This window comes from Natrix helvetica (assembly GCF_964273705.1).
Source record: "Natrix helvetica genome assembly, chromosome: 7".
Taxonomy (NCBI): Eukaryota; Metazoa; Chordata; class Lepidosauria; order Squamata; family Natricidae; genus Natrix; species Natrix helvetica.
This window is the reverse complement of record NC_138558.1, coordinates 39,411,293-39,472,240: the sequence shown is the minus strand read 5'-3', so window position 1 is coordinate 39,472,240 and position 60,948 is coordinate 39,411,293. Positions and strand designations below refer to the sequence as shown.

General features: G+C 36.9%; 1 protein-coding gene across 3 annotated transcripts; it reads right to left on the bottom strand.

The window, feature by feature from the left end:
- Positions 1-6,427: 6,427 nt before the first annotated feature.
- On the bottom strand, positions 6,428-37,974 carry NDNF (neuron derived neurotrophic factor). Of its 3 annotated transcripts, none has more exons than XM_081959967.1 (5): positions 37,922-37,974; positions 36,174-36,488; positions 15,973-16,167; positions 13,895-14,019; positions 6,428-10,054 (listed from the first exon to the last, which is right to left on the bottom strand). In XM_081959967.1, exons 3-5 carry the CDS (start codon positions 16,164-16,166, stop codon positions 8,646-8,648), a joined length of 1,728 nt encoding a protein of 575 aa, XP_081816093.1. In that variant the 5' UTR covers position 16,167; positions 36,174-36,488; positions 37,922-37,974; the 3' UTR covers positions 6,428-8,645. The 3 variants fall into 3 exon arrangements, with proteins under 3 accessions (XP_081816093.1, XP_081816094.1, XP_081816095.1); XM_081959968.1 differs by lacking the exon at positions 37,922-37,974 and adding an exon at positions 36,975-37,180; XM_081959969.1 differs by lacking the exon at positions 36,174-36,488.
- Between the last annotated feature and the right edge of the window lie 22,974 nt (positions 37,975-60,948).

Below are 60,948 nucleotides of genomic sequence, written 5' to 3'. Positions count from 1 at the left end.
TTTAATGGTGTATAGAATTATATTTCGTTTCATTGACCACACAAGTGACTTTGTATTAGCTGGCAAGCTCGCCAAACATCAGCAATCTCTTGACAGTCTTTTAAATAATATTTTTAAGGTTCATATCAATTATTAACTGATAACTATAATTATTTGCACCAGAACAATAATAAACTTTTTACTGCATTGTTTAGCCTTATTTATTAAACATTATTAGATCAAACTTTCTTCTTTCCTCAAATGTAGAATATCAAAGGATGTCAACATAAGTTGCTTTTCTAGACTTGAAGCCAGACACACAAAAAGCATGGCAGTTGACAACTGAAACAAGAAGAGACAATTGGTGTTCAAATACCTATATTTTTCAGAGCATAAGATGCACCTTTTTCCCTCAAAAAAGAGGCTGAAAATCTGGATGCATCTTATACACTGAATACAGCATTTTTGGCCTCCCGAAACCACACCCCTTTGCCAAAATGGTTGTGCATAGCCTTTAGGAGGCTTCCAGAGTGCTCCTGGAGACTAGGGAGGGCAAAAATGAGCAAAAAATTGGCTGTTTTTTGTCCCCGCCCCCCAGGAGCATTCTATAAGCCTCCTAAAGGCTATGCATGCCCCTTTTTGACAAAATGTGGGCCCATTTCATTAAAAATGGCACTGTTTTTGCTCGTTTAGGGCCCCCCAGCCCCCAGGAGCACTCTACAAGCCTCTTAAAGGTTATGCATGCCCTTTTTTGTCAAAAAAGGGCCTGTTTTCATGAAAAACAGGCCATTTTTGGGAGGTCTGCAGAATGCAAAAACTTGGTATGTCTTATACTCCAGTGTGTCTTATACTCCGAAAAATCCAGTAGTTTGTGCAAAGCATGAGTTTGCATTGTGAGCTAGACTGATATTAAATGTTTATAAACACTTTAAAGATTGATTTGAGGAGTGGGCTGGACTATTTTCAAATTGTATCACTTGCTAACCAAAGCAGACATTTGTTTTTTTCCTAAGATTTTAAGTATCCTGTAAAATCTATACTACTGCCAAAGAAGAAAATGAAAGCTTTCCCTCAATAGCAACTATAAACATAAAACTACTGGAAAAAATTAGCAAAGCCTAGAGCCAAAATAAAGAACTAAAATGCATTACCTAAAATGCCTGCTTATGGTATTCATCCTGCAGAACTAGATCAAAACAACCACTTGAGAGAAATGTAAAAAGAAGTAACTGCTCTAGAAATAAATGTTCACTTTAATTTGAATGAATACATCATATTTTCCTATGTGCAAATGCTGTAAACTTTGCTCAGCATTTAGTTCTCAGCAATTTAGCTTGTTTATGTTGAAATAACAATTGCTTGTTTATGTTGAAATAACAATTGCTTGTTGCTGCTGTATACTCTAGTATAACTTTATTTGTATTTTAGAAATAACTCAAGGTGACGAACATACACAGCACACCTTTCTCCTACTATTTTTTCTACAACAATAATTCTGTGATTTGAGTTGAGTTGAGCTGAGAGAAAGCGAATGCCCCAAAGTTGGCCAGCTGGCTTTTATGGCTGGTATGTTTTCGTAGATTTTCACGGGTGTAGGTATGCTTGTCTTGTTGTATTCAGGTCTTTTACCATGTAAGATTGAGATTTTCTTGGCAATGTTTCAGCGATGGTGGTGGAGTGCTGGCTTTGTTTCAGTAAGTGGAACGATTGGTTCCACTTATTGAAACAAAGCCAGTACTCCACCCACCCCCACCAAGATTTATAGAAAGATGACAGCTCCGATCACACTTTAAGCCCAAAACCCAGCCTGAAGATGCCGTGTGTGACCTCGCTGAAATGTTGCCAAAACAATCTCAAACTTACATGGGAAAAGATCCGAATACGCCAAGACCTGTATGTATGTATGTATGTATGTATGTATGTATGTATGTATGTATGTATGTATATAAGGATGAGAGCCTGTGGCTTAGTGGCAATTACATCTGCCTAATATGCAATACAGCCCTGGTTCGATTCCCAGCAAGGGTATGGCTAGCTGATGAGACCTAAATAGGTTGAAATAGATCTATACTAGTCTCCCTTTATTTATTTATCAGCACAAACGCAACACACACAGACACATATATATATATATATATATATATATATATATATATATATATATATATATATATATATATATATATATATATATATATATATATATATATATATATATATAAATAGTATAAATATTGCATACAGCATTTTGCTGCTGCTGCGACTGCTGTGGCCACCACCACTGCTTTTGCCGCCGCCGCTTCTGCTGTTATATACTCAATAAATTCCTACTCTTAGAAGCCTATTTGACAACCAACATACTGAAGTAGAGTATGGAAATTGAATTTTAAGCCTAAAGTCTGCCATGAAAGTTTACCAAAGAAGTAAGAAAGTTTACCAAAGAAGATACCAAAACTGCCTTAGCTTAAACTCTCAGAACAGATACAAATATACCATTATATCATGATATTTATATTTCTCTCTGAGAACTTAAAAGAAAGTGAGCCATGTATACCATTCTGATAGCTTCTACTAAACTGCTGGATAGGCAGAAGGCTGAGCTCAAGCAGAAAGAGCTGCAGCAGGTTAGGCTGGAAGCTTCAGGTGAGGAACAAAAGCAGCTGCTGCTGAGCAGCAAAGATGTAGAGACTAGTCTACACCTTCTCCTAATCCAAGGATGTGCAGGGCAAAGAGGAGACAGGTGCAATGTCAGTCAGCCAGGCTACTTGTGAGGAGACAGCCTTGCTCATCGTGAAGGCTCATATCAACATTGTCTATTTAATCCCACCCAAAAAGATGGGGATTGCTGCAACATGTCCAGTTCCTTACTCCGTGTTGCTGTTTCGTGAGTCTTGCTTCTTATGTTTGGACTTTGGACTGGCTTTGGACTGTTTGTTGCAACTTTGTGGATTGAGCCTTGCCGAGAACTCCTATATTACCCCCAATTTTGTTGAGCATTGCAACCGGACCCACTCATCATGTGGAATATTTTGGAACCACACACAGCTTTTAAACTCAATGTGGTGTGTGTGTGTGTGTGTGTGTGTGTGTGTGTGTGTGTGTGTGTGTGTGGAGAGAGAGAGGAAGGGAGAGAGGGAGAGAGGGAGAGAGACAGAGAGAGAAAAGGAGGGAGGGAGAGAGGCGGCACAGAACGTCCACAAGTTCAATTCCCATTAGAGCTTTGAATCCATAAAATAGATTACTCATATCTAAGGAGTCCTTGTAAATCCTTGTAAATGCAAAAGAAGCCATGTGATGCTTTCTGATGATCAACATAAGTGAAGATATAGAGTAAAGCCAAAATCATATTTCCCATTCATTCAGTACCAAATATCAATTAATAGTAGTATAAAATCTACATATTTAGATATATTTGCACATAACTACACACAACATATAAAGTACATCATAAATTAATATCCAAACATAGGCTATGTATACTTTGATCCCTTCCAAGGCTTATCCAGATTCATTCTCAGAAAATGGTTTAATTCAGTATCCAGATTGACTTATACGTATGAAAACTGTCTCTTTAAAAGATACCGATTACCCAACAATTCAACTCTTGGTAAAAATGAAGAAGATACTCTCCTCCATCCCCCCTCACACTATATAGTTTACAAGAATATAGGAGCCTGCATTCCAGGAATATTTAAGTCGGGATATTGATTGAAATTACAAGCAAAATTATCCCAAGAGAATAAACCTGCACTAGCAATTATAAGACTGATTCCTTTAAAGAGTATATTTCCTTTCATAAAACAAGCTGAAAAGTTTCCCAGAGCTTCTATCTATTCCTTATTTGAAATTATCTATGATGGTCAGACTCTTACAGTACCTGTCAGTTTGAAAAATATTTTAATGGTAACTAAGGGTAATAGTAAAAGCAATCTTAAATTCCCACACTAATAACAAATCCATAGAAACCTATGTCTTGGCTTTCCCATTCCTATCTCACATCTTACCATTGTTCTGCTTGCCTCTCTGACTTCCAATTTATACTTAGCTTGCCTTTCTGTCCTTAACATACTCAATACAGGTGATAATCTACCATAAAAATATTACAAATTACAAAGAAAACCTAAATAAAAATATCAAATCTTTCCTGCAGTTGAAGATCCAAATTCACAATAGTAACAATTATGGATTGAGGATTTTCCTAGTTAATCACATCCTATACCAAAAAAATTCTTCAAGGGTTATTTGATAAAAGACTAATTATTTTATATTTCATATCCTTATCATAATCATAGATTGGAATATGAAATTTTATGAAATAAAAAATATGGATTAATTATTCAACATTTTCCCCCACATGCGTAAAACTGCATACTAAGGGGATGCATGCATACATACACCAGTGGCATTGAGTATCATTTTTTTTCAAAATGAAGATTTAGTACAAGAATTTTAGAGCAAATTAAAATATCTCGTGGAGGTCTTAACACAATTCTTAAACTCAGAACTTTTAACAGTAGAACAATATTTGGGGTGTCATTAAATACAACTTCATAGGAAGTACATTAGTTTGGGAGTAAGGCAGAAAGTCTTCTTTGATTTGAGTTTCATAGATTATTTACAAAGGTCTGGGTATGCCAAACTTACCATCTGAGTATCCCATAATTCCTGAGACATTTGGAATGTCATCTTTTAACCATATTCATATACATTTCAGAATAATAATCAATTGTAATTGATATTAACTATAATTAAATCATTAGAATAGCATGCTAACCACAAGAATATTTCACATCAATCATACAAAAACAATGAATGAAAGTGAATTAAAGAATGAAAGTGGTTGTGTATGAGTGAGTGCTTTTGCCCATTTTGTGGTTTTTTTAAAATACGGAAATAATATTTCAGTATGTAGGGAGAAATTTTAAAGTATTTCAATAAATTAGGAATAGATATTTAAGAACTGTATGCAGTAGAACAAAAATGCAATCAAAAATTTATGCATACTGAATGAAAAAGGATTCAACGACAAAGTGAGTTACAGTACAAAAGAAGTACATTGAGGTAAAACTCAGTCATGCAGTGAGATTGAAGATCAGTTTCATAGGAAATATAGAGATTCAGATGAAGGTTCAAATGAATAATAATTGACCATCCAAGGAATTCATGTTTCTATGGAATTAAGGATCCTTAAAACAAAAGGCAAATATTTAAAGGAAAAAAATAAACAATGAATAAATTGCAATTTGTAAAGGTAATTAATACATTGGTGTATTGATGTATTTGAAGTCATAATGGTTTGCAAGAATAGAAAAATCTGGAGGATTTTAATGAGCAGCATTGCTGTAGACTGTATTTAGCTATAATTCTTTTTCTCCCTTTCAAGCTTTACTTCACTATTTTTTTATTCTTTGTCTTTATTTGCTTATCCCAAATAAGAACAGCATGAACATATGAAATTAATTAAAGCATGGAATGAACTTAATTCCTAAGATGCATTTCTGTCCTTACCAAATTTACATATCAGTAGAAGGACCTTCTGTTAATATTAGCATGCTAAGGTTTATAATATATTTTCTTTGAAAATCCCATGCATTTTTTGCATTTTAATAGAAAGCTGACACTGTATAGGTGGAACCAGGAGGGAAATAGAGAGAACAGTGTTCAGATAAATAGATACGTAATGTAAGTTCCACATGTACTTTTTTAAATCACAATTACCATTTTGAGTATTACAGCCTCCAAACAAAATGTGTACATTTGGAAAATTTTATTTTAAGGTCAAAAGAAAACACTGAAGCTATTTTGAGGATTGTTCCATCAGAACACAGCCAATTCGATCCTTTTTGATGAAAAGTTTCAAATGAATCTATTTTGTTCCAAACTTGAAGCAAAATACATTCCCCATTTTGTACATTTTTAAACAAAACATTGTGTAAGGCTAACAAGGCAAAAACATACATTTTAATAAATAGTTTGGAATTAGGTTTCTGGCTAAAGCTACTATTATGTGAGAAGGTATAATCACAATTCCTTGCACTTAATAAGGGTTCATGATACTGTCAATTTCCAAGTGAACCCACAGATTACAAATGTTACTTATCTCCCTAAGAGGTCAAGCTATATATTTCAGTGAATGTGTAATATCAAGTTATTTTTTGTCTTTATTCAAGAGTTGAGAAGATTGACAAGAGTTTTAAAAGCCATGAGAATTGTAATTCTAGCCATAAATATTCAGTCACTGGACATCATATGGCATATGCATTTAATTTGTTGTTGTAGTTCTGTTCCAGTCTTAGATCCAGATCAAACATAGGTATCCACAAGGACAATGAAAGAAACTGAAGGCATTGTTGCTTATACATTTTCTTCCATTAAACTTTTAATCTGCATTTAGAGCTGAACAGATCTTTATTATATTAAAATTGGAGTTAAAGTAATGTTCCAACCTGTATTGCATAGATACCTACCAAGTCTATGTCACAAAGATTCTGAACATGTGGTTTTGTTATGTATGATATACTGTAACAGCTGTAATATTTAAATTTAATATGACTGAACAATATGTACTATTATCAGTCATCTGGAAGTATAAAATGAATCAAGCACATTAACCATACATATATCTACAGAAATATTTCAGAAACAAGTTTAACTGTATTCAAATGAGAATTTGTGTATTTGGAAAAAGATCCAGCTGCAAAATTACAGACTATGCAGACAGGAAATTGTTGGAAATGTCAACTGCTTTTATTTACATGCTTTACAAAGTGCTTCTCTAACACAGCTTCCCATCATATCAACATCTTGATTGCCAGAAAAATAGGGAGTCTAAAATCATGGAGTAGGGTGGTGAAGGAATATTGTTAAACAATTTTTTAATAGAGTGAACTGCCAAAGCTCCATGAAGTAGAGATATAGTTACAATCTGCTGAGCCCAATCTTTGCTTTTCCCAATTCTGGTCCTCCTTGCATATCACATATAATAGAAAACATATAATCTTTCTTGCCAATTCTTTCCCTGCCCATTTTGCTTCTGCTCATGTCCCAAAAAGTGGCTATATAATTAAAGTACCATAAGGAGTTGGATTTTCTGCTCTAAAAGTAAAAGCAGGAGGTACCCAAACTCTCTGAAAAAAGGGAAACTAGATCCTTAAAGAGTTACAAGTGTAACACACGCACACACACACACACACACACACACACACAGACATCATACATACATACATACATACATACATACATACATACATACATACATACATACCCACACACACAATGTATATGCACACATATATTCGTTTTTGTATTATTACAAAATGCCATTGGCCAGCATTTGATCAGAAAAGTGTTTTCACATCTTTGCCCACATTATTCTTTATTGTGATCAGTTTTGCATCTTTTGCAGATTTTATTTGCCACTAGAGAAAATATTACCATTCCCATATATTTTATTCAATTTGGCCTTAAAATTTAAAAGCTAGAGATCTCTGGGTAAATTCTATTATTATGCTGTTTTAAAAAATACTATGAAAACGATTGCTATGATTGCTTTGTTTTCAGAAACAAATGAAAACAAAAAAGGAACTGCTTGATGAATATCTAACTTCTAATCTGATTTCTATGAAAATGCAGAAAATAATAATTAATAATCCATGTTTGCCTTGCTTTCATTTGTATTTGAAATGTTCAATATGTAGGTCACATAGTACAATGCAAAATATAATTACAGTGATATAAATATATATGGAAATCTGCAAAATGTAAAAAAGCCTGATTATGCATTGGATTTTGCTTACTATATGATAGGCCAAGCTATTACCATGAATTAAAAGAAAGAAGCATCCATATCAGTTTCTTCAATTTTAAGCACAAGTAGATTATCTCATGTTTCAATAGAGATGAAAGGATTGATCTGACAAATGAAACATATTTGAAATATATTAACAATTAATGATGTTCAGATAATTATTAATTAAACATGCTAAAATGTATTCAGAATTATACAGATGTGTGTATATGTATATGGCTTTGTAGATATATGAAACATCAATATGAATAGGAATGTATAATCTAATATTTTAATTTTATATACAGGAATATAATGAATGACAATTTTGTACATGAAACACATAAACTTTTTAAGCATTTAAAATTCACCAGATAGGAATTTATATTAACAATAAAACTGGAAATCCCAGTTAATATTTAATTTATATCTATGCTTTTAACAGGAAAAGATTTTTCATAGTTTACAACATAGAAACATAGACATATTAAACAAGACAGTAAAAATAATTTACATAAACCGTAGTCTATGAAAAAAGATTGGATGGAAGTTTTGGTTCTTGTCTTTGCCTATGACTAATATGTATGTACTGAATGATTTGTCCTAGCCTTTGATACGATAAAATAATTTAGAAGCACTTCATGCAATATGGAAGCAAAAAGGGCAGGTTCTCCAATATTCCCTCCTATCTTGATTATTTACTGATCATCAAACATAGACCACCAGATGCATGATAATGCAACCGTCAGATACCAACGAAGAGCACTAGTCTCAGTCTTTCTGTAAACATAAATATAGATGTTAATATCTCCTATACATAATACCAATACAGTTTACAACTTCTATTCTGTTAGTAGATCCAGTGATGTTCTGCAGATTTTTATGTAAAAGATCCCTGACAGAATTTTCTTGTTTTCACTAATTTGCTTTGATATTTGACCGAATACCCACCATGTCCTATGACATAAACATCCAGAACATAGGATTTGCCAGGCTTTAGACCTTTGATTGTCTCTGTGGTAACTGCTTTTTGTAGATTTTGACTGTGAAAATACTTACAGAGGACTTTTTCTGATTTTTTTCTCAAGTCTGGTCCCAGGCACTGATTTTGTTCTCTTTTCTTTTTCTCCTCATTATAATTATCATCTACTTCTTTCTTGTAGATGCAAAACTTGTTTCTTTCTTGTGTACCTAGCCATGCCACTGTGACTGAGGAACATGTGCGAAGTTTATCAAAGGCTTTGATTCTTGTATCTTCAGGAAGAGATGGAAATGACTGCTTATTGGGCCTTGTTGTGGCTAAAAACTTCAATATGGAAGCTCCCTTCTTATTTCCTTTCAGTCGGACAAGGTATTTGGCTTTTGGCTTTCCCCTAAGTTGAAACTGATGGACACCCTCAACATTTTGAGACAACAGAAGTTTTCCATCTCTTTTGATTTGCATTTGTATGTCATTGAGACATGAGTGAACCAAAAATGTAACTTTTTGATGTGATGAAACAGGAGCAAACCGCAAAAAATTGGTGCCTTTTCCCTTGACAAACACATCTGTAACCTTCCCATCTTTTAAATCAACTGTCTTCTGTTTGGCCTCTTCTTTAGTTCTTGCAAAAGTACCAACATAGGCAGTACTCATATTTGTATTGACATTTACAGCAAATATATCAAAATAGTACTGTGTACCAGGTTTCAGTTCAGATACAGTAAATATATTCTTGTTTCCAATGCATATCTTTTCCAGATCAACCTTAGGCTTTGAATAAAGTTTTGAATAAAGCTTCGGTGTTGGTTTTAAGAAGCTGCGTTCTTTCCCAGAATTACTGTTGGAAGAAAATCCAAAATGGGCAAAATCAAAAGGGCTAAAATCCAGACCAGGTTTAGGAGCCTTCATAAATGTATCATCAGCAGTCTGTTTAGTCTCAACAGCACATAGACTTTTGAAATTGTGTTCTTTATTAATGACTACACAATATTGTATTGGCTGTTTCAATACTGAAGCTGTAGGGCTAGGTTTCCATGCCAAACTGACAGTTGTACGACCAAAAGAAGTAACATCAACTCTTGGATCATAAGGTAGTTCAGGATATGGTTGATCTGACTCTGGAGTTGTAGTAGCATAGACTTTAAAGTTTGTATCCTTTTCTGTTGAGCAGAGTTCTAACTGGTACAACCCGGAAGGTGAAGTAGAAGATACAAAATACTCAACATCATTTCCTCTGTATGAAAATAGCTCTGTGTCTTCTTCACGAATAATCTGCTGATTCTGTTGCTCAAGTGGCTCCAGTTCACCTAGAAGAGACAAAAATGAGGGATTTTGAAACAAAGCAAACACAAAACACAGTATGCTTTCTAAAGGGAGGACCTAAATGTGTTGGCCTCTTAGGAAAACCAGATAGTAAATATGATTAGATGAACTTTACTGTAAAGCTATATTAAAAGAAATGTTCAAATCTGAAGTTATACATTTCCTGCTGCTGCTTTTAATTTCCTAATCAATTAAAGAAAGCTTCTTTCTCTGACAGTTAAGCCACTTGGCTGTCTTTCCTCGCTTGTCTGATCATTTCATCTGCAATATTTCTTTCCCTTGTTCCTCAGATCATTCTTACGTACTATTACAAAATACTGCAGATCTATTGAAATGCAAAGGTGGGGGACGTTATTGTTTTCCTAAGCAGCTTTAATTATTTTTTTCTCTCTGTTCTCATTGTTTTTTCATACATACACACACACACACACACACACATACAAACACCCCAATAAATAATGCCGTAATACTATGCAGATCACAGTGTTAAATATCAAACTGAAAATAGATACCTTGTTATATTACAAAATAATGCAATGAATTTCACAAAAGTCTATCAATACGTATTTAGTTGTACAATTCGAGCAACCTTGCGTTTATTAACATTCAAAATTATAGTTAACATTGTTAATAACCTTGTTCCTGAAAAATGGTTTAGGTAATCTAAATTAATAAAGTTAGCAATTTATAGTTTACACAAATACTGTTGTATATGTATGTATATATGTATTTTATATGATTTGCATCTTATAACATAGTAAAACAGAAACAAAAACAGAGGAGATTTTGGAAAAATATGTTTTTATATGAAAAACTAAACTACTAAAATCAACTTTTGTGGACACATAATTATAAAATGACATATGGACATGTTTTCAAAGCATTTAGTTATTGTATAAATAATATTTGATTCATATTACAGCATTAAGGACAGCCACATACAGTAGGAAAAACAACAAATAGTGCCAGCAATCAAAAGTGAAGGAGAATTTTATGCATTTTATTTATAGACTTGAGGAAGAAATGCCAAAGAAGAAGAAGAAGAAGAAGAAGGAGAAGGAGAAGGAGAAGAAGAAGAAGAAGAAGAAGAAGAAGAAGAAGAAGAAGAAGAAGAGGAGGAGGAGGAGGGGGAGGGGAGGAGGAGGAAAAAGAAGAAGAAATTTATGCCGCCCAGAGTCACTTTCTTTGCAATAGATGGCCATATTCATTTTATAAATAAAAAAATTCAAATGTTGCACTGGCAAATGATGCCATTTTATATATAATGCTTCTTATATACATATATATAATAAATCCTTTCAAGTTGCCATGAAAAGGCAGGTTGAGGTTACTGCTGTACCTTGCACAAATGCCCCGATTACTAGAATATTTTTCTGTATTATTTTAATTTTATTGTTTAATTACTATTTCATGGCATTATAGGCACTGTGGTGAAAATCTTTTTCCTTTCCTATTTGTATTGTTGAGTAGTTAACATTCCAACAAAATCAAGTATTCAGACTCTGCAATGTTGGGCTTCGCCCAGGACTCCAATAATAAATTCAAGCTATAGGACCTTTCAGGATCTAGTTCCACAGTCTGGGAATCGCATTTCTGTTACACATTTCTGTTAATCTTTGGGTGCCAGATGACTTTTTAATCTTTAAATCTAAGTTTAAAACCTTTTTGGGATTCTGAAAAATAGTGGTACTACGAGATTGAGGATTTAAGGTGCTGGACTTGCCTTGGCTTTCCTGACTTTTTTGTATATTGCTTACTCTTATTTTACTAGTTATAATAAAAAGTAGCTTTTATATGCTCTAATTTAGTTCTGTTAGAATTAGAGATGTCTCAGTTTGTAATATAACTATTTTGTGATTTTTTATATATATTTTAATTGATACTGTTTCATTTCTTTTTTATGTTTAGTTTTTAAGGGTTATATAAATAACCATTAATATTGTGTTTTTATTAGAAAAAGAGAAATCCAAATAGGGACCTTCATATATTAAAAATATTAGTTTTAAGATATCTAGGGATACAAGGTTCTTCATTTATAATAAATACACATTCCTTTTACAATCGGCAATATACAGCAGGTTGCCCACTTCCCTCATTATAATTTTTTTGCTCCAATATATAATGGAAAACTCTATCTGATCGAAAGCTTCCTATCCCCAAAATTAGAGTTCTGTATTAGACAAGCAGTTCTGTTGTTGAATATAATCCACATGAGAAGCATTGTGGAATGCTTTATTGTACAGTTAGTCCTTGATTTACAACAGTTCATTTAGTGATGTTCAAAGTTATAACGGCTCTGAAAAAAGAGTTTTTCACACTTACAAATGTGGCAGCATCTCCATGGTCATGTGATCAAAATTTGGATGTTTGCAACTGACTCATATTTATGATGGTTGTAGTGTCCTGGGTCATGTGATCCCCTTTTGCGATCTTCTGACAAGCAAAGTCAATAGGGAATCCAGATTCACTTAACACTGTATTACTAACTTGACAACTGTAGTGCACTTAACAACTGTGGCAAGAAAGGACATGAAATGGGACAAAACTCACTTAACAGTTGTCTCACTAAGCAACAGAAACCTGGGATTAAATTGTGGTTGAAAGTCGAGGGCTACCTGTACTTTTTCTGTTCGTGTGATGTAAAAGCTTGCTTATTTTAGCAGAACATATTCATATATGCAGAGTACATATAAAGAATTATGGCTACACCTAAGATTTGTGCAGGAGAAGAATAGGTGAAATAAGATATCCTGAATGGTCAAACAATTGGCAACTCCAAATCTCAATCAACAAATGCTTTGTCTTACACACTGGCAAAAAAAATCAGAACACAAAATACAAGCTGGGCAGATATGACCTCATAGATGATCCCCACTCTGTTAAGGACCTTGAAGTACTCAGCTCAAATGATCTAAGTGCTAGAACTCACGGTAACAGCATTGCCAAAAAGGCATTAAGAGTTGTTAACCTAATCTTGCGAATCTTCTTCTCCGGTAATATTGATCTGCAAACTAGGGCATACAAAACTTTTGCTAGATCAATTCTTGAATACAACTCATCTGTCCGGAATCTGCACTGCATATCAGACATTAATACAATCAAATGAGCCCAGAGATATTTCACAAGAAGAGTACTCCACTCCTCTGCTCACAACAGAATACCTTATGCCACCAGACTTGAAATTTTGAGCTTCAACAACTTAGAACTTTGCCGTCTTCGATCCAACCTAAGCGTAGTACATAAAATTATCTGCTACAATGTCCTACCTGTCAATGAATACTTCAGCTTCAACCACAGCAAAACACAAGCACACAATAGATACAAACTTATGGTAAACCGCTCCAAACTTGATTGCAGAAAATATGACTTCAGTAACAGAGTTGTTAATGCCTGGAATGCACTACCTGATACTGTGGTTTCTTCCCCAAACCCCGAAAACTTTAACCTTAGACTGTCTACGGTTGACCTCAATCTGTTCCTAAGAGGTCTTCAAGGAGCATATATAAGTGCACCAGCGTGCCTACTATCCCTATCCTAATATTCCTATGTATTCGTATTCAAAATCATGTTTATACTTACTGTATATCTGTTATCTAATTCATGCTTGATGAAATAAATAAAATTAAAAAAAAACTTTTAACTAGGAGAATGACTTTTTGGATAAGCCAGGAAACATGTAATCTATCATCCAATTGTTAAAAATTAATTCTTATTCACTAATTTTTAAAGCAGCAATTACTGATGGAATTTAGTATATTTTCTACATCAGCTTATTCATATTTAACAAAATTAATAATATTTGTTCGGTTTTTGCTACAATTTACCTGAGCCTTCTCCACTTGACTCTTCAGGGAGGTCTTGCAAACTCAGTTTCCATTCCAAAGGTGTGTCACAGGGAGTCACTGTAACTGCAAATGGTGTATTATCTTCCTCTACCACAAAAAAAAACCTATGAAAAGATGAATAAAAGCGTAACTTTCTTCACAATACAAAACTAAGGACAGAGAGATAGAGAGCAGAATATAAGCAACTCATATATTGAACTGTGGGGTCCTTGATGGTCTCTGAGCTTGGTTGTTTGCTTTCAATTTCATTTCACTTCATTCCCAACTAAGGAAAATCATCAGTACAAATGATTATGGCATTTGTTCCCTATTGCCCTGCCATTATTGCTGGGATGAGGTTTGTCCTTGGTAGAGCCTTGATTACGATATAGTTTTCTTCTTAATTTGGTTTGTTTGATTTGGTTTGTCTAATGTTAATTCCAATTCATATGGCAATAGCCTGTGGAGAAGATGTATTCTCATCTTCTTGTTTCCTATTCTTAGCTTCTTTATTGTCTCTTTTGAATGGTATATGAATGTGGTTTATTTCTATGTGCCTATTGATGGCAGATTTTTCTGAATGCCAAGCCTCCTGGAAATTCCTGGGATTTTTTGGATTCAACTTGATCTAGGAAGCATCCTAGACCAGTGGTAGGCAAGCCGCGGCTCGCGAGCCACATGTGGCTCTTTACACATTTTAATGCGGCTCTTCTGTGTGCCGGGCGCCCGCTCCCCTCCCTCCTCTCGGGCACTTCAAAACAAGCGCCCCTTTCCCTTTTTTCTTTTCGACCCACAATGATTAGGGAGGATCCTGAAGTCGGGCAGGGACGAGAAGCGAGGAGGGAGAAAAAGAAACGGAGGCTAAGGAGATTTCCCCCGCCCCCTCCCAGCAAAAATCTAACCGGGGAGCCGGGCGGGCAGTAGCAAATTAACCGATCACGCGGCGTGATCGGCTAATTTGCTACTGTCCGCCCGGCTCCCTGGTTAGATTTTTGCTGGGAGGGGGCGGGGGGAAGCTCCTTAGCCTCCGTTTCTTTTTCTCCCTCCTCGCTTCTTGGGGCTCCACCAATGGGGGAGCAAGGCCCGCCCAGCGCCAGGCTTTGGGCTAACACAGAGGTCTGCAAAGCTGGCTGTTTTAAGACTGGTGGACTTCAATTCTCAGAATTCTGGGAGTTGAAGTCCACCAGTCTTAAGAGCCAATTTTGCAGATCCCTGGGCTAATATGATTGATGCCCTTGGTGGACTTCAATTCTCAGAATTCTGGGAGTTGAAGTCCACAAGTCTTCAAGCTGTCAGGTTTGAAGACCCCTTGGGGTTTTTTCCCTAAAGGGTTAGGGATGCAAGGATCTTGTAACTTGACAGCTTTAAGACTTGCGTGCTTCAAATGCCAGAGTTTATTGAAACTAAAAACAGTGTACCATCCTATGTATTTTCGGTTTTAAAAATGTGGCTCTCAAAATAAATTTCAATCATGGTTTTGGCGAGATTTGGCTCAGTTGAAAAAAAAGGTTGCCCACCACTGGCCTAGACCTACAGTTTCCCAGTTTAAATTATGGTTGAGTCTGTCCATGTGTTATGAGATTAAGGAGTTTTCAGGTCTTCTGACTGCTAGTTAGTGTTCATAAATGAGCTCTGCTAGCAATCACTAAAGAAGAATCGTAGCAGATGAAAAACAGTGGACATCCTGCATTAGACACAAGATATAATACTATGTAGAGGTAGCACAAAGATATGAAGTCAAGGGAACAGACAGGTAAAACACAATTTAGCCTACAGCAGGGAGAAAGGCTCAGAAAAGACCCTCTCTAACCTCTTGTGCTGTAAGGGGAATATATTTTCAGATTCTGTTAAAGTAATCTTACAATAAAGTAGAATTAGATGTTCTGGTTGGTCTACCTCACAAAGTTGATACCGGGTGACCTTGAACCAGTTCCTTTCTCTCAGCCTTAAGAAGAAGGCAATGGCAAGTGTTGCTGAGAAAATTGAATGGACTTGTCCATATAGTTGTCAAGATTTAAGACTGACTGAAAGAACAAGTTATATAACTTCTTAACTTTATATTACATGAATCAATATACCGTTTGGGTGTTCCTCTGAAGAGATAACTACTGATCTCTGCTCCATCCGGTAGTACTGAAGAATCATGGAAAAAATTTTTGTCCTGGATCTGCATCTGAAAAAGTTCTTCATCTCTAGTAGGTAGTTTCTGCATCCAAGAGCTAAATGGTAGCAGAAGGAAGAGGTAGAATATGGAGCATCTTATCAAGAGCATCCTAGAGAAATAAAAATGATACATGGTAAATCATATTGTAAAAGTGTTAGGGCTATTAACCCCAGAGAAAAACTAACTGAAGTGGTAGTATTGATAAATTGATATTCCTGCCTTATCCAAACATCCCACCAATCTCTACTAATTTTTTCTTATTCCCATATCTTTCCATAGTCTCAAATTGGAATGTTTTAAGTTGGCTGCTCTGTGTACAAGAAACATTGAGCAGAGGATTGTTAATAAAAAGAAAGCCCCTCCTACATTCAAGATAGGCTTTTCAAAACAGAAAAGGGAGACTATAGGAAAAGATTTTAATTTTTTTAAATATTTCCTTCAAAATTCTGCATTTTTTTAAAGACAAATACAGGTACTTCTTGATGTACAACTGTGGCTTAGCAGCTGTTCAATGTAGTAGTATGTCACAAATTTAAATATATTGCATAATAAATTAACCCAATCCTTCTAATGGAGAATTTTAAGAACTGTTTTTTACATTTCATCCATATTTTTAAAAAGGGATAATCTGCAGAGCCTGCAAATGTTTCCTCAAAACTAGGGATTAAAGCATGGATAATTTTTATTAATATAGTTTGTCTGTAGTTCCCTTTCAGAGTCATTAGGTTGCTTCAAAAGAAACCAGTAGTTTCTAAAATGCCCTAAAAACATGATCCTTATCCTTTTCTAAAGCATCATAAAATGAAGTCATCAGTGGACATACCGCAAATAAAACCAAAGGAGACAATTCACTTCATTTTCTGATAATTTGTAAATGCTTGAGACTTGTAAATGGTCTAGAACTACAACAAAACTTCTGGATTTATTTGAAGCAAATACGCCTGGAATAAATAAATCTAAATGTTTAATTACAGAGAGTTGAAAATACATGATTATAATTTAGTTGGGATAATTTAAAAGAACAGCTTGCCACAGGCATTTATGTACTGTATTTCTTTAACCGTAGCAGGGTTTTGTAACCCTCAAATCCTATTTTTAAATGTGAGTGCATTTAGTTTTACATGAATTACCCATTTGATAATAAATCTCCAGGATACAACTGTAACCTTTAAGAATCAAAGAGGACTATGTAACATAGCTAAAACTGGACTTTGGGGACTATGCATTATTCCATTAAGCAACCTCATGCTTGAGGATATTAAACTTAGCAGCAGGAGTTGGCTTCATACTCAAAAAAATTACTATTGAGTGACAGATCACTTAAAATAGGATGATTTCTAACTCTATAAAAAGATTCCATATATATTATAAGAAAATACATATAGAATTGGAATTTTTGTAAAAACAAAAACAAAAAACCTCCACTAGGCGTGTGTGTGTGTGCGTGCGCACTGATGCTCAATGTACCGACTCTCAATTGCTCAATTGCAGCATGATGCTGCAGCATCCTATGGTCATGTGATCACCAATTGTGACCTTTACTGCCAGCTTCTGACAAACAAAGTAAATGGGGAAACAGGCAGGAGGTCGCAATTGGTAACCACATAACATCATGCTTAATGAGAGTGTAGGATTTGATTAATGACAGTAACTAAAAATGATGGAAGCATAATCATAGTCAAGTCTCCAACAGCCAACCAACCAAAATCACTTTAGATACCTTCAGGGGACAAGAAGGCTGTAATCCACAGCACGTTACCACTAAGCAGCAATTAAACCAAGATATACTAATACACTTGACACTACTTTTGTGTGGATTTTAGCAATGTAGAGGATGCTCATAAACCAGTGCATATCTTTGATACTACCTAATAGCAGTGTTGGCGAACCTTTTCAGCAAGTGCAGAAATGGGAGTGCGCACAGGGATGAGAGCACCAGAAACTAGAAGAGCAGCTCCCCAGCGCGCATGTCCGTTCTGAGAAGCTGAGTTTCTGGTTTCTGGCATGCACATACACGCTGGTCACCTATTCTTCCTGTTTCTGGCACTTCCGCATGTGTGAAGACCAGCTGGCCAACACACATGTGCATGCCAGAACCCAGAAGAGCTGCAGTTGATGGATGGCATGCCCAGAGAGATGGCTTTGAGTGCCACTTCTGGCATGCATGCCATAAGTTCTCAACATGGATCTATAGAATTCTATCTACTTTTCTTAGGCATGAAACACATTAACTCACAAACATAAAATCCAGCTTCATTTGAACCACAGATAGACAAAGTTCCATTGATCGTACAACCTGAGAGATCTAGTATAAGCTGTTTAATATGGTCCTTTTGGTGGAAATAACTAATAGCCCTGTGGCACTTGTGCATAAAAGCACTGGTACAATGCCAATTGAAGTAAAAAAAGTTTCATGATGAATGCAGCATTCTATCTCAAGTAGTTCAAAATCTGGCATGAAGCAGACATAAATGTTCAGACTTGGTGCTTACAGCAGTTCCCAAAATTGTCCACAGCATCAAGGTATCACATGTATTTTGAAGTGAAAGAAACTGGTAATCTGGGACAATTATGGAACAGGCATTAGAATCAGTTAATCCAAAATATTTTGAATGGCTGGTCATCCAAAATCATCTTATGCAACAGCACACATGTCAAATCTGATGCTTTGGACCACATCTTTTATGTCTTTTTCAACCAATGTTTAGCTATGTTCCTTACCTGAAAACAGATAACTTGTTCTAGTTAGTAACATGAGTTATCTCATGCTACCAAAAATTGGAAGACCTCTCGGATGATGAATAAACACAGATTTAAACATCCTGAGAGTTGAAAGATGCCTGCTTGTCCTTTCGCTACTAATCCTTTGCAACCAATGCTGTAGAATAGCATTGGTCTTCAAGTCCAAGCTTCAAGTGCTTCAATAGCATGTGGTCCTTGAGCTCACAATATATCATCTTTGATATTAAGGAGCAGCCTCTCAGCCTCTTACTGCTACCATTATATGTCATGGACTTTATAGGAGCCTGGGGAGGACGAAAAGAGCCTCCCCCACCACCCAGGAGGCCCTCCGGAGGCTTCATGAGTTTCCCTGAAGTGTCCGGCGTGCAAAAAACCAGCCCTACGGGCAAACTGGAAGTTCGGGAATGGACTTCTGGTTTGCTCGGACGTTCGTTTTGACTGCTCCGGAGACTTCGGGGAAGCATCCTGAAGGTCCCTTTGGAGTGCTCAAAACGACCCTCTGAGCAAACCGGAAGTGACTTCTGATTTGCTCGGAGGTTCATTTTGACTGCTCCGGAGGCTTCAGGGAAGCGTCCTGAAGGTCCCTGAAGCCTCCAGAGAGCTTCCGGGTGGTGGGGGAGGCTGTTTTTGCCCTCCCCAGACTCCTATAAAGCCTGGGGAGCCTGGGAAGGGCGAAAAAAGCATGGAAAAAATGGGGGGGCGTACCTGTAGTGCGCGCATGCACACTGGGGGGTCACGCATTGAATTATGGGTGCAGCACACCCGCACACAAACCCCCTGTGCTCCCCTCACTTATGGCACACGAGCCAAAAAAGGTTCGCCATCACTGGCCTAGAATATCAATACCAGCATTTCCAAGTTTACGCAGGGGAATGTTTCTTTCCCAGCACTAGGCTCTCTCTCAGCCTTACACACTGTGGAAAGTTATCACCCAGCCCTCTCCCAGAAAAATAAAATACCTTAGGAAATATTGAAATGGCAGAATATTATATTTCCCTGGATGTGAAAAGGAAGAAATATGTTTTAAAGAGAGAATAGCTCCCTGCAGCTTCCTGCCCCCACCCACTTTGTCAATGGGCCATTAAGAAGGCCAAGCCAGGCCCTTTACATAATAAAGAGTTCTCTCCTTCAGCTCCAGGGGGATGGGATTAAGGCATGATAATATTGACCCTTTACCCAACTCACCACATGGCATCTGAGAACTCAACCAAACCTGGATTCAAGACGCAGCCTAGACAGATGCCCCTGCACGGCCCCATGGGAGTCTGACAACCAATCAGAATACAAGCTCAAGATCAAAGGCCAGAGAGGGCATAAAACCAGGGACTCAGCATCTCAGCTGCCCTTTTTTCCTTCTCTTTTTCTCCACCAACATTGAAGCATGTGATCACCTTTTCTGTTCAGGACTCAAGCCATGTGGTCCTGTCCACTATTAAAACCATATTTCCAAGCAGCCTCCATGTCTCCAGTGTCTTTTTCCCCACTTGGAGCCGAACCCAGAAGGACATTTCTTTCAACAAAACAATGTATATTTGTAGCACCAGCAAAAGGAGGGCCTGTTGTATTAAATCAAGCCTTCTTATTGCATCTTTCCTGCTCTTGACCAACAAACTTTGGCATTTTGACATACAGTATTATGTCTAACCTTCTAACTTGTATAGTTCTTCCAGCCATGGCTTGCTTGATGAAATTTTTTATATAGAAACCAACGTAATTTGAAAAAGGTATCTACAGTACGTAGCCCTAAAATGGGGAACAGTGTGTCTCCTGTGGAAACAATAGGCTGCCCTCTGAAACAGAAAAGATTGTTCAATGTGTATCCACTTTTAGCAAGCAGTGGTATCAGTAGATAAAACACAAATTGGAATAATTATTTTCTCCAAATAAACAAGGACACCTTATGGAGGAATGGGGAAAGAAAAATGATTTTATTCATTTATTTATTTGATAAAATTTATATTCTACTTTTTAGAATATAGAGCTTACATTTTATTCCCACAAAACAAACGTATGAAATAAATTAGTAATTGCAAATACAATTAGTATTTGGACTAATATACTGCCACACAGTGTTTTATAGCATTCTGCGAACAGTTTACAATATCAGCATTATTTGCAAAATGCCCCTTAAAATATGGGTCCTCGTTTTACTGAGCTCAGAAGAATGGAAAGCTAAGTTAATCTTGAGCCTCATCAGGATCGAACTCCAGGTTGTGGGCAGGTTGCCTGCAATGTTAGATTCACTCCACACATTGAACAGAAAAGTGTAACTATTTGTTCCAGGCATAAGAATGAACTTCAGCTTAAGTTTCCCTAGTTGTAGTCCAACCGTTTGATTAACACAGAACACAAAGGGGGCTAATTTAAGAGCAAAAGAGTAGCAGATGGGGACCCTAAGTAATAATGGATTGCATTTCATTGGATGGAATACAGATATTTTTCATCAGCAAACACATACAAATAATGTTGATATTAACAGTCACTGGCAACAATTTTGTTCTGATAACGTTTTCCACAATCAGTCAGATCTAGATGACTGTCCCTGTACAATCTACTTGAGTCCTATTCCTTTGCTCCACACCTCCATGCAGATCCCAACATTCCTCATTCCACTACTCCCAAACTCTTAGCCTAAGGTCCTGCTTCCCCTTCTTTTCACTCTAAGCTACTCTTCCATGTCTTTGGATGTAAAGTCCAAAATCAACTAATATAAATATAAGACTATACGGGTGATACAGTAAGTAAGACAACTTCTAATCGCAGCAGCAGATAAAGCAAAACACAATACATAGAACACTGCTCACATCACATACAACTCCAAAACAAACATCTTATTTATGTTTGTGTCCAAACCAAATATATGAAATTTGGTTTAGGAACTTTCCAACTGAACATAATAATAATAATAATAATTTAAATTTATTAGCCGCTCCCTTTCCGAAAAGGACTCGGGGCGGCGTACAATGGAGTAAAAAACATATAACATTTACATAAATCCATGACATACATAAGTACAAAGACACACATGTTCGGAGGAGGTTAACAGATACAATACATAGACAATTAAAAACCATTAAAATACCCTAATTACAAAACCCCATGTACAATCCAAATTCAAAATGTTAAAAAACAGACAGTCAGGAGGAGTACGAGAAAATTACGGTTGAGCCAGGCCAGATAGTTGGAAGAGGTGGGTTTTCAGTTGTACACGGAAGGAGCGGAGATCGGAAGTAATCCTGATGTCCCGGGGGAGGTCATTCCACAGGGCTGGGCCCATCACAGAGAAGGCTCTGCTCCTGGGTGTCGCCCCCCGACACTGTTTGGCGGTCGGCACCCGGAGAAGTCCCTCTCTGTGAGAGCGGATTGGTCGTAGGGATGTGTGGGGCAGGATGCGATCCTGCATGTAACTAGGCCCTGTGCCATGGAGCGCTTTAAAGATCATAATCAAGACCTTGAAACGCACTCGGAAGACCACAGGAAGCCAGTGCAGCTCGCGCAGGAGAGGTGTTACAGGGGAGAATCTAGTCCTCCCCATGATCACCCGCGCGGCCGCGTTCTGGACCAACTGTAGTCTCCGAGTGCATCTCAAAGGAAGCCCCATGTAGAGAGCATTGCAGTAGTCCAGGCGAGACGTCACCAGCGCATGGGTGACTGTGCGTAGGGCATCCCGGTCCAATAAGGGGCGCAATTGGCGCATCAGGCGAACCTGATGGAACGCCCCCCTTGCCACGGCTGTTACATGGTCATCCATGGACAGCCGGGCATCCAGGAGGATGCCCAAATTGCGCACCTGTTCCATAGGGGCTAGTTGCACGCCCCCAATGGCCAGAGATGGAAACACCTGGTTGAACCGGGGCGCCGGAAGCCACAGCCACTCCGTCTTGGAAGGGTTGAGTTTCAGTCATCTCTGCACAGAACAGTTCATGCATAGAATGTTTTATAGCATCACTAAGTATTTCCAAATTAATGTTCCATTTTAACACATTTATTTTTTTACTATTAGATAGTGGTATAAAAATCAATATTTTTGTGCATTTTTTGTTCTTTTGGAGAAATGCCATGAAATGTCAATCATGCATTTCAATATTACAAAATGTTCAAGTATACACATGGACTGCAGGTTCAATGTTCAGAAACCCATGAACTCTGGATGACAAAATCCATATCCAGATATAATGCTGAGTTTATCAAACTTAATTTTTAAATTGGAGAATCTCCATTTGCAATCCAATTTAAATTAATTCATCATGTCAGGTTATAATTTCATTTGTAAAACTATCTATTAACGTTCTAAGATACTTTAATTACTAAAGTAATTTTGCATTCACATGTTAAGGAATGCATTCTAAAATTGTAAAACATAGTAATGAGGAGAAAAACACATAGAAATAGAAAGCGTAACACACTCACAAGTTCTATCAAAATCAAAATACCAAAGCACTTATTGCTTGATTGCTTGTTCAATGTGTTCATATATATAGGGAAAAAGTTAGAAAAAAAGATACTATATAGTTAGGAATGTAGGTCAGACTGAAACCTAAATTGAGAGAACATGTCAACAGTCTGAAAACCTTTTAACTTTCTTTGTTAATAAAGCCAATTTTGTGAAAATTAAATCTAAATTTTAGAAGAGGAATGAGAAATCAATATTTCAGGGAGAGAGGTAATTTGCTCAGAGTTCTACGCTCCTTCCGCACGAAACTCAAGACCCACCTGTTCCAACTAGCTGGCCTGGCCTGGCTTAACTAGAACCTCTAACCTCCCTGGCAATTTTAATACTGTAAATGTAAATTTTGGGTTCTTAAATTGTTTTAAGTGTCTTAACTTATGGCTATTCATTTTAACTTAGTGGCTTGCACTTGCATTTGTATTGTTAAACATTGATGTTACCTCCTCCATGCCACACTTGTATATTTGATTTGATTGTACGTCGCCCCGAGTCCCTTGCGGAGAGGGGGCGACTGATAAGTCGAATACAAAAAAAAAAGAGTTAAAAATATGTGTGATTCTAGATGTTCTGGGGGATTTGGTAGACATATGTAAAAATGTCTGAGAAAGGATGCCTGCATCAGTTGCATTCCTGTCTTGCATTATTATTTCCAGATTAAGTGAGTTTGGAAAGTGCATCAAGGGAATTTCATTTTTTAAATTGAATAGCCTAGGTTTTATTAGAAACCCAACAGCCTGCTTCTGAGAGGCATCAGGAGGCTTAGCAAAGATTTATCACTCACCTACAGATAGACATTACTTACAATAAAAGCAGAAAGCATTATTAATAAAGACATCTTACAATGAAATAATCAAATATTAAATATACTTTTCAGACAATTAGACATTATACAATATATGTGGCAAATGAGGGTTATACTTGGCTAAATAATTGAATTTCAGAATATGTAATTAATAAAGAGAATTGGCAAATCCATGGCTCATAAATGGCATGGTACAATTTAGGAGAAACAATCTTGGAGAAATTATTCTTCTTGTCACCTAGTTAATATTGCTTTTATTTCTCTTTAAATCTGAATCTTATGAAAAAAACTGAAAGCTGAAATACACCGTTCGAGCTTCTACTCAAAGAGCAATTTAGAAATAGTTAACATTAAATTTTTCTATATTCTGTTAGACAGAAAACTATAATTTGACTTATGTATCAGAATTCCATTAATAAATGGCATTTTGAAAGTCTGTATTTGGTCTTCTAGCACCATATAAATTATAATAAAATCCCTTGTAAATTGTAGTAAACTGAGACATGGAATCAATTGCTTGTATGAAAAAAAACAAGTTTATTTTAGGGTGATGCTCATGCTGGATGCAAATCCAAATCTCAAGCACTCTACAAACTGTATCTGACTTTGAGTGAATACACAATAGAGTGACATTAATATTTATTTATTATTAAATATGTATACCGTCCTCCACAAAATAGCTTTAAAATAATGATTTATTTTATTCCATTTAAAACTTGTTCATCAAAAGAACAAGTTTTAAATGGAATAAAATAAATAATTATTTATTTAACGTAATTTCACGAGTATGCATGTTTTCTATCTCTGTGGATCATATTTTATGTTTGTTTATTTATATCTTATTGAAAGTCTTAATAACAATAATAAAAACTATAAAAACTAAGCTAGAATTAAAAAGAAGAAAGGACCCTCAGGGCTGCCTACATTGCTCTTATTTCTCTACAGCAGGGGTGTCAATGTCTATTTCATTGAGGGCCTCATCAGGCTTGTGTTTTACCTCTGGGGAGTGTGGCGAGGGTGGGTGTGGCCATCTTGACATCAGTTGTGTCAGGGTGCCTGTGGGGGCCCGAGCGCTCTGCCAGTGAAAATGGGCTCTTGAGCTCCGTTTTTTGCTGCGCCGGCCTCCTACAACCCTCTGCCAGTGAAAACAGAGCCCAGGAGGGACGCACAGGGCCCTCCCAAGCTCTGTTTTCACTGGCAAAAACACTGTGGGCCAGTCTTCGCTGTGTCCAGGGTGGCCTCATGGGCCAGATCTAAACACCCCATGGGCAGGATCCAGCCTGTGGGCATTGGTTTGACATCCCTGCTCTATACCAATGACTGAACCTCAAGAGTTTAACTGTCTGTTAAAGTTCTGAAGTTTTCATATGATACAACAGTTATTGGCCTCATTTGAGACAGTGATGAGTCTGCATCTACTACAGATGGAAGATGGAACAACTGGTCTTTGGTGCAGCCATAACAATCTGGAGCTGAATATGCTTAAAACTATGGAGGTGAGAATGGATTTTAGGAGGAGCCCCTTCTACTGTATTCAACAGGACAGTATCACCAGTAGAGTTTTGGGGTTCTATAATCTCCCAGCATTTTAAATGGACGCTTAACATTAGAACCATCATTAAAAAGACACAACAAAGTATGTTCTTCCTGTATCAACTCAGAAAGTTCAGACTACCCCAGGAGCTGCTGATACAGTTTTACGGAAGAATTATTGAGTCAGTTATTTGTACTTCTATAACTGTCTAGTTTGGTATAGTAACTAAACAGGACAGGTACAGACTCCAACTGATAGTCAAAACTACAGAAAGAATAATTGCAACCAGTCTGCCTTCTACAGAAGACCTGTATATTGCATGGGTGAGAAGGAACACTGAACAGTTATCTGCAGGTCCCTCACAGCCTGGATATAAACTGTTTCGACTCTTTCCCTTGTGACAGTGCCAAGACAACTAGATACAGGCACAGTTTTTTCCCTCATGCCATCACTCTGCTAAACACCTAATTCACGCAGTTCTGTCTTGTGTGTATGTGTGTGTGTGTGTGTATTAACCCATACAATGTGGCTGTAGTATTATTATTTATCCTTTTTATTATTATTTTTTTACTTCCCCCCTTTATTGGTACATTCGTCTTCTCTCTGTAGTTTTGCAAGAACACTGAGTGATTTTGTACCGGAAACAAATTCCTTGTGTGTTTAATAACAGTTAGCCAAATAAAGCATCCCATTCAATTTAATTCAAATGGGAAAAAAGAAAAAACTAAAAGTGGAGAAAGAAAAAAATAGAATAAAAACAGCAGGAAAAAATATAAACATATAAAGAAGTAACATCTGATCTTCCTCACAGCAGTTGTAAGTACAATTGTACCTTAACTTGTCTCTCTAAAGTTACATCATGACTCTTTTCTATTCTAATTAAAACCTTAAGTTCATTTCTTTTCTTTTTGATGCAAAATTTCCCTAAAAGAATTCCAGTCTCTAGGTTATATTTTCTCAAGGCAGAAGGAATCGTAGTGTGAAATTATCTTTCTACAAAGCAAAGAAACTTCTGATACAAGTCAGTTGTTATTGCAATCCACAAATTAGCCAAATAAAGCTCACTGCCAAAAGCAACTGCCATTAAGATGAACTTTTGCACAGGTAATTGTATGTATGCATAATGTGTAACAAAGAACTTGTTTTTGAGTACAAAAATGTACAGTATCATACCTTGCCTAAGTGTTTCACACTAATATTTTTAGTTGTATTCATTATAGTAAAATATTCTACTTCTCTTTATTGAAATAATATGCCCTGATTATTATTCCATAACATATCATTAAATATAATTACACAATTTTTTTTATTTTTTGTTGCATGTGTCAATTTATTATTTATTTCATCATCATCATTCTAGCCATCATCTACCTACTGCAGGATGAAGGCTTCTTCTGCATGTTTTCAACCAATACTGTCTTAAGCTTTCTTTTGCCAATTTGGCCTGCAATACTTGCTGAGGTCGTCACTTCATCTTGTTTTAGGTCTCTTCCATGGATGCTTTTTATCAAGTGGGTTTCATTCTATGACTGCCTTGGTCCACCTGCCACCATTTCTCCTTGCTATGTGACCCTCCCATTTCCTTTTCAATTCTTTTTCAGTTTTGATGGCACTGCATCTTTTCGTTTGTTCTCTAATCCATGTGCAGGTCATTCTCTCTTGTCTTGTATGCTGAGCATGTAACTGTCCACGACTCTTTGCACCACTTGTAACTTTTGAATTGATTGTGAAATTAGTGTCATATTTCACTGGAATATGTTAGAACAGGAAGCACACACTGATCGAAAACTTTTCTCTTCAGGCACAAGGGGAGGTTATTCTTGAAAAGTATGCCAAATGCCTGTCAACCACATTTAACATGCCGTTCAATTTTCTTTTTTGTATCAGCTTCATTATTTATTTAATCAAACAAATATAGTGGTACCTACAGCAGCTCTTGCTAAAACAATGACGTGATTTATGGTAAACACATCTTACTGATTTCAGTGTCAATTAATTACAGCTACTTCGTAAGATTTTTTGGGGAGCCGGTTTTTCAAATCGTAATAATAATAATTCTTAAATTGTTCCTTTAAGATTTTAATATTTATTAGGCTTTTCACACCTTTGATTTTTTTTTCTTTACATGTTATACATCTTATTTTCTCCAGTTCTGAAGCATTTATATTCTGGAGTTCTGATTTCCTCCCCTGCATACTAAAGAGATTTAAAAGCAAATCTCTTTAGTAATAGTTTACTGCAATCTTTTCAAATAATAAATTATTTTCTTGTGTTTTTTATTTTTAGTTTGAGTCTTTCCTAGTATTTGAACAGAGAGTTTAGAATTCATTAAATACGCTATCTGTGCATTCAAAGGAATTTTGATTGAAAGAATGGTGAGAGCAATACACTCATTTATAATCATAAATAAAACCCCACTGATGAAAGAAGATTAAAAATGTTTTCTTTACTTCATCAAGGCAAAGGAATTGTTTATATGTTCTCTTCAATATCAATTGCTATTCTGGCAGCTGTTCCTCATAAATACACATTTTTCTTAAAATTTATACTTACAATCTTCGGCTTATTTGCAGCCTGATTACATACAGGTTTATTCAAATATTTCTTTCATATAATTTATGCATGAAATTGCATTCTTTAAAGTCATACTATGCACAACATTATTTCTGAATTTAAACAAGCATCCTTTATTCAGCTGTTTTTATTTGGAGAAAAAACAACCGTACAAATCTCAGACTCATTGTTTTTCTGCTGTAAAACACTTCTTCTTAAGTGCTCTTTGCCATTAAAACTCTTCTAATTACAAAACACCTTTGAAGACAACTATAATTCAAGTAGGAAATAGTCATGATCAAAACCAGCAAAAGTTTCCATTCTAGAATTTATGTGGGAGGTATGGGTTCTTGTATATAAACACATATATGGGCACGTGTATATATAGACAAATTTAAAACATCAAAATTTCTATACTGCACATATGCAGTTACAACAAGCATTTTAAACCAAAATTCTTTCCTATTCTTATCAATGCTTTTTTAGCATAACATGGTTACAAATCTGTCTTTATAAACACAGATAAGCAGCACATATGTTAATTTGATTAATTTGTGAGTTAACACTTCTACCTGAAATGACTGAAAAACTATGAAAAGGTACAAAATGGACACAAAAAAAGTAAGGAAAAGGAGTATCCATGCAATAAAACTAACTTGTTTAAAAAGGCTAAAATGTTTCTGCTGACTTTCAAATCATCAGCCTTCCATTTAGTCAAGTATTATAATTATTCAGCTGTTTGTAAATTTATGATAAAGTATAGCGTAGTACCTACTGACTTATTTGGAGGAATATTCAATTCTCTGCAAATTAACTGCTGGATTTAATCTGCAGTCATCTGAAGCACACTAAATGAACTGAATATGTGCCCTTAAGGAGATACAATGTGAAAAACACTACATTACAAGTGGAGCAGAAGAACATGGCCTATGCTTTGAATAGTGAGTAGGAAATTAATACAAAATGTTATTGTTGCTTTATGTCTCATAGAATCAGTAGTTCTATCTAGTGTCTCTTGCCTGCTTGTATACTTCCAATTATAAAAGATGGATAATGTTGCAGATAGTATTATTCTTCTCTAAATTTAAGTAGACTGATAAAATATACCAAGTTCAGACATTATTTCCTATATTTAATTCTAACATCTACAATTTTATAATTAGATAATGTCTGATAAATAGGAGCAGGTATGATAAAACCTCAATAGCTGAGCAAATGTGTACATGTGGCAATGAGGAAGTTGAAGATAACTCACATGTCCTATCGTGGGGCAAGTACAACAGGGACATCAGATTAACATATATTCTCCCTCTATTAGAGAGAGTTCTAGAGAGGTCTCTAATAGATAATTTCTAGATGAACCATCTCCTCCAGGATTCAAATCCAGCCACCATTCATCCAGAAGCGAAATTTTCTGCTGCTGCAATGATAATAAACATCTAAAGAACTAAAGATCCTTGTTCATATTACTACTTTGCTTAGTTATTTTCCAATAATTTTTACAGAACGTATTTATTTTGATGTTTAACTTTTGTGCTGGTCTGTGACCATAATAAAGATTGATTCTGATAAATAGGAACTACTATGTATACTGTGTTAAGCTTCCAAGGAAAAGGCTAATATGAATCTAACATAAGTTTATTAATAAATATAAATAAATACCCTTCACTTATTTTAGTCTAGTTTACCAGATTATAAAAATATTGTATTTGCTTAAAAGAAACTCTACAAAAATATACTGAAATGCAGAATTTCAAAAGATCTTACAATCACTATTATATGTTACCAATTGTTCAACTGCCAGAATTAAAGGTAATGTATTACATTACTTTAAAACTCTACCGTTTCTTATTTAAAACCAATGGATAAATTAAATACTACTCAAGAAATAAATTTTCTTAAAATGTATTGCATTTGAAAAAAGAATTGTTTATTTCAATCATATTATCCTATGGACTTATAGACTATTATATGTTTAGCACAAGAAAAGTAATAGACAAAATTTACTTTATTTTCCGAAAGAATCCAAAATAGCTTCATATTGATAGTATTCTTGTATATATCATTAGAAATATTTCAATATAATATTCTGTAAAGGTAACCAGAGTTTCAAAAATACAATAATATAATATGTTACATTTATATTTATATCTGTACCTATTTTTTTCTCTTTTTAAGTGAAGGATGACACTATAAATAACTGTTTGATAATTAAATTAAGTAACAGTTAAATAATTAAATTAAGCTTTTGAATGGCAAGAGTAAAAGCAGTTCTTTCAAAAAAGTAGGCAATTTTTAAAAATAATGAAAAAAAATGTAATGCATTTAAATGAATGCATAAACAAGGCATACTTTTCTCTCCAAAAGCTGCACTGTAACTGAAGCTAGAATTCAGATGTTCTGAGGTTAAAGCTGTCACTTCATTCCAGGAAAGCACCACAGACTGAATCTGACCTTACTTCATCTCAGTTTAAGTTAATTTTTTGGACTGTTTTCCCCAGCATGTGTTTTAAAACTAATATCCAAGTCTAAAACATTTTTTTATCTGATCTTGAATATAATTACAAAATGAAATTGTTGATTATGTTTATTAAGCAATTTACACTTTTTAAAAGAGCAGGACAGATTTGTAAACACACCAGCATCATTTGTTTTGAAAAGACTTTTGTATTTAAGATACATGTTTTACCTGGAATTTATAGGATTATGATCAAATCATTCTTTTTTAAAGATAAGAACCATATCTAAAACATGGATTTGCACTAATTTATTAAAGATTTAAAGATTATCTTCAAAGCTGCCTAACACTTAAATCAATTTAAAGTCTTTTTTTTTTTTGCAAAAGCTAACATCTGATAAATGCTTACTTTCAGTCACATAACAGATACTGCAAATGTGTGTGTATGAGTGCATGTAAATACATTTACAGATATCAAAATTTAAGTCAAATTAAATGTTATCTACTTATAATAAAATGAATGTAAACAAGTAATTCCAAATCACTATAGTATAGAATGACATACAATTTAATGAAAAATTTAATGTATTTTTTTTAATGTAATGTATTTTTCTAGGCACATACTCAGACAATCATGCACGTCTTAATTTATCATATGATGTCAATAATACATCAAAATATTAATTGAAAAAAATTGATCCAGAATTTTTGAGTCTATTATAATAAGAAGTGACATAAAGAAACATATTGAACATTAGTGACAAAAAAGAAACATATTGAACATTAGTGACAACTAGAAAAGTGGTTATAAATTTGCTATAAAGTAACAGATAATCTAAAGCATAGAGAAAAGTTATATCTTGGTGTTTAATTTCTTTCCAACACTATTAACAATAAAATATCTGATATTAGTTTAAGTCTAAGCATAAGGGAAACTTTTATTTCTACTTCCAGTTATTTCTCTATTAATATCTTAATCTGACTAATAGTTACGATACTGCAGACATACATATCTGTAATAATTCTTGCATTATTTACCTTCATATAACAGGCATGTCTTGATTTAATTATTATATTAATCCTTTTTTAATGTTATACCTTTGAGGGTATTAATTAATAAGGGTATTAATTACATATTAATAATAATATGGCAATAGCATCAAATAGATCATATCTATGTTAAGTAAATAAGCAACTGTCTTCTGACTAGTTGGCACAAACTGAAGGACTAAAGTATAGGAGGGCAAGAATTTCCATTCAGACTGAACAGCAAGAATCATAATGGCAGCCCTAGATCTAAAATTATAATTGTCCAAATATTTTTAATTTTTATAATACTAAAATATAATTATCATAATTTAATAGAAACATAACAAGTGGCTCAACTAAGATTATACATAATATGTTATTATAATAAATGAAATAATTAGCTAAGACTGCTTCAAAATTTGAGAGAGAAATCTTTTCAAGCTCTATCTAAAGATATCTAGTTTTGACCCTAAGATGTTTTAAATATAATATTTCTAATCAATAATAATCATAAAATTAATGTGGACTATAAAGCACAATACATCTTCAGTGGCTCCTAATGGTTTGCATGTGCATGAATGTCTATGATTATGTAATAAAAATTAAGAAACTATAAGAAATATTTCCAAAGTTCTGCCAAAGTTCTACAGGTTTTGTAATAAAAAGACAATATAAAAGAAAAGTGATTGTATGCCAATATAGAATAATATTTTTGCTTCACAAAATAAAAAATATTCTAGAAAGGTTTCAGAACTAAACTATGTCTTTCAGATTAGCCCATATTTCAGTTCATTGTCATTATAAAAGGAGAAGAAAATGCCAATCATCTTTAAACTGTCATTTTTTTAAAAAAAAACCTCTATATTAAAAATGTCATTAAAAAAAGAATGAGAAGGGTTCAAAAGAATATTTCCTGTTAGGAATATGGCAGATTAACAACGATAAATCATCAATATAAATGACTATTTGTTTTACAAAACCCATTTATTATAGGAACATTAGACAATTACATGTACATACATTTCTAGAAACGTAAGTTGTACCCTGTAAGTTAAAAATAGCTGCATCATAAATGCAATATTGTAATGAACTATTACAAGTTGATACCAGAAATGTAAAAAATGAAGATGAAACTATTAGCCTTTGTTTCATTCAGTGCAATTGTCTTTAAATCTTTATAAGATAAAGCTCCTGCAAATCAAAGTTAGATCCTGCAAAGGTTTTAATGAGAACCAGTATTAGGACTCAATCTGCATCAGTACTTCTCTGCCTTCCAAAGAATTATCACATCCAATTCAACATACTAGTTTTAACCTATAAACTTCTAAGTGATTTGTAATTTCAATAAGATGGAATGTATCTTCTTGTGTGGATCTGTTTGGTCTCTTTATAATCTTCAAAAGGTTTGTCTTTTTTCTTCCTATGGCTCTCAGTGAAAAGTTTGAAAGTGGCCATGTAATAAAATGTCTTTTCATTATGGTCAATTTGGTTTTGAAATGCCTCTCCTTTACATCTGCTACTATTTTTTGGTGCCAGGTGTCCTGTTGTCTAGGTTTTATTACTAATTCCTGTTTCTGGTTCCTTATATAGTAATATATAATTTTACATAATATATAATAGTTTTATATAATAAATGTTATAAATGTTATGTAATAAGTGATGTATTTTAGTGTCACTATTTTGATATCTTCTATCAATCTTGTTTCTGCATGCTGTTTCTAAAATGTGGTTTCCATTGTTTTAATTCTATTCTAATTTCTTCAATGTCTTTGTATTTGAAACATCTGGTGGGGGGAAAATAATAAATATTAATAAAACATTAAGTGACTATACAGGTTGACTCTATATTCACATTAACATCCTTGAGAGTTGAATTATTCAGTTTTCTGACTGCCTCTTCTAATATGCATTTCAAAATTATTCTAGTTTTCTAACAAAAAAGCAGATTTAATATTATAGAATTATCCTATATTTCTATTAACTTTTGTCTCTAAATACATTTCTGGATACTTCTTTAATGTCATATAATATTAGACATGCAACTAAGACTTACACGTTTACTCAGAAATAAAACAGCTGTGTTCATAGGACTGCAGTCTAAGACCTTTTCGAAGTAATCCTGTTAACGGTGGCACTTGTTTCTGAGCAGACATGCACACAAATGAGTCAGTCAAATATAGATTTATGTGAAAAAAAATCTGAGATAAAATCTGATACTATTAATTTTCATTCAGTTATCAAGATTAAAAAGGGAAAATATAGGCCAATCAAATGAATCTGAAATCATTTTACAGAGTTGAGCACAGAGTAACCAACCAAATCCTTTAAAAAGATGTTATGATTTCAATTTGATCCTGTATTACCATTATAATTCCCCTTCACTAATGAAAATGTACTCAGATTAGTGCATTGTTTGTTTTTTAAAAATGGTCAAGAATAACAATAGAGCTGAAAAGCTACACACAGAACTTCTGTTCTCTATCTTAACCCATCTTTCCACTTGCTTCAAAGACAGCCTTATCTCTCCACCCTTTCCCCATTTCTCAGTGGTATTAGCAAAATATTGCACTGCTCTGTATCCCTAACTTATATAACTTGAAGAAAATTACGATACTCACAGTAATAATAGAAGTATTAAATAGTACAGTAAGTATATATTATTTATAGATTAAAAAGTTTTTTTTACAAATAATGAAGAGATGTTTCATAGCCATGCTTTCAATTCTGTTAACTAAAATGTCTAATACAAGCCAAAATAATTAATTTTCACTTCTTCTACTAGCACATGTTCAATTACTTTGCTTTATTGTGACAATTTAAAGCAGGGTTATTGCCAAAATCAACTGCAAGGCTATTCCACTAGAATTTTCAAAAACACCTAAGTGAAAACTATTTTAAAATCATCCAGAAAAGCATATTTATTTCTTCGAATGTATGCTTAATAATAAATAATCCTATACAGCAGGTCTGTTGAAAACATGACATATTCTTAAAGAAAATATTTTATTTTTATTTTATATTTGCATTTTGGTGTGGTGTGTGTGTGTGTGTGTGTGTGTCCAACTGTTACTGATATTTGGAAAAGAAAATTTACATCACTGAAACTATTCTGACAGTGTTTTTAAACAACTGATTACATTTCAGCTTGATAGTTTAGATTTTGGTCAGGCTGTGATGATGATTTAGATGGAGGCAAGTGCCAGTATTCAATATCCTCTAAGTAGTTTGGCTGCACAAAACTTGGGAAGAAAGTAACTACATTCATAGATGGAATGGTAAGCACTTACATTAGATATAAAGGTCACTCTGCCTCTTATCTATATCTCTTCTTCTTGCTTATTCTGCATTTCTTGCTTTCCGTTTTGCAACAACGTGCTAAATGCAAAGTCTGGTTGTATTTTGAGAAAAACTTTACAGTAGAAATAATAAATGGTTGACCTTAGGAAATGACATATTACTGTTGGATTGAAAGAAAACTAATATAATAAGCAAACATTCCATGCACCAAAAATGAAAAGCTTTTAGACAGGAACCTTCTACAAACTCATTGCGGTCCGGTAAGTCTAATAGGGAGCCTTTGCTCAGTTCCTCATGTGTTACATCAAATGAACCACAACTGGACAGAAAGTAACTTTGGACTGAAGGGAAATAATGAAACCTTGTTGAGCGATTCTGCAAAGTTGAATCTGGTTGAAACAGTCCCACACCACCAACTGGCAGAGGAAAAGATGGACTCTGGGTTGTTCCTTCTCTTTCCTTCCCAGTGCTAGGCACGCTGTTATTAGGGAAAGGATACACATCCCAAGTGAAGACAATCGGGATTAAGACTGGCAAGGCAGAATTGTCTCATCAAAAGATTGTGGAAAGCCAACAAAACCGCAAGGACATAAAAAAAAAGAAAGAAACGGTGCTACGCTGCGATTGGGGAAAACAAACAACCAGGCTTCGTAAAACTTTACAGATTTAAATTCCGAAGAGAGATCAGACCTTGTCTATCAAATTTAGACTCTCCTTCTTTAGGTCTGATGCTCAATCTTTTTCGGAGTTACGTGCTGGGCAGTCCACTACGGCCAACCACCTAATGAATTGGTTGCCATTATAAAACTGAAAAAGGTGGAGAAAAGAAAGAGATGAGAGAGAATAGCCACGATGTATTTACAAGTTTCCAAAGATGCTGCATCTTTATGTCTCCCCCGCGCACAGCCTCTTAGGAATCTGCAACGCTTCTAACAACTTCCTGGGGTGGCTCTCGGGGCAGTATGGGCAGGGCTCCAAGTCTTAGCCGAAGCCCAGATTTCTCTCCGTGGACTCTGGAGGGAGAATCAGGAGCGGAGCTGACCTGGCTTTCCTTACGCACCCCCAAAGCCCCCCAATAGTAACTTCAACTATTCTAAAGCACCGGCGAGATCCCGTCCAAAGGCTCAGAATTCCCTAGCCGCCCAAGCCAGACGACTCGGGATAGCCCAGAGGGCTTCTCTGCTACTGTTGAAGCGCCCCCCCCCCTAACACGGCGAACCGTGGCCGCGCGGAAAACCTTGCCCGCTTACCTGAACGGCCAAACCTTGTTTGGCCCTCGCCGACCTTGCCCAAAGTTCGTCAGGCGAGATGAGCCTTGGCTCGGAAGGAGGACCGAGCTCGCCCGGAGCTCCTTGCCTGCCAAGAAACAGCGGGACAAGTCCACGGAAAGACTTCCTTCCAAAGTCCGTAGCCCCCGCCGCCACTTGCGTCGCACTCGGCCGCTCGTTGGCTTTGATTTAGTTCTCCTTTTTGGTTGTTGTTGTTGTTGTTGTTGTTTTCAGCGGGCAGGAGGAGGGCAAGCGAAGGCTGCTCAGATTGTTTCCATTCTTCCAGCGAGGGAAACTCTCCAAAGACGAGAGAAAGAGAGACTGAGGCGAAATTGGTGCTGGGAGGGGAGAGGAACTCTTGGGAAGCCCGAGAGCGACGGGCAGCAATTGAGTTTATTTTAACGTTTAAGCCAGTCGGGAGGGAAAGGCGTTTGTCCGCGCGAGTCTTAGCAATTCGCTGCCTGTCCGGCTGGCTGAGTTAGACATGTGGTGTTCGCCCTGAATGTCACTTGAGCGCGGCGTGCAAGAGAGCCCCTCTTCCCCCTCAAGCCCAGGCACAGCCCCCTGCTGCTTTCCCTCCCCGGCCCGTGGCAACCGCACACGCTCCCTCGCGCACACAGCGCGCGCAGGGCCGCCGAGCACCAACCAGGCGCCTGAGCAACGCCCGGCGATGTCCCGTCACGGGCGCTTTTTCTCTCCCGCGCCAGTTGTCTCAGGGGGTGGCCGGGGAGGGGGGTGTATGGAAACGCAGCCCACCCCGCACACGTTTGTAGGCGTGCTTACCTCAGGCGGGGAGGAAGCATTCTTCAAAGCCTTTCTTAAGCTTTGGGGAGGAAATATTAGTCTTAGCTCTCACTAAAAAAAGGTTCTTGTAGTGCCTGCGCTAAGTGGCTTCTATGCCACTCTTCTGGCCCAGTTGCAAGCAGGTGTTTTAAGATATAGAACCAACCGAGGGATATGCCGGCCCAGGACATGAAGAGTTTATTATGGCTACAGGACTGAAGCGCAGTACAAGCCAGCATTTTCTAATTACACTTGTATCTGATCAAGCTGCCGTGTTTCTCTTTTGCCCTTCATTAGCAACATCATATTGATTTTAATGGTGAAGGAAATTCCTGTCCTGTTCCTCTTCCGTGCTGATCCATGGTGTGTAGTTTTCTTTTACAAGGAGATGCCAGAAAAAGATCTGGGACTTGGCCATTTCAAACTTGGCCAATTCAACAAACAAATAACTGAACCTTTATGCTGAACACCTGGAACCTACTGTCTGATCATTTTCCATTTTAAAATTAAAGTGCTCAGCAAATGGGGGGGGGGGAGATCAACATTTAGGAATCAAATTAGATTATAAACATGAGATAACTATTTCACCAGGTTCCATGAAACAACTCAACGTAAGCGGTTTAATATGTTTCACCTAACAGAACTCAATATAGGCAAGCCTATGTTATTACAGCTAATTTTATCTCAGTAAGTCTTAAAGCCAAAATATGTTTAAAGTAAAATAGAAAGCCCAGACTACGACTTTGCATAGCCTCAAACAGTAGGATAATTGACAAGCACTAAACACAAACAAAATGTTTATGCTTGTGTCATCCAGTTTTTATTGCAAGCACTTTTCAGTCCAAACAGAAACAAAGTCATTATTAGTGTCACTCTACTAGCAGTTTTATAATTTCAAATATTCACACTCAGTGTCAGAGAGAAAGAAATAACTATGACACCAATACCTGGTATCCCAAGTCTGTAAGGTAACACAATGCTATCATAGCAAAATAGATCATATATTGGAAAACCTTTGCTTTGTGACATGTTATGAATTAGTGTTTCTTAAGTATCACATTTTTATTAAATTATAAGACATTGTAAAATACAAAAGCAAATAAGAAGACAATGAGGGGGAATCGAAAAGGGGAAGAAAAGTGAGAAAGGATAGGGAAAGAAAAAGAAGCATTGACTTCCAACTCTCTCTGTTACAGTAGAATAAGGCATTAACAACAGATCACAGCCTTTTGCTTTTCCATAGTAATATGAATAAGTCATTTCTATAAAGATCTATCAATCTAATCTGGAATACCCAAAATCAAAATTTCATTATTTTCCACATCAAGCACGAAGTTCAGAAGTGGTTCTATCAATCAAAATAGTCAGTTTTGCCATTTCAGCCAACTCCAATCGAAGTGACCTTCCGTTTTTGCACATACAATAGTCTGTCAACATATATAATAACAAAGTTCCATTTTTTTCTCCAGTTCTTTTTCCATTAAACCCAAGAGGAAAAGTTCTGGTTCATTTTTATCTCCATTTTCAGGATTTTCTGTATTAAGATATGAATCATAATCCAATTATTATTACTTTTTGCTTTATCACATGTCCACCATAGATGGTAAAAAGTCCTTTCTTTGTTTTTACACGTCCAACATACATTTGACAAACCATTATACATCTTAGATAAGTTATCTATTGTTAAATGCCAACAATGCATCATCTTATATAAATTCTCTTTAAATTATAAAGGTGAAGGTTTCCCTTGCACATATGTGCTAGTCGTTCCTGACTCTAGGGTGTGGTGCTCATCTCCATTCAAAGCTGAAAAGCCAGCGCTGTCCGAAGACGTTTCCATGGTCATGTGACTGGCATGACTAAATGCCAAAGATGCACAGAACGCTGTTATCTTCCCACCATAGTGGTCCCTATTTTTCTACTTTCGAACTGCTAGATTGGCAGAAGCTGGGACAAGTAACAGAAGCTCACCCCATTATGTGGCACTAGGGATTTGAACCACCAAACTGCCGACCTTTCAATCCACAAGCTCAGCGTCTTAGCCACTTAGCCACCCTTGTCCCTGTTTTAAATTATAATTTAATGTAAATTTTAGACATGTTTTCCCATTGTTCAAGCATCACATTATATCCAAATTTCCTTTCCCACTGAATCATACAATGTTTCACATGTTCATTTTCCACATTCAATTTCAATAACGTTTTATAAATCTTAGCAATAATATGTTCACCGTTGCCACATTTCCAATTCATTTTAGTGTTTCTTTACCAATATTATTTAGCTACTTTGTGAGATGGTCTGTTGTATCACCTGTAAATCTTCTGGAGCAGGGTTTTAGTATTGTGCCATCATCATAAAAAGTAGAAACTCTTTTTAAACTTCTCTTAGCTGTTATACCAGGTGTGTTTATTGCTAATATCAGAAAATGAAAGGGAAAAAATGAAATTGTATTCAGGGCAATGTAAATTAAGCTTTAAATGATTTCTTTGTTGTTGTTCAGTCGCTCAGTTGTTTATGACTCTTTACAACCCCATGGGCCACAGCACCCCATGTACCACAGTACTCCAGCGAAGGACACCATCCTTCACTGTCTCCCGGACTCTGCCCAAACTCATGCCTACTGTGTCAATGGCAGTATCTCATCCTCTTCTGTCTCCTTTTCCTTTTGCCTTCAATTTTTTCCTAAATCAGGTTCTCTTCACATTTGGTAGTCAAATTATTTGAGTTTCAGCTTCGGTATCTCATTTCTAGCTGCATAAATATATAATTTGCATGTTTCAGCCACAAAACAGATACGTAGGTGCTTATTCTGTTTATATGAGCAATATATAAATGGAACACATATATAGAATTGCTTTCACTATGTAAGAAAAGTACCTGTAAAATAAGAATTCTCCGCTCATTTTGAACAGTTTGAACAAATTGCATTGTAACAAATGTATTAAGTCATCTGAAAGCAAATTTTCATAGTATATGTACATATGTACTGTATAATACACACACACACACACACACACACACACACACACACACACACAATTTATGATTTCTTATTCAGGCTACCTCTAGTTACCATCATAGGAAAAAACCTCAGGTTCAAAATACTTTCCAAAGATTCTAATTTCTGCAGATTTTTCCAGTATTATCATTATATTTTTCTAACATAAGTAGAAGTTGGCAAAATGACTGGAAAATTATTACAAATTGACATGTTTGTAATGAAGGAATAGTAAGGTGGAATAGTATATGGTATGGTATATTCGTAGAGTAGATATTTCAGAGTCTGTATTATTCATGCATCTATGTGTTATTCATAGGATTATTTGCAGTTCTGTCAATCCTTTGCCATTCCCCATCACTCTCCAACTATCTTAAGTTTTGCCATTTATTTCTCACTTATCTGGTTATTAGGCAATAGAGGCAACAGCAGCAGAGACCACAGAAACCTTAGATTCAAGAGTTTTCCATCTTTCCTGTTCCTGCTAGAATATAAAAAAAACCATGTAACATTCTTGATTAGATCATCAGACTTCCTGAGGCAAGCAAAGTGAAGCAGTGCTGTGAGAAAAATTCTCAACTTCTTCCTATTTTCTGAAATGCTATCTGAAGTAAAACTGCCAAAGGAGAAGATGAAAGCAATTCCTCTAACCTTATGTTCTCTAGTACAAGTACAATCATCTGAGTCACATACAATCCATGATGGCAACAAATATGGTGTTAATGCTAGCTTAGGATCCCACAGCCCGATTTAAAATTGTAGGCAAGATTATGGATGATCAAATTATATATTTTCATGAAGTTCTGAGCAAAGGTTCTGAGAATCCTAGCATGCCTTCATAAAATTATAATTGATCATGGAAAAGTTAATTAAGTCATTTTCCAACAATAGCTTAATAACAGATATTAAGTGGTTAATGAGAACATTTATTCATAATCACACTCCATATTATATTATTAGTCCACTGACACCTTTATCACACTTCCTACAAAAATAATGCTTACCTGTTAATCAATTACTAATCAGTATCTCTCTTATCTTAAAGCTGCCTACGTCTTTGAACAAAACACATATGTAATAACTTAATAATCATGCTGATAATTTTGTATTGATTATTGATTTATGTACATTTATATATTGATAACTTAACTATCTTTCTAATACCTGTGTATATTTGTAATATAGCCAAAATATTTTAAACACTATGCCTTTAAAATGGAATTTAAAATGGAATGCACAGGTACAGTATAGGTGGTACCTTGCTCAGTAGTAGTAATTGTGAAAGGGATCTTGGAGTCCTAATGGACAACCATTTAAATATGAGCCAGCAGTGTGCAGCAGCTGCCAAAAAAGCCAACACAGTTCTAGGCTGCATCAACAGAGGGATAGAATCAAGATCACGTGAAGTGTTAATACCACTTTATAATGCCTTGGTAAGGCCACACTTGGAATACTGCATTCAGTTCTGGTCGCCACGATGTAAAAAAGATGTGGAGACTCTGGAGAGAGTGCAGAGAAGAGCAACAAAGATGATTAGGGGACTGGAGACTAAAACATATGAAGAACGGTTGCAGGAACTGGGTATGTTTAGCTTAAGAGAAAGAAGGACTAGGGGAGACATGATAGCAGTGTTCCAATATCTCAGGGGTTGCCACAAAGAAGAGAGTCAAACTATTCTCCAAGGCACCTGAGGGTAGAACAAGAAGCAATGGGTGGAAACTAATCAAGGAGAGAAGCAACTGAGGAGAAATTTCCTGACAGTTAGAACAATTAATCAGTGGAACAGCTTGCCTCCAGAAGTTGTGAATGCCCCAACACTGGAAGTCTTTAAGAAGATGTTGGATAGCCATCTGTCTGAAACGGTATAGGGTTTCCTGCCTAGGCAGGGGGTTGGACTAGAAGACCTCCAAGGTCCCTTCCAACTCTACTGTTGTATTCTATTGTATTTATTGTTTATATCATCATAAACCTTTCTTAATTATATAGGCTGTATTATCACTGAAAATATTTTTTGATGATACGGTTTAAAATGTCCCGTTTTGCACAAAGTTCACTTTATAGCAAATACATTTGTCGGTCTGTATACTTCTTGCTCTGTATATCATACTAAATGCCAAATTACATGTGTTTCTGTGGGAGTGTGATGGGGTTTCCCAGTGTTTGCTTTTAGATGAAAAGCATCTCGGTTAGAGAAAATTTTGAGTTAATATCTTCCTAATTAAAATTGTTGTTAAAATTATTGATGCTAGTGAGAAATGTTTCCTCCAATGAGGATTAGCTGTTGGGGTTGGTAGTAAAGCTTTCAATTATAAAGAACAGCAGGAGAAGAAGGTTAAGCACCATTTCTTTCTGGACTGCTACCTTATCCAAATCAGGACCAAATTCAATTTAATTTAATCTACATACAATTTAGACGCATATTTTAAAAAGCCATCATGGAATTACTTGATTTCAAATATTTGCTTTTTTAATTGGTAAGAATCTAGCAAGCCTTTCTAAGTTTGTCTTCAAGTACAGTTAGCAAATTGCAATATGAAAAGGGCAGTGGTGGTTCCGGATCCCAGTGCAACTGGTACGGTGCAACGGGACCCGGCATCCCCCACATGCACGTGCACAGCACACGTGCACACACAGGCAGCTCCTGCATGTGTTCTTACCTCCGTGCCGTCTCTGCATCTTCAACTGCTCGGTGGAGTGTCGTGCAGGTGCCGTACACTCCACGCACGGAAGCGCCGAAGAGCTCAAATACAGGTAAGGAGCTCGGGCAGGTAAGTGGGCCCTCCGGAACACTGTACCAGAATGGTACCTGGTATTCCTGGAAGGCACCGGTATGCCCGTACTGGGGCATACTGCCTGCAATCCACCACTGGAAAAGGGTTACACCTGTATCTGTATGAAGTTGTGTTGACTCTTAACAACCATATAGAAAGATTTTCTTTGGGATTATCTGGTTTTTCATACCTTCCATTGTACAGATATCTAGTCCATCCACTCTTACTGTCTGTCCTCCTTTTCTCTTTTCTATTATAGACTGCTCAAGGAAACTAGGGGTTGCATAATGTGTTCAAAATATAACAATTTGACCTTAGCTGTTTGTGCCTCAAGTGAGAACCCTATATTGATTTGTTTTTCTGATCATTTTCATGGTATTCTTCATGGTATTCTTAGGAGTCTCCTACAAAACCAAATTTCAGAACTGGCAGTATTCTAGTTTCTAATGTTTCTTCAAAGTCAAATTTCTGTTGTCCTACAATGTCTCAGGGAAAACCAGGACTTTCACACTTCAAATTTTTGTAAATAAAAAAAAATCATGGCATGTAAATATCTTTTTCAAGGTTTTCTTTACTAATCTACCAAGAGCTACTCTTTAATATGGTGATGGTGCAATACGATGTCCACTAAATGAATCTGAAAATTTCTGAGAAAATGTAAACTTTTATGCTCAATATTATCCACAACTATTGAGTTTGCTGGCAATAGTAGTTTAGTAACATTTGAAATACTATGACTCTTTGTGTAGGAATTGATTGATTTTTTTAAAAAAAATCCAGTACACCTGTGTTAGAAAAATCAAAAAGACTCAAAACTTTTAAATTTTTTAACCAAACTTTTTTTCTTTAACCAAAAGAAAAGATATAGCTTCTATGAAAAGAAATAAAATAATGTATCAAAGTTAGTAAAGCCTGGAATAATTTGAGAACTCTGTTTAATTAGAGTATAATTCTGGGAAACCTTCTTTGTTAAACAGTGCTAATTGAAAATATTCATAATATTAACACTGCCGAAAACGTGATGCATAACATCCATCCACAGAATTTATTTTTGCTATATTTGGTTTTTGCTAAGGTTGACTTATATATTGTTTATTCATTTGGCCTGATATTTGCATATGATTTAACCCTTTTTATACTCAGTGATTATTTTATGTCTCTATAGATTTTCATAATTTCCCCCCTCTTACGTCCTCCACAAGCCCAGAGCCTACCTGTCCTGTTTATTTATTTTTAAAAAATCTATTTCCACTAAGTGCTAATTCCAAATTATTGCCACTTTGTCTTTCATTACTATTTCACCAATAACGTTGTTGTTAGTTGCAAAGTTGTGTCCGACCCATCGCAACCCCATGGACAATGTTCCTCCAGACCTTCCTGTCCTCTACCATCCTCTGGAGTCTACTGCTTTGGTGACTTCGTCCAGCCACCTCATTCTCTGTCATCCCTTTCTTCTTTTGCTCACAATCGTTCCCAGCATTAAGCTTTTCTCCAGTGACTCCTTTCTTCTCATTAGGTGGCCAAAGTATTTGAGTTTTATCTTCAGGAGCTGGCCTTCTAAAGAGCAGTCAGGGATGATATCCTCTAGGACTGACTGGTTTCATCGCCTTGCAGTCAAAGGGACTCGCAGAAGTCTTCTCCATAACCATAGTTCAAAGGCCTCAATTCTTTGGTGCTTAGCCTTTCTTATGGTCTAGCTTTCACAGCCATACATTGCAAATGGAAAAACGATAGCCTTGACTATACGTATTTTTGTTGACAGGGTGATGTCTCTGCTTTTTACTATGCTGTCTAGATTTGCCATCTTATTCTCATTGTGCCTCAATAAAAAATTATTTCTCTGAAGTGCATGTGGATACCATTTTTAAAGTCTAAATGTCCTTCTGGAAGCTACAGATTTAAGAATTCTTCAGTTAAGCAATTTCATTTACATACTGCTACCATTGTACAACAAGAATGGCAATGTGGTTGAAAACAACATATTGTTTCACTGATATAATATGGCATATATGTTTGTCAGGTGGTCTTACAAAAATAAAATATGTATCTTTGAATGTTTCCCTAAATGGAATCATTTTCTGTAAAAATCTTTTTTAAGTCAAAAGCCTAGAAATTCATATAGACTTTTGCTTCACTAATCACACAACATGGATTTTGCAAGATAGTTGCATTACATTAAAAAGAAATGCTCACATCCAAAGAATCGGGTTCCAGTACAGAAAAGGTGGTAAAGGAACCATTTGTTGACCTGACAAAGATATGTTTGCCTCTGCTTCACATAAAATTCATATTGATGAAAAATTTTGTTTGAAAGCAATGAATAAGGAAGGTGAAGTTTTCATTATTTGAGGCAGATGTCTCCAAGAATAAGTGCCAAGATTAAGAAAGGCATTTTGTTGGTCCACAGAATAGATACACCATCAATGACAAGCGATTCAATGAACTGCTAATGGGACCAGAGAAAATGTCCTGGAAAGCATTAAAGGATGTTGTTGAAAATTTTCTTGGCAACTACAGAGCACCAAAATACAATCAGCTGGTTGACAAACATCTTACAGAATACAAGTGCAACATATCATTTTCTGCATTCACATTTGGACTTCTTTTCTGAAAATCTAGGTGCAGTCAGTAATGAACACAGTGAAAATTTTCACCAGGTATTGCCACAATAGAAAAACAGTATCAGGATAACTGGAATCTATCAATACTGGCAGATTGTTATTGGACACTGCAGAAAGATACATCAGATGCTGAGTATAAATGAAAATCAGCAGAAAGACACTTTTGGCTCTGTTAAATTCATGTAGCATGTTGGAAACATTATGTAATTAAATACATTATAGTCATTAAAAGTTAATTTCATATTTCTCAAGATTTCTAGATGATACAGACATTCTAAAATTATATGTTTGAAGAGCTCTATCGTAATCACCAAGTTTTTCAGAAAGCAAAACATTTACTGAGGTCATATTCCCAATCGCAGCAATTCTCAACAATCCAAACTTGAACAAATACAAAATATTTTATCTCAGCAGAAAGCTATATTTTCAGTTCAAAGCACCTTGTCTGAAACAGAAGTCTCGGTGTAACAGTTGGGTTAGGCTAATTTTTACATATAGATTGATAAATGCACATGTGTTGGGTGCACATAAACCCATTTTAAATATAGAATATCATGGAATATTAAAGTATACAAACATTTGCATTCAACATATCTAGAAACATGTATCCTATATGACAATCATTTGAAGTCTTATTAAAGTAGATTTGGTGTATATGATTAAAATATTTAAATAAGAAGTATGCAATCTTAGTTTTGAATTATATGCAAAATCAAGTGGAAATTGTACATATACATGCTAAAAGGCCTGAGAAATTGCCTTACCAAAAGCACATTGCTGCTTCTTACAGATGAATGGGAAGATCATAAAAGTCTTGTGACATTTTAATAAAGAGTGTTATAGCATCTAAAGATTCACAAAAGAGCTTACAAAAAAGAATGTGTTGGGGTTAAGATGTCAGAGGAGTCTTTGTAGGCTTTGCTGTAAATGGCTAAGAGAGCTATCTGGTTGGAAACCGAGTACGTAATGACTTCAAAATATACAGTCTGGGATCAGAGTGAAGAAGAACAATCAATCAGCAGTTTGTCTTGGCTTTCCTGCCACATTTCTTTAAATTGGCAAGATGAGTAAGTTGGAGTGGTTAAGACACAATTCTCAAAGTGAAAAACCAGTCAGGAGGGATTGGCATACATTTTGCTTAGTCTGTAGTGATGCAACTGTTCAGTCATTTGGTTGCTTCTTTAAATACTGCGAAAATGCATCCAAATCCTGAACTGGACTTCTGGATTACCTTCATGAAAAAAATTCCTTTGATTTAAATGCATACATACTACATACAAACTATCTGCTTATATTTTTAGATATTATAGTTTCCTTCAACACTTCCTTCCTGGCACACCTACTTGTATCCCAAGTTAATCCCATCATTAAGTTATGATGAAACTTAATATGGCAGTTAAGTACTTAAATACAGTGCTTAAATAAAATTCCAAGTATTAAATTAGGCATCCTTGTAAAATATAAACCTATTGCTCATTTCAAAAGCATTGGCAGGTTGTGAAAATTGATTCATTGTGTATTTTGATTACCTATATCAAACTGTCATTTTAATAAATGCACTGCTGGTTAGAATAATGTGAACAAAGACGAAGATCCCTACCTACTCAAAGATATCAAAAGAGATTTATAAAATATCTGGATAATAATATGTCTGACAAGCTTTTAGCCACAAACCTGTAATTATTTATAGATTGGTCATCTCAGGAAACATGACTTGCCAGGACTGTTCAGTAAGTGAGATCTACTTTATACTAGTCTTTACAAGTGGCGAGATGATAGGTTTGTCTCAACAAGCCACCTTGCTTGTAAGAATTAATGGGAAGACTTCTTTTTCCAAAGCACTTCAAAAGTATGTTCAGATGAAAACTTTTTCAAAATGAAGCAACTCTTCCAAGTTATGTGCAGTTCTGCTATTTGCTACATGCCTCAGAATTATAAACACAGCTGTATCTTAAAGATACAAAGATAGGGAGAATAAAGCTTCTAGCATATCCATATGCCAAGTTTGTTCAAAATCTACTCTGGAAATAATTCTACAAAATCTAATAAAGCAATCTACAACCTCAGTGGATTTGTACAGCTATTTATCTTCTAAAATGATATCTTTGTGATGTTACTGCTAAAGGCCAGATAATTTAAACAACTCATCCATGACTCAATTCTGTATGAAGGAGCCAACTTTGCATTACTTGGGACCTGCATAAATAAATTGAGCAGTATGGATTCGATTTAGCTTTGTCCATTTGGTTTCTTAGTGAACCACTGACTCAAGTTGGAATAAATTTCAACATTAATGTAGGCCACAGAAAAATTGCGTATTAAGAAACATCTTGAAACTGGTACAAACTACGAGATTCTTTACCTGGCATTGGATTAACAAATAAAACCAGTCTTTACTGTTTCCATTAGCCAGCTCAAAGCAAATATAATAGTACCCTAAACATTGGATTAAATAGATTAAAATGACCAACAAAAGGTAACAGCAGTTTAAAAAAATAAAAAAGCTTAATTTAACAATAGGTCAAAAAATAAAACTAACATGATTATAATAAATGATGGCAAATGAGCATAAAACAGAATCTTTTAATGAAAGAAGCCAAGAAAAAAATTGAAGTGCAAATGATCTATGGTTGACCAGATACGCATTTGTTCTGATAGTTTTTCCAATTGTGAGATAGTGAAAGCAACAAATAATGTTTCAATGGCCTAGGCATGTAGAGAGTTGAAAGGGTTCAAAAGTGCTGGGAAGTTTATTCATATCTTCCCCAGATAATTCATTGTTAAGGGTCTTAAAAATTACTTGTCTTCATGCTGATTTAACATTCCATGAAATGCACCTTCTTCCTATATAGAATCACTTCATAACACCTGAGAACATAGAGAAGAACCTTGTGACTGTTGATCAGATGCTGCCTTCCTTTGTGTGAAGAATTGATCAAAAATAATGGTTCATTTAATCAAATGGGAGGGGGGAATCAGGGTATCCTGATGAACTGGTGTAGAAACTAATGTGCTACAGTACACACAAAACAGCTGGAAAAATCTGCAAGGTTCAAAACAATTCAGATCAATCCCGGGTCTATTTTTAAGGACAATCTTCAGAATGATGAATTTGTCAGGCTATACATAAATAATCTATATGGTTGGATTTGAGAATGCATTGGAATATAAGCTAAAGCCTTGAGAAGATAAAACAAAAATTATTAACAATACCACCTACAAATGAGAAATCAAAAACTGAACTAGAAACTGAACGAAAGTGTTAAAAGACGAAATATGGTTTAAATATTGTGATTGTTTCACATAGATTAGCAGTAGAGAGAAATTCAAGGGAATGAAAGATAGCCATGCCTATGTTCAGATCTGCAAAACCCGAGCCTCTTTTCCTTGGGGGGGGGGGGGGGAACAAGAGAATAAGGCAAAGAAATGGGAACAACTCTAATCAGAGAATGAAATAAATTCATTCCCACTTCTTTTTAGGCAGCTTCTTTTTTTCTTGTCCTTGTTTATCTTCTCATTCCATGATGTGACTAGACAAATCAGTGTTTAACCAGAATGTTTTTTTATTGTTTGAAGTTACATAATTTTGAAAAACTAGAAACCTCTATTAAAGTCTGATTTGCAGCAACTTTACAATACAACAAAGGTTTCATGGTAGGGAGTTGGGAGCATAGAAATGGCAAAGAGGGCTGACTGTCCTCATTAAAACTGGCAAACTTCTGTTTGGTGCTCTGGACAGTCATAAGACCTAATCCCTTACTCTACTATACCTATAGAATGTTTTGGGCCATTGATTATTTAGATTTTTTTTCCAGACTGTCAACAGCTAGTCTAATTCTTAGAAAATCCTCTCTTTTCTGCCACCAAAAAGTTTTGACCTGAACAAGTAGGAACTTCTCCAGGCACAATATGCCCTCAACCACTAACGTAGTGTTTTTTCCCCCCAAGTTTTTTTCTCCTTTTACAAATGAACTGAGCGATTGTGCATCTCCTGGAGTATTGTGAGTTATAGATCCAACCTCTGTGTTTGCTGCAGTATGGCACTCCAAACCAGTAAGTATTGCTTTTGGTTTGGCCCAGAGTTTCCTGTTCCTCCAGAAAGGTGCCCTGGAGCTCTCCAGTGTTGACATTTGCTGGAGTTGGAAAAGACAGAGATGCTCCACAGCAGCCCTCCTCTAATGGCTCTCATATCAAGGCAGGGGATCAACTAACAAAAGGAATTTTGTGGTTAGCAAATGGAAAATGGGAATCAGCCCTAAAGAGTTAGTTGCCATCTTTTTTCAATTACTTTTGTGGAAAAATGGAATCCTTCATGTCTCACTGTTCACAGCCTGATAGAAAGCCCTGTATACAAGGCTTGCCCTCTCAGTTTATTACTAATATAAAAGATGAACATATATGTGTGTGTGTGTGTGTGTGTGTGTATTTGTGTTACAACCCCTGGTATGACTAAATATGGGAGGAAGGTCACTACTCCCTCTTTCTGTCCTTCGGCTTATCACAGAAGACCATGCAGGCAGAAAACCATATTTTTATTTTTAATGTTGCCTTTTTATATTTGTGTTATATTTGTACTAATAAATAAATAAAGGGAGACTAGTATAGATCTATTTCGAGCTAATTAGCTCTCATCAGCTAGCCATACCCTTACTGGGATTAGAACCCGGGCTGTATATATCTTAGGCAGGAGTTTTAGCCACTAAGCCACGGGCTCTGTTCCTTATCAGTTGAGCCAGGGAAATAGGTATGTATTTGTGTTACAACCCCTGGTATGACTAAATATGGGAGGAAGGTCACTACTCCCTCTTTCTGTCCTTTGGCTAGCTGATGAGAGCTAATTAGCTCGAAATAGATCTATACTAGTCTCCCTTTATTTATTTATTTATCAGTACAAATATAACACAAATATAAAAAGGCAACATTAAAAATAAAAATATGGTTTTCTGCCTGCATGGTCTTCTGTGATAAGCCAAAGGACAGAAAGAGGGAGTAGTGACCTTCCTCCCATATTTAGTCATACCAGGGGATGTAACACAAATACAAAGTTGATTTCATGTCCTGTAGCTTTAAGGTGCTGGAAAAGGGAAGAAAATCAGCAAAATTCTCCACAAGCACAATATCAGGACAGCCTTCACCACTGACCCAAAAATAGCCAACATCTTAAGAAACCCCAAAGACAAAATCCAGCTAGAAAACCAAGGAGTCTACAAAATACCATGCAAAATCTGCCCAGCAATATACATAGGACAAACAAACAGGAGGATAAATGCACGCATCACAGAACACAAGAACGCAGTAAGAAAAAAAGAAAAAACTTCTTCCCTTTTCCAGCACCTTAAAGCTACAGGACATGAAATCAACTTTGAAGGAGCCAGGTTAATCTCCAAAACAGAACACCTCCACAAGAGAGTAATCATGGAAGCCATCGAAATAGAGAAACACCCCCACAGCATGAACAAACGTGATGATACCTCCCGCCTACCAAACATCTGGAAACCAGCCCTAGCCAACAAACGAACACCACCCACCACCCAAGCCGTTACAATACAAAACAACAATGCACACACAGCCTGCACCAATCAGCACCAATCTACCAATCATGATACAACCACACAACCAATCATTCCACTTACTGAAACAAAGCCAGCACCCCATCCCCTCCCACCAAGACTTACAGAAAGACGGCAACTCCGTTCCCATTTTAAGCCCACGCTTGAAGATGGCAGGTGAGATCCTGCCGAAACGTTGCAAAGACAATCTCAACCTTACACGGGAAAAGACCCGAATACAACAAAACCAGCATACCTACACCCGTGAAAATCTACGAAAACTATATATATATATATGTTGTATTTGTACCGACAAACAAACAAAGGGAGACTAGTATAGATCTATTTCGAGCCAATTAGCTCTCATCAGCCAGCCATACCCCCACTGGGATTTGAACCTGGGCTGTATTATATCTTAGGCAGGAGTCTTAGCCACTAAGCCACAGGCTCGCCTCCTTATCAGTTGAGCCAGGGAAATAGGTATGTATTTGTGTTACAACCCCTGGTATGCCTAAATATGGGAGGAAGGTCACTACTCCCTCTTTCTGTCCTTCGGCTCATCACAGAAGACCATGCAGGCAGAAAACCATATATATATATATATATATATATATATATACATACATACATACATACATACATACATACATACATACATACATACATATATATATCTTTGATGAATATTTGGATATTGCACATATTAAGCCACACATGCCCACCAGCTTGCAGGAAGGTACATCTTGGGTTCAGAGGAACTGCAAGGAAGAAAAACTGCATATTATTACTTCTTGGTGAACACAAATGAGATTGTAAAATGATGTCCAAATTTAAAATGCCCTAGAAGCAAAGAGCCATAGTTCTCTCTATATATTTTTTTTCAAATCCAAAGTTTGAAGGAAACATAATATATTATGTTTTGAGTAAATTGTCACTGACAAACATAGACACATATTTGGGGAATAAAATATAGCTTTAGTTATGAATAACACGTGAAATGAACTTCTTGATATACTAAAATTAGCAAGAAACATACACCGGCAAAACAGAGCATCACAAGCACAATGGGTGACCAACTAATGCCTTTGAAGTCTGGTTTGTTACTGAGTTTAACAGATGGATGCACCCTTTAATCTATTTCAGAGGTGCTGACTTGCATTGCCTCATTCTATCAGGAAATTAAAGCAATTTCTTTTGGGATGATCCCCCCCACCCACAATAATTTCATTTTATTTGTTATATTTGAGAATACAAGTAACTGTAAAATTTGTGCCATATCATAAAATGGGATATACATTCCTTGAGGCTAATTTCAGGAAAGAGAGCACAATAATTAACAAAGAAAAACTTTGAGAAAGCGAGAATAATCTCCATTAGAAATAAATCTTTTAGACCTTTTTAATCTGTGTAGTTCTATGTTTAACACTGTAAATAATGGTTCATGTTTTGAAACACGTTGCAGATCTAGGGAGGCCAGGGCTCCATGAAAAGAGGCTATCTCTCCATTACAAAAGCCACCCATGTTGATAAATACTGTACAATGACTTACAGCTAAACTGTTTAGATTAGACTGATATTTACATTTTTGTAAATCTGTATAGACTATACATATATATTTAAATATGTTTCAGAGGAAGAGGAACCCTATTGTGATGCTAAATGACATACTGTCATAGAAAAAAAGATGCATGGATGCTATGCTGTCTGAGCTTCTGCTGGGGAAAAAAAGAAGCTTTTAGGGAAGCCAAAAAAGTCTTTCAGCTCTAAAACAGCTCTGTTTTCTTTGCCCCATTTGAAGGTTTTCTTAGTATTTTGTCAAATGTTGCAATTGTAAGTTTTTGGCCATCTCTGCACACTATACATTTTCTTCTGTCTACATGAATAGTGCTTTGACTTCTGCAGCTTTCATAATTAAGTTGTGCTTAACTTGTCACATCTGCAATGCATAAAAAAAGGTGATGATAGTGATGAAAAACGTCATTGATGTTAACTTCTGGATAGTTTATAAAATAGACAAGAAAGAATCAAGAAAGGTGCTATGGAAACTGACATGGTAACTTTCGGATTATAAACTTTCTAGGAAGTAATGCTGACTAGAGAAAATTGAGGTATCAAAACCTTTTTTGTATACTATGAGGTAGGATTGGATTAAGTGAGAAGAATCTATGGCAACTAATTTATAGTTCATTTTCAACACATCATCATTTTAAACAACACCTCCACCTAGTGGAATGCTTTTTTTAAAAAAAAAGTCAGTAATGTACAATATATGGATTTCACTGATTGCTTTCATTTTGCAAACAATACTCTTTAACATAACTGTTGCTGCATCTGATCATTATCCCTTAAAAAAACAAGAAAGGAGGCATTTCTAATGCAAGTGAGCATTCAAACTAATTTAGGTTTGCATTCATATTGGAAACTTAAATGATGCAAGATCGCCTTTAAAGTTCAAGGTCAAAGGAACAAGTGGCCTGCAATCTAACAGACAAAATGAAATGCAACACAATTCAAAAGTACAGTTAGAAAAACAAAGTAAAGCAGATCAAAAACAACAAGGAAAATCAAATTTAAAAAGATGGGGGATCCAGCCCACAACAGAACTCACAAGGGGCTCCAGCCACCTTAAACCAATGCCTGAGACAAGACAAGACCATCAAGGCCCTCTAGAACATACTAAGATGGGAAACATCATGCCTTTGTGGCCTATCCAACATTTCAAAAAGGTACAAAAATTAAATAAAAAGCTGGCATACTGCAAATGACAGCATCAACATTTATCATAGTATCATAGTATTTGTTTGTTTATTATTTTATTTATTATTTATTTATTGTATTATTGTATTGTATTATTGTATTTGCTGCTATCCCATGGCAAGATAGGCAGCAAATAAATTTAACCAAAAAACAATAATATGTCGCTAAGACTTTGAATTTTGCAAAGATCTGCCTGTGGTGATGCAGATCATCTAACAGACCCACTTTGTTTTTTTTTTAGTATAGAATTGATTAATGCATAGACATGGTCTTCCTGGCAACCCTTCTATGAATAGCAGTAGCACTTAGACTTATATGCCACTTCACAGTGCTTCATAACCTTCTCTAAGCAGTTTACAGAGTCAGCCTATTGCCCCCAACACTCTGGGTCTTCATTTTACAGAAGGATGGAAGGATGAGTCAACCTTGAGCCAGTCAGGAGCAAACTTCAGGAGAGAGCAGTGAATTAGCCTGCATTATGGCATTCTAAGGGGACACGGTGGCTCAGTGGCTAAGGCACTGAGCTTGGCGATCAGAAAGGTTAGCAGCGCAGCAGTTCGAATCCCTAGCACCGCATAACAGAGTGAACTGCCGTTCCTTGCCCCAGCTTCTTCCAATTTAGCAGTTTGAAGGCATGTAGAAATGTAAGTAGAAAAATAGGGAATACCTTGGTGTGAAGGTGTTAGATAGGGTGAACGGATGAGGCAGACTCAGGCTTCAGTAACAAACAGCTCTTTATTAAGTGACAACTATGTACAATCCAGCAAAGGCTCTGTCTGGCAGCAGCCCTTTTATAGGGAGCTGTCAGACCTTTCAACCAATCAGATTTGAATATTGTTCCCATCTGAACAGAGGACCTTGGTGGAAACTACCACACTGTTTGTCAGTATGTAACACCCCTTCCCTCTTAGTTGGGATCGTCCAGCTTGTAATGTACTCATGCAGGTAGGCGGGCTTTCTGGTGACTGGCCCAGACCTGCGCAGTTCGGCACTGGATCTTCAGTCAGGTCGGATGGACCTGTTGTCTCTCTGACTTCACCTGGTGGAAACTCTTGGAACTTTCCACAGGGCACAGCTGGAATTTCTGGAGCTGGTTCGCTCAGAACTCGCTGCGACTCTGCAACTTCACCAGATAAGTACCCCGGTACCTTCCGGCTTGAGAAATCTGTGGAAGGAGTGAATTTGTGCTCCTTTTGGGTAGGGCTTTGGCTAACTTGTGCAGGAGTTACCTCTGGTTGCCTAAGGTTGGATTGGGAGAGGCGGCCATGGAGTTGGTCAATATACTACCTCCAAGTTCTACCATCCTCAAGCTCCAATTGATACGAATGAGGTCCAGTAATTTCTGTAACTGTGGCAGGAATCCATAGGGGCCCCCAGCATAGTTGTGGGTGTAAACTCGATCCCCTATGCTAAAATATCTAATTTTTCAGGTCGAATCTCGGGGCGTTGTGGCAGAGTAGTTTGGGTGTAGCCTATCTAAGGGCGATCTTAGCCGGCAACCCATTAGAAGCTCAGAGGGGCTTCTCCCAGTGGTAGCACTTGCCGTGATGTGCTGAATGAGGAGGAATTGCCATGTTTGCCAATTTCCCGGCCCCATCCTAGATAGAGCTTCTTTAGTGGATGATACCATACTCTCCGCATGTCCATTACTGGCTGGATGGAATGGAGCGACCAGGCATGCCTGATTCCCTGTGAAGCTAAGTAAGTCTCGAATTGCATGGCCGTAAATTGGGGCCCATTATCAGAGACTAAGATGTCGGGCAGGCCATGAGTGGAGAAAAGTCTGCGTAGTGTCTTGATGACCGCTTCTGCCGTGGTAGTGGCCATGAGGACTATCTCTAACCATTTTGAGTAGGCGTCCACAACTACCATGAATACTTGGTCGTTGACTGGGCCGGCAAAGTCAATGTACACCCCAGACCAGGGTGACTGATATCGTTCCCACCCCTTAGTGGGCACTTCTGGGAGAGCTGGTCTGGACTCCTGGCATGGTGTGCAGGTAGCCACCCATTCCTCAATCTCCCTATCCATGTTAGGCCACCACATGTAAATCCTGGCCAAATATTTCATCCGGACAATTCCCAGATGCCCTATGTGCAAGGCCTCTAATACTGCAACTCGCAGTTTGGTTGTAACAATGATCCAGTCCTCTCACAGTAAACAACCATTGACAACAGACAGTTCATCCCTTTTGGAAAAAAACATTTTAAACTCTGGCCCAACTGGCCCCTTGGGCCACCCCTTCCACACCCAGTTCAAAACCTGTTTCAGAGTCTGGTCTTTAGCTGAGTGGTGGACGACCTCACTGGAGGAGACAGGACCAGCCTCAAGGCACTCTATGAGTAGGACTGGTGACTCAGGGGTCAGATCGGCAAGCAATTCTGGTAGAAGGCACCAGCTGAGGGTGTCAGCATGCCCCAATGTTGTGCCAGGTCGATGGATGAGGTGGTAGATGTAGGCCACGAGGAAAATAGTCCAGCAAGTCATTCGTGGAGACAGTGATGCCGGGGTAGGCTGGTCCCCAGCCAGCAGGGCCAGAAGTGGTTTATGGTCCGTGATGATTTCAAAATCACGGCCATACAAGTACTCATGGAACCGTTTTATGCCAGCTACCACAGCCAGAGCCTCAAGGTCCAGTTGGCTGTAGTTCCGCTTGGCAGCTGACAGGGTTCTTGAGTAGTAGGCAATGGCTGCCTTGGTTCCATTGGGCATGCGGTGGCTGAGGACGGCCCCGACACCAAACGGGAAAGCATCAACAAATCAACACAAGTGGCAGAATCTGGTTGTACTGGACCAGGAATGTGTCCGCTGACAGCAGTCTTTTCACCACAGCAAATGCGGCAGCTTCAGCTCTGCCCCAGGTCCATTTTGCCTTTTTGCTGAGCAGCCAATGCAGCAACCATGGCTTTCTGTTTAAGAAAGTCGCTGTAGAAGTTAAGGAGTCCAAGGAATGCCTGGAGCTCGGTCTGATTGCAAGATGTAGGGGCGTCCTGGATTGCTTTAATTTTTTTGTTTGTGGGTTGAATCCCAGAGCCGTCGATGAGGTACCCTAGGAATTCAACCCTTGGTACATTAATTTGGCATTTTTCTTTTTTAAGGCGAAGATCTTTTTTGCTAATTCTGGTCAAAACAGCCCTAAGTTGTTTGAAAAGTTGCTCCTTATTTGCAGCCAATACCAATATGTCCTCAAAATAGGGGGCGACTCCTGGTATCCCCTTCAAAAGCCGTTCCATGACACTTTGGAACAGTCCAGGGGCAATACTAACGCCAAATTGCAGCTGGGTGCATTTAAAAGCACCCCTATGCATCACAATGGTTTGGGCCTCCACCGTGCGCCATATACAGGCAACTGTTGGTATGCCTGCACCATGTCCAATTTAGCAAACACTTTTCCGGAGCCTAGTGAATGTAGTAAATGCTGTACAATGGGTACAGGATAAGTGCTTTGTTGTAAAGCTTTATTTATTGTGCACTTGTAATCTGCGCAGATGCAGACTGCCCATCAAGCTTGACCGGGGTCCCTATAGGGGTCTCCCAGCATGCATGATCTACCAGATCTAGGATTCCCTGTCCAATTAATTTGTCCAATTCGAGATCAATTTTGGGGTGGAGAGCAAAAAGAACTCTCCTGGGTTTAAGCCTAATAGGGGCTCTGTTGGGGTCCAAATTAAAAGAGATTGAAGTCCCCACATACTTACCTAGACTGGTGCCGAAGACGTCCTCAAACTCCTTAAGGAGCTCTTCAGTGCTCTCATCACGAACAGCGTTGATTCCAGTCACCCCCAAGCCTAGGGATTGGAACCAGTCTAAGCCTAGGAAGCTCTGCAGGGCTCCGCCGACCACCCTCACAGGAAGCAGTCTGTCGAAGGATTTGAATTGCAGTTGTAAAGTGCCTTGGCCCAGAAACAGGATTCGATTCCCTGGTAGTCGCTCAGGCATAAGTCTAGAACCCTCAGCTTGTGCCTCCTCAAGTTTGTGACAGCCTTCTTAAGCATAGCCCAGGACACAATGGTCAGTGATAACCTGATGTCAATCTCCATGGAGCATGGAGATCCCACAAGGAGGATGGTGACCCTCAGCTTTTTAGCCCACAGCCTGCATGCTTGATCGATGGTGGTCTGGAAAGTTGTGCCGGATTCTGTCCCAGACTGTTTTGGCCATGGTTGCCATGAGTCTCTTCTTGGCAGTTTCGGGCGTGCAAGTTGGCCCTTCAGTTGCTTTGGTGCTGCAGGGAACTCACTTCTGCAGACCCTGGCGATGTGCCCCTTTTGTTTTGCAGTGCTGGCAGATTGCGTCCCGGAAGCAGCAAACTGATCTCCACAGCCAGCACAAAGCGCTTCAAATTTCTGTGCCAATTCTTTGGAGTCAGTGAGCATGAGGTAGATGTCATCATCACTGTCTGAAGCTTCTGGCTCTGTATTCTCACGATGCACTTCCACAGTTTTGTGCGCACCCTTTGGGCTGCTTTGCCTCTACAGTGTCTCCGTTGACTTGGTTGAAGACACGATAGTCCTGACTTCGTCCAGGGCGATTTGTAGAGTGAGGTTCACTTTGGTGAGCAACCTCCTCTGTAAACTAATGTCCCGAACACCACAAATAATTCTGTCCAGCAAGAGTTCATCTAAGTCCCTGAACTCGCAGTAGGCCACAGCCTTCCGAAGTGCGGCAATATATTGATTGATCATTTTGCCTTCCTTTTGGTTGCAGAGGTTGAATCTGTACCTCCTCACATATTTAGATGGTCTGGGAGCGTAGTGTGTCCACAGAGTCTGTTGTAGGACTGACCAAGCGACTGACTGGATCGGCATTGGTTCGGACAAGTCTTTAGCTGTCTCGAACCCATCTGGTCCACAGTAGCTCAGGAGCATTGCTTTCTTCTGGCCTTCAGACAGGTCCAAGAGCTCGTTGGCTTCAAGAAAGTATTTGAACCTCATCATATACGAGTCCCAGTGCTCGGTGGTTGGGTCATACGGAGCTGGTAGGGCGTGCGTAATCATCTTGTCTTGGCAAGCGGATTTGAATTAGCCGCTTTAAGATGGCTGCTCGATGCCGCGCTTTCTTTTTGGTGCCTAGTTGCCTTCCAATCCCATCCTTGTTGCCAGTGTTAGATAGGATGAATGGATAAGGCAGACTCAGGCTTCAGCAACAAACAGCTCTTTATTAAGTTACAACTATGTACAATCCAGCAAAGACTTCTCTGGCAGCAGCCCTTTATAGGGAGCTGTCAGACCTTTCAACCAATCAAATTTGAATAGTGTTCCCGCCGGAACAGAGGACCTTGGTGGAAACTACCATACTGTTTGTCAGTATGTAACAGAAGGTAACAGTATTCTCTGCGCCTTCAGCATTTAGTCATGCCAGTCACATGACCACAGAGATGTCTTCGGACAGTACTGGCTCCTTGGCTTTGAAACGGAGATGAGCACCATCCCCTAGAATCAGGAACGACTAGGATGTATGTGCAAGGGGAACCTTTACCTTTTACCATACTGCATTCTCACCACTGCGCCACCATGGCTCATAGACACTATCTCTGCTAGTAACTACTCCCCTTCCATTACTTTCAAAATGTGTCCTGCATAAAGAACTGCCTACTCCTGCATTAGGACATGACGAAGCATTTTGATTGTGGGAGACTTTGATGGATATATGAGAAAATGCAGAGGACAACATCTGGAGTGAGAAGACTGGCTTAAGCTCTCCCAAAGTTATTTCAATTCCCAATGTCTATCCTTACTCCCCTTAATTCTGTCAATGGAGAGTTTTCCCTCCAAGCAGCCTTCCTAATAGCATTTGTGCCTCTTTTCTCTTTCCTGTCAGGAAAGTTTATGATGCCAAATGTTGTAATACTAACGAAATGTAACCCTGGCTGCAGTTTTGATAGAATGAGCAATGAAGCAAATTAGAGAACAGTATAGACTGAAAAACAATATTTGTAAAAAAAAAAACCAGTTATTTTCTTATGAACAATTGCATTTTCCTTTATAGTGTTTTTCAGTTCAATTCAGTTTTATTACAATCATATTATTGTGCATGTTCAGACATGCAGCACACAAGAGTATAGAAGTCAAATAAATTAGATAATATTATCCTAAATGGACATTCAAATAGAATCATTATTCTCTCATTCATGTTAGACTACCTGCTTCTTTCACACCAGAAAGTAGCGATTTTGTTTTAATTTCCCAGCCTTAAATGTTATTTCAACTAAAAGATTGGCATTATATTATAGCCATAATAAGAACCCCAATATAGAGAAGCAAAGTGTGCATATGAACCAGTTTCTTCTCTTTGGTCATTAAGTGTTATTGGGAAAAAAATCTTCAGGAAAGTACTAAATGGCTAACTATTGTGTTTACATATTTTTCCAAGTTCTGTATTTGTAATGTAAATGCATTTTATTTTAGAAGTTGATGGTTGCTATAGAGAGAGAAATACATTCTATATTAATACCAACTGCAACACATATGTTAACCTTTTGTTTCATAATACGATATTCCTATTTATTTATGTGGTATTTTTAAAGCTATTTTGTGAGCTTTGTAAGCAGAATATAAAGTAAAATGAATATAGAAAACTGCAAAATAAAAGACTGTTAAGATTTGCATCATGTAACTATATAGCTTTAAATCCAGGGCAATAATTCAAGCCTGAAGCCTTGTAGTGTATTTTTTTAAAAAAATTTGATGTATCTAAGCTTGTTTTGCCTCACATACTAAGAATAAACATATCTGGCAGGTGGTAGAAATGTTACATTATATGAATTCTTGATGTACATAAGCTTGTTTTGCTTCAACTATTAAGAATAAACACAACTTGGCAGAGGGATAAAAATATTGCATTACATGAACGAAATTCAGTACTCCTCTCCTGATCATGTTAAGAGAACCAGATGCTGTTGAGATCTTTCCTATTTTCCCCACCATCCTTCTATTATATCACACACAAAGATTGGTTTAAAGAAAGGAAGATAAGAAGATTTCTCTGCATCTACCTCTCCAATGGTGAAAAAGCTCAGGTACTGATTGCCCCCCCCCCCCCCGTGCCCTGGCTGGGTCTATGACAATTTGCCGCATCCAACTCACCACGGCCAAGTTGCTGCAGGACAACTCACTATGGGACAAGCGTTACACTAATATCAAAATAAAATAGTGGAATGTGAATGGCAAAAATTAAAATACTTTATTTATTTGAGTAATTAAATAGAATTGTAATTTCTCCCACAGCAAGTTTCTGCTGTCTTCTACTTATCATATAGTTGCAAGGGATAGAACACCT

Bases quoted from the DNA above. Each gene is read 5' to 3' on its own strand.
- NDNF (XM_081959967.1), bottom strand. From the start codon at position 16,166: ATGCTCTTGATAAGATGCTCCATATTCTACCTCTTCCTTCTGCTACCA. The intron at 14,020-15,972 runs GTATATTGATTC...ATCTTTTCATAG, and splicing joins TTCAGAGGAACACCCAAACG to GTTTTTTTTTGTGGTAGAGG. The intron at 10,055-13,894 runs GTAAATTGTAGC...TGTCTCTTCTAG, and splicing joins GTCAAGTGGAGAAGGCTCAG to GTGAACTGGAGCCACTTGAG.